Source organism: Homarus americanus, unplaced genomic scaffold, assembly GCF_018991925.1.
Source record: "Homarus americanus isolate GMGI-L3 unplaced genomic scaffold, GMGI_Hamer_2.0 scaffold57424, whole genome shotgun sequence".
NCBI classification, from domain to species: Eukaryota; Metazoa; Arthropoda; class Malacostraca; order Decapoda; family Nephropidae; genus Homarus; species Homarus americanus.
In genome coordinates, this window is record NW_024734788.1 from 260,294 (window position 1) to 332,382 (window position 72,089).

A 72,089-nucleotide genomic window follows, 5' to 3' on the forward strand; every position below is an offset into this window, starting at 1 on the left:
CATCCTTCCAGTGAGTACTAGCGACACTTGGCAACATTTACCATGCATACCAGAGTGTTAGGCCAGCACCTGGGCAGAGTCACCCAGGGACCAGTGTTGCTCAACTGATGTTAATAATGTGATTCTTGATCTCTGATGTGTAGGTATGACTAACGAAAGAATTTTAAGAAGCACAGCTATATTAATATTATACCGAAAGTGAATAATTTTCATAGTAATTTAATAATAATAATAATAATAATAATAATAATAATAATAATAATAATAATAATAATAATAATAATAATAATAATAATAATAATAATAATAATAATAAAATAATTTATTAATTTTCCGTAATAAATAAAGAAAATATATAATTTTTCAACCCGGGAATTCTCCCCAACTCTGAAAATTGCAGATTGAAGCAACAGTTTTCAGTAAAATTTTAGAAACAACAGTGAAAAAAGTTCAGTAAGACCACAGAGACGACAGTTATCAGTAAGGCTCCAGAAAGAGACAACAGTTATCAGTAAGACTATAGAGACAACAGTTATCAGTAAGACTACAGAAAGAGACAACAGTTATCAGTAAGACTATAGAGACAACAGTTATCAGTAAGACTACAGAAAGAGACAACAGTTATCAGTAAGACTATAGAGACAACAGTTATCAGTAAGACTACAGAAAGAGACAACAGTTATTAATACGATTACAGAAAGAATCAAGAGCTCTCAATAAAATATCAGTTAAAAGAGTTTTCAGTAAAATTACAGTAACAAAAATAATAATTAGTCAACTCATGTCACGGTGAGAAAAATGACTTCGGTGACTCGTCTTTTCAGTTCACAGTGAATGAAGATCATCAAACAACCATAAACTTATGAAGCAAATTTTCCCGAAAATCTATTTAGTGATATATTATTTGTATATGTGTGTACGTATCATTATAAACTTGCCTGGCTGGCAGATCTGACTGACTGATATTCCTGACTGTTGGCTGATTGGCGACTGACAGGTGAGTGAAGACTGTAACATGTAATTCTTGACTTCTGGTGCTGAATGTTGACTGGAGTGAGCATAACTCAGCATCAGTCAAGTCGGACTCTAAGGGCTGAAAAAGCCCCATTGAGCGCCGGCCACAGACCACTACTGGCCGATCACGTTGCATTGGTAGCTACCGTATTAACGATCTAACTCAACGGCCAACAGTGGTCCCCTTTATATGTGTCTCTAGACTTACCGGAGAGGTTCTCCCTCGGGGGCAGTGCACGTGATTAACCTTAACAAGATACTCACCCTCCGATTTAAAAGACGTAATTGATGCCACTTGTATAATGTTAGGGAGTCGGTTTGTGTCAATATATAATCGGATTCTCTAACCGGACACGAGGCTTTCATTCAAGTGCGTTTGGTCAGGTATCTTGTATATTGCTACGGAAAAAAGTGCACCACTAAACACACCCGCCTTATGAACAAGTTTTGTTAAGATGCACAACTTACAAGTGGGCCACAGTCATGGTTAGGTGAAGAAGACAAATCTAGATGGTAAACAGTCCATAAGCGATCACTAAATATTAGGAAAAATATTAGGTAAATACCACTAAAGGTTGGCAAGATAACCCATGGTGTATTTAACCACACACGATAAACAAACATGCGCATTAAACCTATTAAACCCAGACATTCACTCCTCGGCGGTTATTTTCAGTGATGTAAACACGACTGAACGAACTTGACTTACCACCACCTCCACACATCTCACCTAACCCCAAGCTACACCCCACGCCCCTTACCTCCCTCTATAAGTGAACTGGTGAAAGATCAAAGTTTAATGTGTTCGTACCCAACTCAAAAATAAAAGTGTTTGTTACTATCTACCTTGTTCACTGGTAAACATACGCTCACCGTCTGTGTAAACTAAGACCCTAAAAATTCTTAACTAGGATTTGTCCTTGTATTACAGCTTTTTATATGTTGTTAGGCTGAAGAAATTTATTATGGAAATGAAAGTTCACATACTATAAACCAATCACACAAATGGAAAAAAAAAATGCTAGTTACAGGTAAGTTTCAGGGAGATGTTATTCACAACCTTACATTATTATTATTATTACCAAATTGGAGATAGTACAAGAGAATGAGAAAAAACGCTTATTCGAATAAAAAAATCGAAGTGACTATTACTCCTTTAAAAGAATGTATCCGTGACAAAAATAAACAAAACTAAAAAGAAAAATTCAATAAACAATTAAATGAAGTAAACACGAGTACTAAAGAACCGTATCTCAGTCCCTTCTCCCCATCCCACTCTCACCCTTATGTTAAATAATTTAAGTAGATATCGACCTCAATGTTAACATTTGCACGGACTCTACTACCATAACCACACGCATTTTCTTATCCTGGCAGAAGGAAAATGAATTTAACATTTCATAGTTTGTGGAGTCCGCATCAGCCAATTAAATTGTATGACTGGTATTACATTTAAGGGGTGGGGGGTGGGGGGTGGGGGGGTTCTACAGTACATTCAAGGATGGTATTTATCTAAGGGGAACGTCAGCCAAGCGGATACAACACTCGCCTTGTGTTTTAAAGATCGCTGGTTCGCGTTCAAGATACCCCCTCCCCAGTTTACTCAGCCGGCCACCTTATGTACCGCAGGTGTAGTCGACAGTGTGCTATGCCCGCACCTCCCTCAAAGGGTCGTCAGGCCTATGACACCCAGTCTTCGTATCAAACGTTGGACTTACGTCGTTGAAAAAAAGATGTGATTTATTTTTTTAAAGAAATGACTGCTAATAATAATGATGAAAAAAAGTTGAGTTTTGTGCACAAGTGTTCGTAGCCTTGTTGGTGAACACGGCAGGGGTAGTTTCAGCTTCTGAAGACACAGTGAATAACTGACAGCACACGCAAGAGTCTACCGACATGGGGGATCAAATGCCTCCTGACACCTCTCTGACACGATTCATGAGTGACTGGCTGAGAAAATTCCAATATGACATTAAACTTCAATATCCACTACATAAAAACAGACAGAGCTCCCCTAGGAAAGCAATTCCAGCCAAGATAAATGTAATCAGGAAATGGTTTGTTTACCCGCAGTATTGGGTCAAGGCTGATGAGAGGTGTGCCCCAGGCCTCAAAGTGACGCCTGAACATTCCAGCCCTTTATTGGCAAACATGCCTTAGCAGGGCAGTTCTCCTCTTGGGTTTCTGTGTTTGTTCACTGTTTTTCTATTCTTCTAATTCACGCCTTCTGTCAAGATTGGCGGAGAAGGTAAATAATTAGTGACCCCACAATCATAATCCTTACTTGTATGTTAACAATTTTGTACCTCACACACCTGCTGTTTCCATCTTTCAATATTGTCGTTGCTATTGCCACATTCCTTAATGACACAGATCTCTATTGTTCTAATTTGATTTAAGTAATTTGCCGAGAAAGACAGACACGTATGTATTACTTGCCACGTCATCCTTGTTTATACCTCTGACGTCGAAGCGGAACTTAATAATGAATAAACACTCGGCACCCTGAGCTTGCTTACATGTCAAACAATAACCCCACAAAGGCATGTGTTCTACCGACCTCAGTAAAGTGTTCTAGGTGCAAGAACGAATGTAAATATCGTCAAGACTAACATATGTGGCATTGTGGTAACTCGTCCCTTATCCCAAAGACAAAGAAGAGACGGCCAATAAGGTAAGAAATAAGTGATTCTATCATATGGTGAGAGTCAGTTAGGTTAGGTTAGGTTTGGTTAGGTTTGGTTTATGTTTTTCTAGTGTTTGTTTTTGTAATTAGTATTCACTTAGCCATTTTTTTTCTGAAAACGCCCCACGGAAAAAAAATCGATAAAAAACCAGGCCAATTTCCGACGGAAATGAAGGTCATAAACACACATAAATACACTAGAAAAATATATTCTTGACCGTCTAACAGAGTTTGGTGCGCTTATGCAAATTTACCATCGCCTCTTTTAAATTACTTAATTTAATGATAAGAACATCTCAAAAAAAAAAAAGATATTGAACAATGCCTTCTAGTGTTACCCATTTCCTCCAGGATTGCCAAAAGTATAAATTAGTTTTAAACTGGAGACTTGCCTGTCAACCGGTGATTTTCAAGCGTGTTTCCTTGCCCAGCAGGGATCCTCGGCTTTAAATTTCTTGGCACATTCAACCTAGTTTATTAATGTCAGCCACACTTAACTTAGGTACGAAAACACATTCAAATATGTTTCCTTTTCTAAGTGTTACGATATGTTTTGCATGTAGTACATTAATTTTATTCCGCAAAATGTTTGTTCCCTGTTAGGTTGCATAATATGAGTTTTAACACTCAGGTTCTTTAAACACCTTTTAAACTATAAACTGTATGAAACACCCGCCACGTAACACCTGCACTCAGACTTAGTAAACACTGTCCCAAGGTAGGGAACTGTTTACTGTTCTGATAGATTTCTCAAATTCAGTATTAACCGTTTCAATTAAATTACAGACGGTGTTAAATAATATTCAATATTATTTTAATTTTTAGAAGATTGATCCACTTTCTCAATATGAATAGTTTATTATTATTTTAGCTAATGTTGCCCTGCGAATGATTTTAATGGTTGGTAGCCCTACTGCATGTCCGAATCTCATACCTGTGACTAGAAATGTTGCTTATTTAGGAAAATATAAAGTGCTCGTATATAGTACTTCATTTTAAATTAAAGTTTTTTCTTCAAATTAAGCTAATACTTTTTATAAAATTAAATTAACCACAGGATAATAAGCATTAAAATGAAAAATAAAGTTCAAGTCGCTACAATACTGATGCCTTGAAACGGCCATGGTCTGTTTTTTCAGGAAATTTTCCTCTTAAAGGAATCATGTAGCGTCTTTTTCTACCTTGAGAAGGCATATGATATATGGCTTAGAGGCATGAGATCCTTAAGGATATGCAAGAGTTTGGGTTACGAGGGAGGCTGTGGGTCTTAGGGAGAGTGGTAGAATTGCTTGAAACCATAGTTATGAGTATTCATCTGCTTGACAAGGGATTTTTTGATGGTGCATTGTTGAAGAGCGGCATCCGCTGCATCAAGTGAGGTCACTGACTTTGACCGATACCTTGACCAATATGGCGGCGCTTCTCGCTCAGTGACTTCAACCTCCTTGGTTGATCCCACTATAATGTGTGTAACAAGTAAAACAGCAGTAAATCCTCCAGAATTATCTGTAACCACCGTTTGTTCGGGAGTAGCTGTGACTAAGATGGCGTGATACTCCTCTGCTGTACAGTATATACGGCGTATGCCGCCTCCATCCATTCAACCTAACCTAACCTTGTGCCAGCATTTCCAGTCATTTATCCTTGATGACGTCGGCCAGTTTTAGCATATAGCCGACATGATAGTCACCAGAGTTCCTTGTTTTATGCAGCTGGTAGTCAATAAACAGAATCCCTTTGATATCCCGGAATATCGAGACCACGATCTTGGAGGCCGGAGAATTTTGGTGTTTCCATTGTATGGATTTCATTTTTGACTCGGGGGTCCCACTGATGACTCCAGACCTCATCTTCCGGCACCAGTCGAGAAAAGAAAGTTGGCTGAATCGAGTTCGTACAGTTTAAAGAGCTCGAGTCGATTCTGCGCGCTGAGGTTGTATAGAATCCCATTTGCAAAAACCTCAAACATCCCCAAATGTTCATAGATGGTGGTCACAACACTTCCCCGTGAAATACCAACCTCAGTAGCTACATTTCATTGACCTGTCCATCGTTATCAAGCTCTCGAATATACTATCGCTACAATTGACTCGTGTTACTTTACCCTCGTAGGTGTAATACAATGTTGTTTGTTGAACCTGTAAATGTTGTGTGTTACCGGGACAGGTGGCTCACTGCTCTTTAAGAATTTCCCTCTCCCCCCCCCCCCGGTTCCACTTTTATTTACACAGTCTCGTTGCCAGTGACATAACTTGCTCTCACCTGGTATAAGGGCGGGGAACACGCTGCCACCATTATAAGGGCGGGATTTTCTGCTCCCTTATATTCTTATTTCATACTTCTCTCTTTGTCTTAGTTCCTTCATGTGATAGTTACTTCAATTGTTCTGTTTAATTTGTTTCATTTCAAAGTTACTTCATAACCTCAGTCCTTTGGTAGCATGGCGAGGGTTAGGGCACATGGGTACTGTAATTCTGCTATGATGCCATTGGACAAATCAACTGCTACACATTCAAAGGTGACCCTCAGTTGACACGGGTCTGGCGAATTTCTTAAGTTGATTTACGTAAACTAATTAGAGATTGAGCTTGCCAGGAAAAAGTGGAATAAACGCATTTTTTTTTTATTGGGCACTCCCCTACATCCTTGTGTAAGGTGAAGCACAGAAGCGTTTACAGCGCCCAACATGGAAGCATGCTAAGTTCATGCTTGCCTTTATGTCTCATGAGTTAAGGGTGTAGAAGCTTGAAGAGTCAGTGGTTTATGTCATCAAGTTATTGGAAGCTCCAACAACCCCCTGAATACAAATTCGCAACTTTCGACAGGTACCTACTTTACTGCTTGGTGAACAGGGACTAATGGGGGCTAGGAAGTAAGTCCAAACAACTTTCACCGGCCCGGGAATCGAACCCGTGACATCTCGCTTGCGAGGCAAGAACGGTACCTCTTCTACCACCGGTCCCCCCAATGAACACATTGACAACTGTAGTACCCCAAATGGGTGAGACTTACGGAGAGGGAAAACGCGTTTCTTCTTAGGGATATCTCACCAGTTATCCACATGTTTTCCGGGCGTGCAGTATAATAAGAATCATTAGGTTTCAGACAGACCAGCCGTCATTGTGACCATGACACAGTTACCAGACTAATGAAAACATAGACTCGTTTAGTTCCCTGCTGTTGAAAGCCTTACCCATTGTTTTAATAGTGTGTCATGACCATGGTTGAGTGTTTAAAACTCACATCACCCAGCACGCGGATTTTAAGTCACAGTATTGTTGTCTTACAGTCAATGAAAATAAGTATCGACCACCCTGCCGTGCGTAACGTGGTGCGAGAACTGTAAACGTACACGTATATTATCTGTGATTACAGGCGTCAGTTAGTTCTTATCGCTCATTTTCTATTCCAAGTAGCCACACTTCCCATACCACCCCCATACCATCCCCGTCTGCCTCTTCCCTTCCCACATATAATAATATCCATTCCCTAGTCCACCGTCTCTTCCCTTTTCACATCCCTCTCATATGTATCAGTTCCTCAGCTGAAAACATCCTTCCCACACACGTACCATTTCCTACCTCTTCACATCCTTCTTACGTTTATTCTCTTTCTCTCTCTCAATGTCCCGCCATTTGTCCCTGTTCCGCTTCTTTCACATCCTCTCCTTCTCGTGCGCTTCCTTCGTCCTTTTTAATAAGATACATTGGTTTTACGAGTCATTTGGTGCAAAGTGAGGCCAGAAGAAGGGGGGGGGGGAGAGTATCCTTTCACTACAAGACTATACGGAGAACCTTATCAATAACACTGTACAAGTCAACCCAGAACGGCCAAATAACCTTGTATGTATATTTACTAATACAAATCTAGGGAAAGCGAAGGTAAAATAAAGACGGGAGATAGAACAGGGAAAGATGATAGAAGAATAAAAGAGGAAGAACCAGATATATAGGGAGAGATACAGAGAGAATTACAGAGGGAGATAGAGACAGAGAAAGATATAGAATATTAATAAGTGAATACAAGCATAGAAATACAAGCAAAAATAATGGGTTGCCAACGTATTAAAAAAGGTGCCTGGAAGTAGAGTGATCGAGAGAGTGCGAAAGAAACGGTGAAGGAAAAAGATGAATGAAAATGGGTAATAGGATTCATCTGGAAATACATACATACATACATACATACATACATACATACATACATACATACATACATTCATACATACATACATACATACATACATACATACATACATAAAATAATGGTTGCCCCCTTTTTTAACGTAATGCATTAGTTTATACATTCTTGTCTATACTGCACTGTCAATCTGTCATATAAATTTATCCTCATTCATTTTCTATTTTTCAATCCCCTCTTCTTCCTTTCCCAGACTTTCTTTTCTTCCTCTCCTCTTCCCCATTCTTGCCCTTAGTTATTTGTCTGTTTTCACCTTTCTTTTGACGTCCTTTTATTGCTATATATTTGTCGCTTTTACCACTCAGTTCCTTCCTCTTATACAATGTTTCCGCCCTCTGTCCCATTGGCTCTCTCTCTGCCTCCTTTCACCACTTCCTCTTCACAGTGCTTTATTTTTTTTATTACTCCGCGTGTTTTTTTTTCTTTCCTTTGGTATACACTTGATCTTTCAATCCTTCTGCCCCTCTACTTCAAAGTTCACTCTTGCTCTATCCATCTCTCTCCGTCTACCTATCCATCTCTCTATCCCACATTACCCGCTCTCTATTAGCCCGGGTAGTAAACGATAAAGGAACAAGGTGGCTCCAGGACTGCAAGATTTCCCCCGGGGTACACAAAGCTGTTGCCTAGCCCGCTGCTGAGGATGGTTCGCCTCCCTGTGTAAAGTTACCTCTGGTCATACCGGCTCGTCTGTGTTTTTGCAAGAGCCTTTTTTAGTCATCCAGGACCTTCAGTTTTGACGATCTTTCCAGGAAGAACTTTTAATCCATTGTGGAAGTTTTCTTATTATTTTGTTTGTTGTTAATCTTCTTTTTGTGTATTTTTTGTTTTAAGTGATGTTTTTATTTATATGTTTCAAGGTCTGATTACTGATTACTCTCTGTTGGTTGCAACACTGTAGTTGCTGCAAATAACCAGCAGCAACAGTAACCAATGCTTTCTTATAATGTCATACAAGAAACATAATATATAATTTTGGTAGTTTACTTCCCTGTCTGTTTTAAGAATCTTTTGCCAACACACTTTTTTCTTCGTTAGAGATTTTGTTGTGTTTAAAACTTTGAATTTTTGTTGGACGTTCATTGCTCTTTGTTGAGTTTGCGTGTTGAATAATGTCCGTCATAAAAATCAGTTTCTCGAAAAATATGGCCGCCTGGGAGTACAGTATATTCAGGAGGTAGCTAACATGTTTTCATATAGTCTATCACGTTCTACTTTTGACCTCACCTGAGCATATATGTTCTTTATAATATAACTCTGCTGCTTCTTAGAATTCTACAGTTAGTTTGTCATGTGTACGGATGTTTGAATCATTTACGTATCAACAACACCATAGCCGCTATTGTCTTTGAATAGCATAATTGTGGATCTAGAAGCAGGCAGAGAGATATAACATTAAAGATTGGTTTATTATGCCAAGATTGTTACCGTAAAGAGAATAAGATGAACAGTAGCAGAGGTGGGAAACGATAGCCAACTTCAGGGTCGATGATGACACAGGAAAAATAATGAGAAGACTGAGTGAGTTGTAGTCAAGTTATGAAGGTCTATTGTCATATGGTCTTGTATTGAGACCTACTTCAGCTGAGACTGGAGAGGAACTGTCGCCACCAATGATTATTTTTATATTAGGACACGACAAATATTCTCCTTGGCCAGTGATTCTTACCAAAGTGTTCATATGCGTTTCTACGTCTGAGGCCAAGTGTTCATATTCATTCTTCCCTTATGTCAGTGCATTTATTGTTCATACATTTCTCCCTTTTATCAGTGATCGCGGTGTTCAAATAAGTTTTCCCCGGTATCAATGATTTCAGTGATTGTACTCATTTTGTCTCTTGTATTAGTGATTTATTACATTGATTTTTTTCCTGTAACTTTTGATGTGTTTATTTGTTTGTAAATATTAATATTAAGTCTAGTTATAAGAAAATTACCCTCTGGTTAACTACCCCTCATAAGTGATTTATTCTGAGCCTAGTAACTTTATTACAGTCATTATTTTACAGTTTTATCTGGATCACGACTTTATTCGTTCACTGCAGTGATTTAAGAGTTCAGTATTTCCTTTCACGTATTTAATTAGTGTGTGTTTGTGTGTGTGTGTGTGTGTGTGTGTGTGTGTGTGGTATTTTTCGTTTTACTTCAGTTCATTCTTCTCGTTTTTATTTTTTTCTCATTTCTCTCCCTACCATCTATCAATCCTTTCTGTTGGTGGCATTTTGTCCACTTTAATGTATATATCAGTGGATTGTTGTCCATTTTTATAATTGGTTGAAAGGATTTTGTCTATGTACACAATATTTTTGTTTGTGGAATTTTGTCAAATTATTATTTTTGTTAGTTGGGCTTTGGTAAAACTGAGGTGATTGTTGATATTTTTGTGCTTGGGGATTGTGTTCACATTATCACTGTTGGTCACGGGATTTTTGTTCACTTTTTTGGTGACGAGATTTTGTTCTAGTGGGGAAATTAGTGAACTAAATGTTCTCATGTGTTTCGCTGTTCTCTCTCTCTTTCTCTCTATGTTTCTTTCCCTCTCGCCTGGATGGTAAATGATACGAGCCACATAAGCACAAGAGGCGTAAACCTTCGTCCTCATTCCACCATGACCCACATCACCCCTGGCTCTTGCATATGTTGACAAGAGCACAGTGTAACTTTAAAATTACGAGGACGGGAATTTAAGTATTTAACTCTTTGAGGACTTAAGCTTTCCATTTTTTTATAACGATGGTTTAAGTTTTTAATCCTTTGGGGACGATGGTTTAAGTTTTTAATTCATTGAGTATGATAGTTTAACCTTTAACTTTTTTAAGAACGATGGTTTAAGCCTTGGTAAGAGTGATCGTGACATAAATCCAGAGTGATTACATATTTTTCGACGAAGTTGTAATATAATCTTTTACCATTAGTGTGATAAAATTCTTCACCGCTGTATATATATTTAGATAAGTGTAAACAGTAAATGATAAGAGCTAATGCGAAAAGTGTGGAAATGTGTTTAATAGTTTGCGTCCATAAGTGGAGGCATCTGGCATAAACAATAGATGGAGTAGAATTGGTAAACACTGAGTTGAATATAGTATGAAATGAAAGTTACTGTGCAAAGAAATGTGGTGAAAAACATTGTGTATAACGTGACTGTGAGTTAATAATCAGATCACTAACACACTCATATTTTAAGGTTCAATTACAATACAGTACTCATCTAGTAACGCTGCTCAGTATTGTCTCCTGAACTATCCACGTGTAATGGTGAAGACAGTATATATTATTAGCACACACACACACACACACACACACACACGCACACACACACACACACACACACAGCGATGACAGCAACATAACTAGGAAAGAGATGATACCGAGAAGTATACATATAGACGAGGTTTAGGTTGAAATCGATGGAAAATTTGATCTCTAATAAGTTTTCTCGGAAAGGAATCAGAAAGTTGGCTTGTCCTTCCCCGAAGTTATAAACAGTATGACGTGTGAGGGGTGACGTGGTGGGGGAAGGTGATACAGGGGAACGAGTATGGAAGAGAGAGCAAACTTTTTTCTCCCATTTGTTTATATGTTAAGAGATCGTTTGATTCCAGAAATACTGTGAATTATGTCTGGAATTTAATTGTCAACAGGCTTAACTTTCCTTTTTTCTCATATGATTTCTAAAAACATTAAATAGTATGAGGTTGATTTTCCAGCTGCTTTTAAAACCCAATGGTGAGTCTTAGTGCTTGTAGGACATTATTTCCTCGGAGTGTTATTGTTAGTGACAGCGTTTGGAGGTAACGCTTGTGTTGTGAGATCTTAAGAGGATTTTGGGGAGTGTTAAAGAATAGAACGAGGTGAAGCTTTTTGTGAGATTACAGGTTTCCTTCTGTAGGAGCGCTAATTAAGTGTTTGGAGAATTAATGGCGGACGCTACACTACCAAATGTTCCCTCCGGTGTTTCCAGAAGGTTCGTGTCTGGTAATGGTTCTCCTGCAGGGGTAGTGCTAGCCTCCAGTGGCGGTACATGTGGTAGGGGGGGTTATCAATGGACGCCTACGTGCTTGGTTTCTCAGTCCCTTTACCCTCACGCCCAATTACGCCAACTCTCTACGTATAATGACTCCTCAATGACCCATTAACTGACTAAACCGAGCAGGTCAGCACCGTATGTATTATGTTCACCCAGGATATGATGTTATTGACAGTTTTCATTCAGTATTACCCTTTTAGTCGTAAATTTACGGTATCATTCAGGTATGGTTCTATATTTCGTTAGTAGTGTCTAATATGTAGTTTCATCTGTGCCTGTGACCTTAGTTTGAGGTGGTGTTAGACATTATCGTCACCCACTATGTCAAGTGTGATCTGTTTTTATTTTCAATCTCTGTTAGGAATCTCTTCAGGGTTGTCTTTGTATGTCACCTGGTTTCTAGGTTTATTTGCCTACTGTGAAGGTCGTTATAAGTATAGACCACAGCACCTCGCCCTGCATCGTCTGTCACTACTGATATCTTCCACTAAGTTTATATTTCGTAATTTTGAACTTCACTGCCGTAATACACGTTACATCTGATAAAGCCTCTGAACATAGAATTCGGAATATCAGAGAAGCGCTGTAGACAGTGCTGGGGAATTTTTATGTTTTTTCTTTCCTTAGTTGTTAGTGAGCTCAGAAAATGATTAATTTTGTCCCTTGTACTTTTGAGATGTCATTTAAACTCGATGTTTCACTTATTATTTTCTTTCAACTGCTATATGATTCAGAGAGTGTTTTTAGATTACCAGTTTTTTATATTTGTGTTATTTTAGAAAAGTAAACATTGAAAGGCAATAAATATTCTATTAATATAAGTACTTTCTATTTTATACTTTTAATTATGTTTCAAACAACAATCATCTTTATTTTACTCGAATATTTGTGAGCTAGTAATTTTACTTTTACTACATTAATATTTTTAAAAGTAATTCTAGTCTTTACTCGATTACAAATTGTTAGTAATTTACCAACCAGTGCTCCCAGATACCTGCACCAACATCCGTATTTTGAAGAAATTATATTATTAACAATTGAAGCATTAGCATAATTTTATGGATAGAAAAATTGGGACGTTTGGTTTTCTTCTATTCTAAAAATCAACTTTATGATTTACTCGTGTGTGTTTGAGTGTATCTCTCCGTCATTTTGAGGTTGCCAGTTACATATATTAAATGTTTAACATGTTTAAAACCAACATTAAATATTTGGTGGATGAAATGTTTCTTGTCAGTGAACCCGAATTCATTGACCTGTCACAATTATTCCATTTATCTCTGTTTTTTATCGGAATTCAATTAGAGCAACCAATTTACAGTCAAGTTCCACAAGTGGATACCATGTTGATTAGGATTTTGTTTTTAGCGTATAGTGAGTCATCAGAGCAGAACACATCGGGTGGGCAGCTAAAAGGCGAGTGAGGGAGTTACTCTAATTGTTATTGTGCCGAAACATTATTTGGTATTATAATTTTTGTGAACTAAGTGTTTTGATTATTTTCTATTCCAAGCAGCAGTTATTTTGGCAGGCTTAGGGAGATCTGCTTGTATATATTGATCTATTACTTATGTAAGAATTTTCTAGGATGTACATCAAATTTTTTATGATTTACTTACGTATTGTAAGCCGAGGACATTCTAGAACTCTCCAGGTATCTCGGTCCGCCCTCCAGCGTCTGGATGTCGCTTGAATGCTCCAGGCATCTGATGAGACATAATTACCCTCGAGCGGCCTAAAAGTCAGTTGATCGTTTCTGCTCAGAGTGTGACGTACAACCCTGGTAGTGACAACTGAAGATAATTGTGAGCAATATATAGTGAAATGACTAAGGAATTGTACGCTGGTAGTGTGCCGACTGTTTATATTCGAAGTATGAAACTCAGTTGTGAAGACGGACCCTGTGAACAGTGTTGTGACGAATTAGAGATAATTAAAGAAGACTACAGTTCACAAGTGTTTCTGTGACCTGGTGGAAATTTATCTGTCTGTTGTTTCGTCTGTACACTGATACCGATCGTCGGGAAATTACCGGGGACTGGTGGGGCAGTCAGTGGTAATTCGATGACACTTGTGAGATATCTATTGCTCCTGTATATATGACCTGGCCGCAGGTAACCAACGGTGGAACTTGGGAAGCAGCGAAAGGAGGGCCGTAACATTATGTTGCTTTAAGTGTTTTAGTGGGTTGTCGTTATAATACTACATTGCCCTTTGACAACTAAGGTCTTAAAGCGCGTATTCTAGATTAGAAAATACACCCGTCATCAACAATTAAGAATAAAGAGAGTTACAGCCTTATATCTCTCTGGTTGACAAGAGTGAATCCACCTGTTGAGTAAGGTCCGCTCTCTTTCTCTGCTGATTCTCAGTAATGTACTGTAACAGATTCCTTTTGATCATTGTAGCCGCCTCATAAGTGCTGACAAAAGAAAGCTGTAGCACTCTGGGAACTGTCAAACGCACACAGGACGATTATTGGGTATACCAACAGCATCCTTCTGACTCATGTGAATTAACGTGGTCGTGTAAAAACCTCGCCTACCTCCAAAGCAGCGTACTAAGTTAGCAGTGGTAGGCCAAACTGTTATGCCATCATAGAGCAGATATGGGTCACTGGTTAGGTGATTATAACACTAATGGGTGGAGATAAGACAATTGGAATGGTGGGACTTAGCTATGCCACCTTATAACCGGTTGTCCACAGGGAAAAAGAGGGATTTTGACACGTCTTCGAGAAGGAGACGATAGAAAAAATCTTTTAGTGCTTGATCAAGACAAGGGCCCAGTACCTCTTCAGCAATAATATGTAAATGGTCCTCACTAAATTCCTTTTCCTCCATAAAGCAGTTTCCATTCGTGTGTGTGTGTGTGTGTGTGTGTGTGTGTGTGTGTGTGTGATAGAAGAATTTATACTGTAGATTTCAGATACTTAGAGTACTGAAGCCAAGCTTAGCTCACTGGCAGGGTATACTGTGTGTGTTTACACCCACATAACATGTCCACACACCAACAAATACGAGTATATACCAACACACTAATATCTCACAAGACTTACCTTCCCACACACTTCTGTTCCTTGCATTACTTTGTTATAATCAACCATTCTGTCCAACAAATAACTTAAATGTCCTCAAACAACACGCTCTCACACCTACACTACGCGCGTACTTCTCAGATGTCGTGTCCTGTAAAGCTCTATACTCGGCCGGGTCAGATGTGAGAAGGTTATATCAATCATGCAAAGTTTTCTCCGGGTTCTCCAGTTTCCTTCTGTATTAACATTGGACAATGAAGGTCGTAACAAAGAACAGACCAACGACCCAAACGGTTAGTAAGCTGATAGTGGTAAAGGGATGAATAAAAAACGACATACATAAATACATCAACATAACACGCCCACTCACTGTATCACTCAGACACTTTAATGTATCACTCCCACCCACTATCCCATTACACTTACATACTCTAGCCAATTGGGGTGTTTTATTTAATTACATTGATTACAAATGAATATAAAAAACGAATACAATTATCAAATACACACCCAAAAAATTGACTTTTTAATCATATTTTGGTGCTGTTCATTCTGCGCAGGATGTACCACACGACACACTGTACAGAATGTAAGGTAACAGTAAATGCATTTTAAGGACAGAATACCCTTGTAAACACTCACAATAACCAGACTGTTGGCACTAAATGGAGGAGGTTAACTGGACGACCTCTGGCCTAGTTAAGTGGACTGTAGTTGAGCCTCAGCTAGTGGGTGCAAACCCCTTTAGTGGTAAAGGCATCGACCATGCCATAATATGTAAAGCTTCTCGGTACAGTTTGAGCCGTTTAAGCTTAGGCTTGAGGTTAGAGGCAACCCAGCTCTTGAAAGCCGCCAGTCTAGGACGTGAGTTTCCTCGTTTGAGGGCGAGAGCGAGGCAGCACTCCAGGCGCCTGTGATACAACGATGAACATATTCCTGACCCGATGACCTACAATGTCACCACAATATATCCCGCGGTCAAATGTTTACTTGTCCTTATGAACTGGTTAATCACCACACGAGTTTTACTTTAATGTTTTATCGTCGAGAAGAATTGTCTAAACAAAAACATATGATAGTTTGATGCAAATTTATTTAAATCATAAATATAAATGAAGGGAAGTTTTGATGTTCCTGGGAGTTGACGTTAGTGTGTTATTACTGTGCTTCAACGGTAAGGTCTTTAAGCGCCAACCGAGGTTAATAAATACACTAAGCCGTCAATAAGATACACAATGGTCAGGCGACAGACAGGTTTGAGTTCCCTGGAGCAGCGAGTGACGAGGAGGATTAGGAGAAGGAAGAGAATTGGGAATAGGATGAGGAGCAGGAGGAGCAGCAGGAGGAGAAGGAACAATAGTAAGAATAGGAGGATGAATAGAAGCAGAAGTAAGATGAATTAAAGGAAAGGACGGGGAGGTGCATAGAATACTAATATTTCACCCTGTATATGTTGTCTGTGTGTGTGTATGTGTTTGTCACAATCATAAGCACAGATCAAAACAAAAACAAACTATACAACCTCTTAAGGTCGCTGCATGAGATGTCAGGACCCTTCTAGATACTGGCACAAATGAGCGTCCTGAAAGAAGAACTGCCCTTGTGGCCGTAAGAGCTGGGGATGTATAATATCGACATAGTAGCTATTAGTGAGTCCCGGCTCCCAGACGAGGGTCAACTCACAGAACGGGGTCTGGCTATACCTTCTTTTGGAAGGGTCAGCCTGCTGAGGAGAGAAACCGTATTTATGGAGTTGGCTTTGTCATCCACCAATGCATCCTACATAGGCTGGTTTAAAAATAAAGCACGTAAAACACAAAATGTGCAGATCAACACAAGATGCGCGAATTTTTCAATTCCACTAAAACATTTTATGGACCAATCACTCATGGCGCAGCCCCCTCCACTCATCCGACGGTAACTCCCTAATTAAAGATGAAGAAGGCATCCTTCAGTGCTGGAAAGAGCACTACCATTCACTGCTCAACCGATACACAGATGTGGATGTCCTGAATACCCAGCAGGTCCCTCAGCATCCAGAACTGACCCACCCCAGCTATCCTCCATCCCTGGATGAGGTAGCTACTACCATCAAACAGATGGAAAATAGCAAAGCCTCAGGGCCTAATGGAATCCCAGCCGAGTTGTATTAAGCAGGAGGACCTCTACTTACCAGCCGCCTACACTCTCTCCTGGAGAATATATGGGAAAAGGCGGAAATCCCCCAAGCTCTTAAAGACACCTCCAATATTTATAAGAACAAGGGAGACCAGTCAGACTGTGGCAACTACCGCGGGATCTCGCTGCTGTCTGTAGCTGGCAAGATTATCGCCCGTGTCCTCTTAAACAGACTGCTTCCCGAGGCGGAAAACTTCCTCCCAGAATCTCAATGTGGCTATAGACCATCACATGGCACCACTAATAACTCATATCATTGTATCATAGCTGGGTGATTGTTATACTCGATTCCGAGTGATAGCAAAGTAGTAGTAGTAGTGTGTGTGTGTGTGTGTGTGTGTGTGTGTGTGTGTATGCACGCGTGCGCGCATAAACTCACGTATACATTGTAAGAAATTGTTGCGAGAATATTCACTTTGACTGGTATCATCATTAAGATGTATCTTAGGTTATACTGTCAGATTGTCTGCTGTGAGTGGAGAGGGTACGGTTTTCCTCCAAGGATTATGTACTGTTTATAATCCTTGGGTCCCCTCTACCCCCTGGTAAATACCATCATGAAGGATTTAGACGATGAATAGAAAACCAGGCTACTGGCGGTGAACGAAAGGTTGGGAGCAGTATAGCCAAGTTAACGACGGGAAATAGTAAGGTTCCCTTCGATAAATTGCAGTGATCTATTCACCCTAGGCAAGAGCTCCCTAAACGAGAGGAAAATCTCGTAAAGGAAGGAGTAAGAGTAATGGACCCATCATAAGAATCTTCTTACATATCATTATGGATTTTGTTGCAGGTTTCTTCCCGTATAAAGAACTCCGATGACAACATTCACTAGACTATATAGATCTCTTTCGGTTGTTTTTGTTGTTTAGAACATTTTGCTGCTTCAACAGTTAATGTTTTTAAGTGCCGTCCACAAGTCTGAGTTTCTGTCCTAGACTAAAATCAAATTAACTTAGCAGCTATGCCCCGCCCCCTGAGCGTGATTGAGAACGAACGTGATTGGTTGAACGGTGGGGTGAAGAGTTACTATAGGAAATTAAGAGTTATAATTATTAGTAAACAGTCCGGGTCCCAGATGAAACCGAACGTCTCCCAACACTCTAAAACACTTTATTTTCGGTATAATATTTTCGTTATTAAGATGATCAAAGCGCTAATTTTCTTCTTCTCGGTTTCGGACATTATTTCAGTTGATTTGCGAGAATAAGTAGAACGAAAAGAAAAATTGATTAAATAATGAAGGGCGAAAATCACTTTCACCAATCGGGGAGAATTGTGAGGAGCGGGAGGAGGCGGGGAAGAAGGAAGCGGGGAGGGAGCATAGCTGCAAGTTAACTAGATTATCCTGTAGTATAGACGTCAGCTTTTCCAGTTTGTGAAAGATATTTTCTTGGAGTGTTTCCTCAGCCAATAGTATTTCTCATATCTGTTGTGGGTGATGAGCTGCTCCAGAGGACTCAAGAGGTAAACATCCTTGTGGTGACTAAAACAAGCTTTTTATTTAAATCTTTTATGTAAAGTACACATACACCTGAAGAATGCAATTACTCTAAACTGTAAAACGAAAGGGGTGTGCAGAGTCATGTTACTGAAGCGAGTTTTAATCATCGAATGTCAACAAATAAAAACTACAAAAGGAAAACAATATTTGTTTTTCACGCACCGTAAGAAGACTCCCAAATACTGAGACACCTATAGGTCATTTGGACGCCTTTAAATACTGCAGTAAGAAGTCTCCAGGTAGTAAAACTCCTCTATAGTTAGCTTCTATGATTCTGTAATGAGGGATCACGGTTTTTAAGTTATCTGGAAGTATGGGATAGGCGAGACTTAATAGTTTGGTTTAATGTATTGTTAATTAAAAGTATGTTTAGGCAAACTCAACCTAACTTTATAAGGTAGGAACAAATTTAACTAGATTTATGAAGGTATTTTTTGCTTAATACTTTAGTGTAAGTTTTGCATTTTATTTATTTATTTTTTTTTTTTATTTCATTGTTAATAAGGTGTCAGCAAAGTTGGTAAACAAGGAGCACCTCTAAGATGTACTCTCTGACCCTGCTGGAGACACTAATTTAGATATTAAAACAAACCTACGAGATCTATGGCTGGTTTTTGTCATCCTACTCGTGGGCAACAGCTTCCACCCCGCGAGAAAACTTACCCTTTTAAACTAAGGTCATATTTTCATTAGTCTCGACTCTGATGTCAAGGACCAAGGAAAAATAAAATTTAAGGTCCGTTTTATTTTTAAGACATTGTAAATTTGTCTGAGTCATAAGTTGCGGTTTATTGAATTTATTATTGTGATCCTGGATAAAAGTTATAAGTTTTGAGGCCTCTGAATCTTCTACCTCTTGCAATTATCATTGTCTCGTGTTTTATTTCCTTCTCTGCCCCTTTCTATTTGATCTTGTTTTATTTCTTCCATCTTTCCAGTCATTTACATCCAGCTTCATCCCATTCCTCCCCTTAAGATGTTTCCCTTAACTAATTCGTCTATGCTTCGAGGTCAGTAACTTGAAACTCACTGAGTCCCCTGGTCCTAAGCCGGGAAAAATATGACCACCTGTAAACTGGGGCCCATAAAACCCTATGTTTGATGTCCAATCGCGTGCAAAATCCTGTACACTGCTGCTCTGTTGGGTCCGAGGGCGAGGCAGTTGCCAAGCCGGAAAGAAGCAGTGCGGAGGTTGTCGCTCCAAGATGGTAGACATGTGGTTGTGCTCTCTGTTGTGTTGGCTGCCTGAGGTGTGCTGGGGGTCAAACGACCCAGGCATTATAATAAATATAAAAAATCTTAACGATTGTGTTGTTGCACTGTGTGGCAAGATTGACACATTTCAGGAATATGTGTTTTTTTTTGCCATTGTCATTGTATTGAAACCTCATATTCCTGCCATTAGATTTAAGGATAAGAAAAACGTATTGTAGCTGTAACTTTATTATTATTATTTTTTTTTTGGGGGGGGGAGGGGATTTCTTAATCCTTGGGGTTCAATTTCCCCCGCATTTCATAGGGGAGAAGCAGGATCATAGGATTATATATCTAGGGTTAATCCCTTGACATATATGAGGTTTGTAGGTGTCAAGATCAGGACGTGAAGAATCAGATGTTGTAAGAAGAGACCCATGGACATGCATTCTGTGCTTAACTCCAAAATCTTCAATAAGAAAAAAATTATTAAAAAAAAAATAATTGAGACTGAGGACAGAATACTGTAATCTATAGAAAGAAATTCAATTCCTCAGTACATCTTTATGATAATACATTCCTCCGTAAAAACTAACGCCCTATACAGGACAACAATAGAGAATGTAAATTAACACTCCGTTAAAGAAATAAATATAGGTGTTATCATCTGACGGAGGAAAGTTAAGAAACATTATTTACAGAGATTGAAGAGTAAAGCTCACTTCTGTACACAAGAGTCAAGTCTGGCCCTCAACACTCCAGAAGTGGTGAGGCAACACAACAACATCCTCTGTTGACACACTTTACAGGTGACATAGGTATATAAAAATAGAGACACAGGCGTTGGGATAGTAGACATCAAGGGAGAGAGAAGCAGGTGTGAAGCGAGAGACAAATACAGGTAGAGACAGAAAACGAATGAAGAGAAAGATACAGAAACAGAGGGAGATATAAATTGAAGAGGAGAGAGAGAAAAAGAAGTGAAGAGAGAGACAAAGAAGTAGAAAAAAGAAGGAGAAAGAGAGTGTAAAGGAGAAGGAAGAAGAGGAGGATAAAGAAGGGGAGTATAGAAAGAGAAGGAGACAAGGGTCCAACTGGAATTTTATCACAGTCCCTCACTCGAGATTCCTGCTCGACTTTCCTAGTGAAGACTACAAGGGTCGCGTCGGCCACTGGTGTAGCATGGAGCAGCAAGCTGTACGGCTACTGAGGAACATAATTCAACAGTGTAGCTTTATTCAGTGTAATGGCCAGGAAACAGCAGCGAGTGTTGCAGCTTTGATCGTACTGGCCAACTGAGACCGTGCTTAAGTGGGCAACACACTGCAACATTATGGATAGGAGGAGAAGGTGAGGCTGTCTGCTGGTAGAGGTGAAGCTTTCTGCTGGGAGAGGTGAGGCTCAGCCGGGAGAGGTGAAACTGTCTGCTGGGGGAGGTGAGGTTGTCTGTTGGGAGAACTGAGTCTGTGCTGGGAAAGGTGAGGTTGTCTGCTGGGAGAACTGAGGCTGTTTCCAGAGAGCATTATCTGATGTTGTCATGAAACTAATGTACATGGTGATGGAAGGTGCATGACGCTGAACTCCTGGTCTCCATGTTAAGGTTCACTACTCTGGTCTCCATGTTAAGGTTCATTACTCTGGTCTCCATGTTAAGGTTCACTACTCTGGTCTCCATGTTAAGCTTCACTACTCTGGTCTCCATGTTAAGCTTCACTACTCTGGTCTCCATGTTAAGCTTCACATGTTCTTACCAATAGATCTGTACAGCCTCGTACGAAGCTTCCATCATCTTCTCCTCTTTTATCTCACATCTTCATAACCTCACATCTTCATAACCTCACATCTTCATAACCTCACATCTTCATAACCTCACATCTTCATAACCTCACATCTTCATAACCTCACATCTTCATAACCTCACATCTTCATAACCTCACATCTTCATAGCCTCACAGCTTCATTAATCTCATAGTTTTTACGTTTTCCTAAATTTTCTCTCATAAATTTTTCATCCTTTTCCGATCACCGCTCAATGGGTTGTAAAAATGTATGACGGAATATGCCAAGGTTTACATATTCATAGCTGGTCATGGTAACGACGAAGCCTATATTATTTTTACTGCGACACGATTTCGTTGCAAAAAAGGGAATTGTTTAATTTTATAGCCGAATCTCTAATTAGGCAGCTCCGGTATAAACTTAACACGTAACACTTAATTTTAGTATTTTAAACCTAGGTATCAAACTCTGTTGTATTCTGTAAAAATAGTTACTTCAGATGCAATTATATCTGAATATCCCGATAATATTTGGTCTTTAGGAGCGTGAGTTATGAGCAACTCTCCATGAAAGTTAATGGCGTAACCTACAGTCAGCGCACACAATTTGGTACACATATTGTAAAAGTTTTGACCTACTAACGATGCATTTTTAGAGTTCATTCTTCATCCTTTGTGAGGCCTTTGGCCTGTATCCCCTGGTTTTTGACGGAAATTAAATTCCTAACACTTGTATTTCCTAAGTATTTTTGGGGTTTTATAATTTAACCCAATCTTCTAAACTTACCAAAGTAAACTTTTTAAGAAGAAGCAGAGGACCTTCACCCTCGTCCACAATTTGCCACTAGAGGGTGACTGAATTCCACCAACAGACACCCAGGTTGCCTCTTCCTCAGTACCAAAATATTCAATAATCATATTGCTGAAAAATTGATTGTTTGTCTCTTAATACAGAGTTAAATGGCCTGGGAGAAATCACCAGCAGTCCTTGTGTTAGTGATCCACTGAGTGTTAGTTGAATGTGAATGTTAATTTCTAAACCTTGGTTTATTAAAAAAATCTGAAGCGGCGGTTATAATACGCTTATTTGATACAAGAATTAGAAATTACGTTATCTGAAACAAATTCTTATGACGAGAAATGACAAGAGAGGAAAAGCGAAATAGTGGAACGGTGACTAAACTCTAACACTGGGCGAACCGTCCATGGAAAAGGGTATTAAAATAATGAAACAGCATCTTTTTCGTCTACAAACTTGGGCATTTTATCCGCTTTTGTTCTTATTTTCCTTTTGTATCGGGACCAAAATACAAATTTATATTACCTAACAGTCATATGTTGTAGCTTTGAATACATCATATCAGTCAGTGACTTTTAAAACATGTTTCGTTCCGTACAATAATATATAAAAATGCGCATATTCAGTAATGTCCGCTAAATATATATACAGTACTCAAGATGACAAATGGTGACATCATAAACATATTAGAACTACAAACTACTTGGCGGAGCTTCAGGTTCTGTATTACTGTACAACACTCGCCTTCCCTCTGCCCCCACAGACTTCACCCAACCATCTTCATCTTCCAGTTTCAATCAGTGGCATTAATAGCCTAATATCAATACATGTCTCCCCTGTCACATATCAATACAAACTTCATATATTTTAACCAACTGAAATTTGTTTTTACATGAGGATGCGACAATTATTGGTGATTTTTTTTTTTTAATAATAGTGAAAAAAAATCCTCCTTGGTCAGGTTCACTCAACAGTCCTCTTCTAAAGGCCCCATAACTCAGGTGGTGTTAAGAGCACCCTGGGTAAGTTCACTATAATTAAACGACCTGCTCTTTCAAGTCCACGACGAACGGTTTTGATTATTTTTTTTTATTTCCTCTCCTCTCAACAATGTTCAGAGTACAGTAACTTGCTAGAGGTTTTGAAGGGGTGAAATTAATTACCGGGTAGTGGACTTGTTACAAAATTAAAATATGGTTGAATTTATTACAGTATTATAAAGTGATTGATTTTCTTACTCTTACACGGGGATATATTCTGTAGCACTTCCTATAGGGCCAACACACACACACACACACACACACACACACACCTATTAAAATCGCACATAATATAAAGGTTCACCAATAGAGTTGTTGTGTTAGTGTGTCTCCATATGTCGACACACAAACACAGCCGTCATGATGGTGAACCATTTTACTGCGAATGGAACAAAAAACTATTTTTTTTATTGGTATTACAAACAAGTGAACTAAAAAAATATTGAAATACAAGTTATTTATCGAACGTGATTGAATTTGAAGGTGTTAAAGTTTTATGGTTGGAACAGTTTAAAAACAGATTTCAATTTACCAAGCCTCAGTGGATTTGTTTTTTCGTTAGTTTCCACGTTATTTTATGAGAACGTAAAACACGCCGCTATTTCCCTACCGCATATAAAGTGAACAATTTATTAAGGGTGATACATGGATTACTTTACTAGAACCAAAGTAAGCGAGAGCACTGCTGTAGTATTTATGGTAACTAGTTATGGGCTGGGCAGTACAGGAAAAAATAAATTAAATCTGTTTTACAAAACTTTCTAAATTAAATGTGACAAGAACCATACCCGATGTTATTAAAATTTAAAGGTAATTCATTAAATTATTATATTATTAATTATTTGGCAATTATACATTTTAGATGACATCTATAGTTGACAGTGTATTTGTTGGTGAGGTAACAATGAACGTGTCAGGCCTCTTCTCCAAGTGACGGAGGGCTTTCTGGGTGAGATAAACAGCCAACCCTTCCTTGGTGCTGGTACTAGACACATCTTCCACATGGTATGTTGTGGTAGGTTTGGCACTTGGCGTCTGCTCTGTGTGCAGTAGTGACATTGTAGCCGTCAAATATTAGATATACCTTTGGTCTTGCAGTCCAGTGTGGTTTCCCCATTGCCTATACTACAGCTATTCCATCTACGACCGCCACCTTCTTGGAAGACGGTTGAATATCATCAGTTGCGATGTTGTCAGGACGTTGACCATCTTCAGCCGTAGTGTGCATGATTTGAAGTTCTCAGTCATGACAAACAGAGCAGTGGCAATGCGATGAACTCATAATCGGCCAATGGCTTCCTTTACATTGATATCCGGTCGAAATCGTGCGACAGTCAGTATTCGTGTAAACAATGTCCGGTCATCATTTACTTCCACTACCTGGTCAGCCAACCTACACTATGCCTCACTAACTTTCTTGTACTCTTCCACATCTTCAGTTGGACTTTCATCATTCTGACCTAGATAATAATAGCCGTGTCCGTGTCCTTTGTGACGCGCTCCTCAACATATGAGACGTATTTCTGCTGTCCTATCTCATCTTGGCTGCAGACACGCATATAGTTATCTGTACTTGTGGTGGATTGGCAACTATGGTGGTGATATTCGTCAGATCTCCTCCCCGTACGTTATAGGGTTTGTGGTTGATTACATTTCTAAGCCGAAGAATGTTTTCCTCTTGCCTAGACCATACAGCTGATGACAATTTCTGATATTATCTCTGACTAACTGTTGGAGACCCAGCCATCTGGTGTGCTTCTTCTGCAAGTCTCTCTTGCTCGGGTTTTTGTTGATCGTGAAGTTTCCTGCCCTAAACTCTTGATGTACTGCATGTGTGGATCGGTGGTCTGGCGGGCATATTGAATAATTAGGATTAAAGTTTTAAGCCAAATTCTCAAGGAAGGGGACTCTAAAACCATGAACTTTGACTTCAAGTCAAGGTCACAGATGGTCAGTAGAAAATTGGTGCAACAATTTTCTTTTTCTGATTGGTTGCCAAAAATTAACAGGCAATATTCGCGGGAACCCATGACCGATACATTGCCCCCCCACCTCATTACTGCCATTAGATACTGAGTGATTAATGCATATTCCGAATAAGTATTTCAAATACTATATATATATCAATATTTATTTATTTCATTTATGAATTCTACATATAACATGATAAACGGATTAAATTAGCATTAATAAACATGAATTTTTACTCAGTCCGGTCATTGGCCTGTATGTCTCACCGACTTCTCCAACTCGCCAATAACCATAGGTGGTGAGTACAGAAATAATTATGTTATTTCCTATCGACTAACATATATGTGTTACATTTCATAAGACTAGAACATTCATTTTATAATTTTCATTTTTTAGCCTACTATTCAGTTTCTGAGGGGAGACTTCCCAAGATTGGTCAGACCTTTAAGGGCGAGATGTCAAATTGAAAAACCCAAAGACTTTGTTTATGTTGATTTTGTTGATATTCTGTAAAATGTATCAAGACATCAACTTAGTGTTATGTTTGAGCAGATTAAACCTAATTTATTCTGGATAACAATATCTGTGCTGCAGTTCCTACCGTCATTTATTACGTGCTACTGTTACCTTCGGTGCTGTGTTGACTTCTGATCAAGTCACTACTCCCTTTATTTTTTTATCGGTCTCCGTACACATAGTTACGAACTTTAATGCCTGTGCTCAGTTTCTTCCTTTCTTCCTTCCAACTTGGTATCGTCCTCCGGCCTCAAGGCCCCGACCATGGGATAAATGTGACCCATGACCTCAGCCTCCACCTTGATCCAAAAATTATATGTACCAGACACTGACGTGGGTGTAAGAGATGATGTTTGTCATGATACTGCTGCTATTATTGATGCTGCTGTTGATGTTGATGATGATGTTGATGATGCAGTTGGTGGTAGTAGTGGTGCTGCTGTGTGATGTAATTGCTGCTGCTGCCGCCAGTACTACTCCAAGTGGTGTTGGTGCTGTTGCTAGTGCAGGTGGTGCTGGTGCTGCCGCAAAGTAAACACTGCGACTACTCCCAGTCAATTAGGAGAGGGACATCAAAGGGTTCAATACTGCTTGCAAGTCCCACCAAACACCTGGGGGGTCTATGAAAGAGGTAAGAGGGGGATCTCGAATTCCCCACAAGATTACTGTGTTTGATCCTTGAGATTAAAGCATCCTTTGCGTCTATGAGAATAGCTTTATAAATATAAAGTATTTTAACGTAAAAGATTGCCAGGTACATTGAAATATCACTAGGTACAGGGAGCATTCAATCACACCACCTACACAGTACATTCACTCTCCCACACTCCGTCACTACCTCATTCAGTCACCTCACACTATGCTTACTTCAGTGACTGACTCATCCTACGTTCACTAACTTATTCATCTTATACATATGCCTTATTTACAGCTTCACACTACACTCATTCCCTCACATTACCTTACTTACTTTCCTCATAAAACACTTCACACTGAAACGACACATTCACCCTTACGTCACACCCTCACTCTTACGTCACCCCCCTCGCTTTTACGTCACACCCTCACTCTTATGTCACACCCTCACTCTTATGTCACACCCTCACTCTTATGTCACACCCTCACTCTTATGTCACACCCTCACTCTAAGTGTAAACGAATTCGTGTAGGTTAGATTATATTTATGATGGATAGGACGTCATTTAATGCGCACAAAAATACTAATACCACCTTTATTATATATCCAATTTAGACATTAGCTTCCACCTGGCCGATGTTGGTAATGAAAATCTTCCACATAGGTAGATTGGGCATGGTGGAGACAGGGTGTAGGCGGCAGTGAAATCTTCGGAAATTGCGCTTTCAGGTTTCAATAACCTTAAGACATTGGTTTCCTGTCTGGGGTTCGTGGCAATATTTCAGGGGATCCACAGCGGACTATGGAAATTTGGAAAAAAAAATCAAGAAAATTTGGGAAATCTGAAATAAATAAGGTTTTATTATTCATTTTGACTTGGTAGGGTAGAATTTGCATTCTTTCTTTTCAATTTGAGTTTATATTTGACTGGATAATTTAAAATGTTATCATCACTGTGGTAATGGTTATGTTATACAGCGATAGTATTACAGTTATTGATTGCTATGCTTTTGGCATTCACGGGGGAAGAAGTGATAAATATATGTTCTCTTCATCTCCTGACCAAAACCATTTATTTTTCAACATTATTTTCAGGAAAAAATAAAGGGGGTCCGCTGGAAGTTTGGAGGGGGATGAGGGGGGGGGGGGGTAGAAGGGAATGAGAAAGATTCTGAACCACTGCGGCCTAAAATGTGTATTATACAGTATGTGTGTCTGACGTGTGGGGTTTTGATGCGATATTTAAATCATAGTAAGGCCAGCGAAACTATTAGATTTTAAAGAAGGACAGATTTGAATTATGTAGAGTAGCTCGTGTTGAAGACCATAATTGGATATGTAGCCATGTGTGTGTATGTGTGTGTGTGTGTGTAGGACATAGCTTACGCTGTTGTTCATTCTTCCTTGAAATTGATCGGGACCCTCGGAACAACTCTTATGTTTACATTTCTCGGAATGAAACATTATTATTATTATTATTATTATTATTATTATTATTATTATTATTATTATTATTATTATTATTATTATTATTATTATTATTATTATTATTATTATTATTATTCACGTTACACACACACACAGCAGGGTGTCAGGGGTCAGGTGGGAGACACGTGGACCAAAAACCGCCCCAACTAACGCAGATAATGAATAGGGGGGGGGGGCGACAAAGATTAAAACGGACATTTACTGAGGGCTCTGATGCCATATCTATCTATCTATCTGTCTGTCTGTCTGTCTGTCTGTCTGTCCGTCCGTTCAAAAATCCTGGATGAATAGCAGAGATAAGAGAAAGCTGCAAAAGTATTGACATGATTACGACTCAAAGGTCTGGATTGTGGAAGATTTACAGGTATCGGCGACTTAGGAATCTTTGAACCCACACACACAGCACGTTCTCGATACTCCTCGTTTAGTCTTCCTCTTCCTAACCTCCCCTAATGTCTTAACAGTTTACCGTGATATCTTGAGCGTAATATAGACTCAGGGAGGGAAGAATCTCTCTCTCCATTGAATAACAAAAACGCCGCTGGAAACTCTTGACTTTCGCTACGAGTTGAGGGTGGTGATGGTGCCTCCCTAACTCCTCTCGTCAGGTACCTGGCGGCGGACACTCCTCTCCCTAGAAAATATTAAATTCCAAGGAAAGTTGAGAAATTTACGTGTTTCGCAATGTGGGGATCATCTTCCGAATTAGCTATAAGATGCAAATGCTATTTTCCTCCTGATGCTCTCTTGGTCCTGACTGTATCTCACGCCGACTCATTTTTATTGTTACTAAAGTATTACTAAGATGTTACAAAGGTGTTAGGAAAGTGTTATTAAGTAGCTACTAATGATTTACTAGGATTATACCGAAGTCTAAGTAAGGTGTTTCTTCATTATACATTACGTAGGAATAAGAATATGAAGAAGAAAAAATCACACTATAATACCAAGAACATTTGGAGAATATACTGTACAGCGCAGAAGATGTAAAACACAGCAACTTATATATCCTCCTATCACTATACAATGACTATACGATCACTATACGAGTATAACCCTCAACTTGGTGCCAGATATTGTTGTGTCTCCTGGGAATTTTGTCCGCATGTTTAATTAAATTTAATTCTTGTTCCATCTGATATCATTATTAAAATCATCTTCTTTCTAACTGTTGTTCGTTAATTATCTCTTCGTTCCACCTACTGTTCCGTTAATATTGTATCCCAATGCATCTGTTTAAGTGATGTGTGTTGCCACGGTTACGGGGTTATGAGAGACCGAAAAAATGAACTGGATGAAAAAAGAATGATAGAAAGAGCGAAAAGGGGAGGACGTGAAAGAATGAGCGAAAGAGAGAGAAGGAAACAGACAAGAGGTGCCATCTAGTGTCCAGTATAAATCTTACGGTTCTTTCCGCTGTAGAGTCATGCAGTGGACAGACAAACATATTTCTTTGCACGACTCAGACAACGTGATTAATATAGAGTAAAAAGAAGGACCTAGGGGAGAAAGTGGTGAATGGAAGAATTAAAAAGAAGAGGAAGAAAGATTAAAAAAAAAGAGATGAAATGTGGTATTAAGAAATGCATTAAGGAAGAGCGTAAAAATGTTATGAGAGAAAATCAAGAAAGCAGAAGATTTTATATTAATCCTACAGAAAGTAAAAAAAAAGCGGAAGATAAATACTGAAGTGGAAGTAATTTGTGTAAAGGAAGAGTAGAGATGAAAACGCAATCCGACTTAAGATTAAAAAATTAACAAAAGCGGGGTATAATCTTACTAAACGTGGACTAGTGAGAAAGAGAGAGAATAAACTTCGATGAAATTTCTAATAACTTCTTAATCTCGTGATGGACGGAGGTTGAGTAAATTGAAGATTAAATGAGAAGGTAAAAAAAAAAGAATGATAAGGAGAGGAAAGGCGAAGCAAACCAAGATGTGTAGTAGTGATAAGTGAAATAAAAAAAATGATTCAAAGAAAGTAATATTGAAACAGAGAGACGTACGCAGGTATTAAGGCGAGGAAACGAGCAATATAAACAACTTGATGCTGTGGAGAAGGACCTTAATGTTGTCATGCTCACGGTCATGGACACACTGCGGTTTTATCTTGGCTCCCTGCCCGAGACTCCTCTGGTAATATATGGCAACCATTTGACCTTCAACCACGCCCGAGCAACCCTTCTTCCGTCTCCTAATGATGTTGCATTCCCGGTACCACACCCCCCTCCCCCTCCCCTCTCCTCCCCTCTCTTCTCCTTACTTCCTATTTGTCTACCCCTCCTCTTTGTTTTCCTCTTTCTTAACACCACAACACATGCCCTATCCCTACCACAGTATCTCCCCACTCCACTGTCCTCCACACGACCCTGCCACGTCATAACAATCCTTCCTCCAACTCTTCCCCACAATTTCATCTACTCACCCCCAACACCTTCTCCAACCTCCGCCCCCTACCACTCTTCCACTCTTCACAACATTTATTCCCATTTTCACTTACTCCTCTCCTCTCCTCCTCTCGTCGCTTTACTACGTTAACCCCCCTTCCCCCCTACTCATCGCTACGATCTCATTTCCTCGGGCCGGAATCACAGCACCACCACCACCACCTCTTCATACCACAGCCATACTTCGCTCCCAAGACCTCCTCACAACACACAAATACTTCACTGCCCACACACACACTCATACTCTCTCAGATTCATGGAGGAAATGCACCATTGCCTGAATGCACCACTTCCTGAATGCACCAACCCCTAGTCTGAATGCACCATATGTCTAGTCCCAATGCACCATCATCCTGAACTGAATTTACCACTCCTGATGGTCTCAATGCACCACCTAATACAGAAAAAAAACATATCAAACGTCTCACAGACAAAACTACCAATAATCGTGAACTTAATTAATTTGTTCCCCTATATGAACCAAGTCTGTAATAACCTCAGTCAAAAAACTTACTTGTTATCGATAGTTTAGGAAGGAAAACTGTATGCAATCGAGTCAAGGAGTATGGATTACGCTCTGCATACATGCATCAGATAACACGGTACATAACTCCATACGACAGCTGGTGGCACTGCCCAACCTTCTAGATTCCCATATCAGCACCGCATTCAGCACTTACCGTACTAATTATATGAGCAAAATGTCTTACTTGTAATATCGTGGTGCATTCAGGCAATGGTGCATTTAGACCAAGTACCCTCTCACAACGTCTGTACCCTTTTCCAATTGCACCCCCACGCACCCATAGCCCACCCCACTGCCCCAGCAACACACCCATACCCCTCCCTCCATAACTCCCCTGAGAATGTCACCCAAAACACTGAGCACTGATGGTAACCAATGAAAAGCCAGGAACCGACAAGGGAACAGCGTCTCTATTGGCTGTTCTCAGTGTGTTGATGATGACGTCATAACCACCATCCTATAATTTAGGTTTCTTCTTGATTAATTATATTATTATGTTCACTATTAATATATGAGTCGCTTTACCGTAATGATCCTCATCATAGCTTCTGTTTTATCCTTTATCACTATCACTATAACTGGTTCATTACACTATACTTATCATTACCATTATCGCATTGTTTTCACTCATCGTCTTCATCATCACTATCGTCATCTTCATCATCATCATTGACATCATCATTATCATCATTATCATCATCATCATCATAATCATCATCATCATCATCATCATCATCATCATCATCATCATCATCATCATCTTTACCTCATTAACGTAATCTAATTATTATCGTAAAAATGCCCAATTTGTCCGTAAAAATATTTTTGGAGATCATTAATTAAGAGTCAGAGTTAAAGGTGAGTATATTGTATGACTGTGTGTATGTCTGTGTGTATACCTGTATGTACGTCTGTGTACTATGTGTGTTTGTATGTCTTGAGTGTAAATATGACTATGTGTATATGTCTGTGTATGTATTTCTGTGTGTTTGTATGCCTTTATGTATGTGTGTGTTTGTTTGTATGTCTATGTCTATGTATGTGTGTGTGTGTGTGTTTGTGTGTCTGTGTCTATGTATGTGTGTGTGTGTGTGTTTGTGTTTGTATGTCTGTGTCTATGTATGTGTGTGTGTTTGTATATCTGTATGACAAACTCCCCTCCCCACTAGAGCCAGAGTATACAGTGATGGATCTTAAAGGCAAATACAAAAAATGGTTTCCATTATGGTTCAAGTGAGACTCCAATCTCAAACTTTAATCCTGATAAGATATGAGGGACCATTGCAGTTAAGACACCTCGGTTAATGTTGCCACGGTGAAAGTATTCTAATTAGACTTTAATGACGTCGACTTCTTGAAGAGAGGAGTTGAGAGAGAGAGAGAGATTAAGAGCGGTATTAAAAAAGTAAAAGTTACCGAGGTTTTAACCCGGATTTTGAGAAAATTATAAACTTTTGCGTATTTTTGTATTTTACTTTTATTGTCTTTTAACTAAATATGAGCGAATGAAAATTGATTTTAAATTAATGAAAAATCAGCTTAGGAATAGGTAATAAAATTTAGCTCAGGTATGGATAATAAAATCATGTTTAATATTGACTTAATAAAAGTAAGTTAAAGACGAATATTTCTGTATCGACGCGTTGTTTTTATTCTTGGAGACAAAGTAAAGAATCACATCACCACACTGATAGACAGATTCATTACGTCTCTTACCCTAGAGGATATAACGAGCCTTGTCCGAAGAGAGAGAGAGAGAGAGAGAGAGAGAGAGAGAGAGAGAGAAAGAGAGAGAGAGAGAGATTGTGTCCGGTGTATGCATATTTACTGTTATCTGCGATGTTGAGAACGCATGTTTTCTACAAATAATCAGAAATATGTACGAGTTAAAATTATTGCATGTGAACACTTTGTATAGATACATAGGCGTGTATAGGTGTGCCAGTGAGGCGAACATTTCAGTCATTGCTCACACCTTCCACGCGTTCATCCACCCGGTGAGGAAGAAACTGCCTGACGACAAAGAGGGGAGGTCCCCGCCTCCAGGTTAATCTTCACTACGCTTACAATGCCGCCTCCTGCTGTGTGTTGTAATAAATAACGGAGTCACTGAGGCATGAAACACGTCAAAGTTTTGTCGGGAGAAGACTCATCATGATCTCGATCCCTGCACACATTCGTCACCTTCGTGTCTGCGGTGAATTAAGTGTGGGAATCGCATTCATCCAGAGGTCGTACGGTTAATCTCGTCCAGCAAAAGAGACTTGTTTTATATAATGTGTTCTGGTGCTTCCAATGTTTGTGATTCCATTTTCCGTCGACTTGGTTGACTGTCCTTATACCTCATGTTAATTCATGGAGATTTTCATTAAATTTACGTCATATTTCAAGATGTTGATTTCTGATATTTACAGAACTTTAATTACAAATGATAAGGTAAAAACAGTTTAACATCAGATGTAGTCCTCCACACGCGCAACATCTGCGGACGGCACTGCCGGTCCCATAACGGGGTCTTTAGTACCACACCCCAACACACCACACCACACCACACCACACCACACCATGCCACACCATCAATAAACAAGGAATGAAATTTAAACATTAACAAAACTTCATATACTTCAAGATAAAATTAAATACTGTTCTTGACCTTAAATATAACAGGTTTTGAACAGTAAATATCCAACATCATCATTCGATATTATCACAAAAGACCCAGCGAGAAAAAAAAATTGTAGTTAGGATTTTATAATTTTCTTGTCAGTATCCAAACTTTATAGATACACCAACCAATGCAATAATTTATACCCTCCACGTGATTAAATTTGCATACTAATGCTGTGTTGAAAGTGGCTTAACGTCTCTCGGATCACTTTGATATCGTGTCCCAACTGAGCTCGCTATTTACATCATATTATTCCGTCTATAACAAATTTATCAAACTAATACGATTAAATTAAATTGAGTGGCATGCGTGAAATAATGTCACATCCTTTAGATAATTAATTAGTGATATTTTTCCATGACCCTCAAGTGACTCTTGTGTTTGTGTTAGTTTTATATATGCAGTTGATAACTAGAATATAAGGAGATGGGTTACAAAGGCACTGCATGTGAGCTTAAGATAAAAGAGAATGTGCTATAATTCGTATTTATTGTGTGTTTGTCGCAACCAACTCGGTCGGTAATATTTTACTTGTAATTTTGCATTGTTCTTAAATAGGTTTAATACTGAGTAATGTAATTTTCATCCGTAATACAGTTTCATTTACAGTATAGTTTTTTCTATCGAGATACATACAGCAATGCCTATCTGTCTGTTGGCTTTACAAGGCTACAGTTTGGTGACAGAGATCTTAAATTTGGCATGGAGATAATGCATACGCCTCAGAAGTATCCCAAAGGAAGAATTGTTGGGAAGTAGTCTAGGTAGAAGAGGGCTGGGACTCCATACAGTATGAGAACATTTCCTTTACCGTCAATACTTCCTGCCAACCTGCCAGACAGAGGAACACCCCCACCCACGACAATACTTACGTAACACGAAAAGTCACCCTCCTAACCCAATTATTTATAAACCTCACCATACGTTAAAACATTCATAATATAACCCAAACATTATTAAATAGCAGTTAAATAACCGCTAAAATGGAAATATTACCTACAGTATTTCACAGCCAGACACGTTCACTTAATACGAAACAAATTAATGTGGATATTATTTTTGTAATCAAAATCTGTAAATGACTGCAAAATGTGCCTCTATGCCATGTTTATACACTGTACAAGAACATCAGCTTCTGGGATCTCAATTTTCACGAAGTGGGTCTCATAGGAGCAGTGAGGATAATATAGTTCAGTGGACATCAAGACCGGTATACAAGAAGGCCGTGTTACTGGCACTGTACTCAACCGGCTCCACTTTACCAACTATAAAGTTAGGTTTCCATTCGCTGTTGGCCGTGGAAGTGAGAACAGTGCTCGACTTCAAATTGACCCTGGACAAAATTACTGAGAGGGATCCTATACAGGCATCTGGATAGATAAGAATATATGAAGTAAATAAGTGGATGATTATAAAGATAAAGAAATAGAAAGACAGTCAGAATTACGGACAAACAAACCAACAGATATAAACAGATAAACATTTGAAATACATGTACGTGTTTTGCTATAATCCAATAATCATTTCCATTAACCCAAGCAATTCATTCCCCACGTTCAGCGATTACCTCACCGAGAGCTGCAATAATGGCGCCCCAACACCGCACAACTCTTCCTTACGCCTTTATATTGCGTCATTAAATTCACCATTATGCACTAACAGCAGGAAGATGGCGCCGCCATTATTGTACTCCTTAAATGTTATAACCAGATTCTTTCATTTCCACTAGACTGTCATTTGAAGCTTACAAAAAAAATATAATTTCTTTAAGAGTAAATTAGACTTTTCTTAAACAGTATAGTACAGTATAGTGAAGACAGGATAAAGACACACTCCCTTATTTTACATCTAATCAGGTAATTTCGTCACCTGTTATTAGTAAAACAGCAAAAACACACCAACAAAGCCACTGAAGGAGCGACTGTGAAAGTAAACACTGATGAAAACTTTTAGCTTACCTGTTGGACAATATACAACAACAACAGTAAATTCTTGGGACTTACTGGAACCAGCCACCATCCCTCTTGTGCCTCAGTGTTTAACAGTAATGGATATGATGAATGAATTAATATACATAGTTGATAAAAGAGAGACGGAAATTTAACTGATCAGGACATTTTATATGATACTCACCACTGTTAACATCATACTCATCATTACCGTTATCATCATGACCATTAATTGTTACTGGTGTCATCCTTTTAAATATCGCCATTAGCGTTACCATGATGATTGCCATTATCATCATTATCATTATAAACATAACCAGTATCGTACATAACAAGAAAAACAGTAAAAAGACGATCTTGGACATTTATGCTCATGTTTACAGTAGAACAACCAATGACTCATTCCCACCTTGATGGCTCAGGTAGCACAGCAGTACATCCTCCAACGTGGAAAATGTTAACTCATGAATATTGTGGCACATGAGGTGGAACCCACGGAAAGCAGACTCTAATATCAAGCCATGGTGGGAACAGCCTAGATGAGGAGGCAGGTCTTAGTTTTAACTCTTCACAATACATTCTATAGAGCGTCCGAGTAGGAGAACACTGGCAGAAAAGGAGATCTGAAAGGAGAGTTACGGGAGCATGCAGACAAGTCATTCATAATGATACTAGAAGAAGCGACCTCAGCCAAAGATCTGTCAGTGGTAGCCATTAGTTCTGCATTACCTTCTCAAAGGCAGCTACAACCTTCTCCCATCATCATACAACTTGAGAAAATGGAAGAAGATTGATGAAGACAAATGTTTGGAATGCCTGGAGACTGGTTGATTAAGTGATAAGTGACCGTCAGGAAACACTGAATGTGGGACTGTATACATAGTGACAAAATCAAGTGATGCTCGACATAAAGAAAATTCAAGAAAAAATTTGACTGCATTCGCCATGAGTGGGAGGAACGCATCCGTATGTGCATTCAGTATAATGGTGTTCACATAGAGCATATTTTGTGACTTACAAGTGATTATATAATAAAGTGATCATTTTGTCAATGTATGGAGACTTTTGACTCACCCTGTATAGCAGATCTCCAGGAGTGTCCAAGAAAGAGGACCTCAACACCACAGAGGTTGTGTCATGGACTCAAGTGACTTAGGTTCTAGCTGCTGGAGGTATGATCTGAGATGTTTTGATTTACTTTCCAGACAGAAATTTCCGGGACGTGAATTAGTAAATCTGGGGAAGTTTAAAGGTAAACTTAAGATGAAGTTTGTGTAAGGTCAGGAAAAAGAGAGGATGAGCTTTAATGACTTTAGGGAAGTTTATTACCTCACTCCCTTCAGCAGTACACAAGATACTGGGAAAAATGCGTCTAAAGTTTACTAAATAATGTGATTATAATAATAAGATATTGGAGGAACGGAAAAGTTTTAATGAGGAGCTTGAGTGTCAGGTTAATGTTCCCCACCTGCTGATGGCTGTCAGTATTGTGTTACCTTTTAGTAGTCTCTTATCTAAACTTACAAGTTGTTATATGTTAGGACGTGAGTCTGTGTCAGGACATAGTGGTAGAGGACATGAAATACAGAACCTTACAAGCTGTTTGTGTATAATATAGTTCAGAACACTTGAATAAAATCATTGTTTAACGTGATCGAGAATTCAAGATGGAGGAGATGTATAAGTTAGCTGTCTGGAATAAAATACTTCACAGTAAAGAAATGGGAGAGAGAAATGTTTAATAACAAAAACCATAAAACAACTATGAATAATTCTAGTCTCGTTTATAAGACCATAAGACAACAGAAAGGAGCAAATAAGAAATATTCTGGCCTCAGGTAAAACTCAATTGAAAACGTTAAATTTTACAGATTGAAACAATAGGTAAATGAATAATAAAAAAATATATATAAAGAAGACTCATTGTCCAATGCTAATAGTGGATTGCCTAGCACACGGTTTATTAGCCTAGCGATATTGTAGGAAACTCCGTCCTCACCAAGGACAGTGGCTCTAAATCCCTGGCGAGGGCAGCGTTAAGCTCACACTCATTCATCGTGCTGTTTGCCCAGCATAAAGTTAATGAGATTACTTCTCTCTACAGATTTCACATCAGAGAGTTCTCGAGTCCTAGTTGGTAACGTGTTATAGCTAGAGACACGAGCCGACTTTGTGAAGATTGGGTCAGTTGGAGTTTACTTACATTTTGTTTCGTGATTTAGCATTGCACTTAATTCTCTGACATTTCTTTTGTTGAACTTATTACAACATGATCTTGTTTATACTCATATTTATGAGTGTTGTGTCAGTCATCAATGATCACACGGCTATAATACAGAGGCGTCTACTAAACATTATTATTATACTTTTGAATACGTGTTCGTATACAAGGATTTCATACTTGTTCAATACGGTAAGTGAAGCTCCACTGAGACTGATGTGGTAAGTTGACGTATAAACCAGCCCCTTTGGTGCCTCTGGTGACAGGTTGTTGCCGTGGTGTCACTCCTAGAGGGTTAAAGTTACCTCACGTATAAAGGTCCCTAGAGGGAGTCCCTGCACGACCCAGGTGACGACTACTGCGGTGACGAGGTGTGTGTGTGTGTGTGTGCAGTACATACATATACACAAAATCTCTCACAATACAACCCTGCCTATTTATACTTTTACCGTATATTGCACAATACGAAAATATAAAGCCAATGGCTGTATGGGTCTTTGTGGCCACTGCTCCATATACATACACAAATTTAATCAAACCATTAATCCGGTCAACCCCCCCCCCCCCACCCTCGGGTACAGGGGAAGGTTTGTTCGGTGTGAGTCTTTATTCCCTACCACAACCCTCACCTCCCCTCCTCCTACAACCACTAGTACGACCACCCCTCCTCCTACAACAACTACCACCACTAGTACAGTACTATTACCCTTCCCCCTACAACTACTACCATCTTTAGTACTACCACCCTCCTCCTACAACTATACTACCACCATTAATAATACCACCTCTCCTCCTACAACTACTTCGACTAATTTTACCACCATACCTACTCCTCCTCCTCCTACTACTACTACTACTACTACTACTAGGGAGACAAAGAAAGATGAGTTGTAATGGAGATGGGAAAATAGGATTAGTGAACACAGTTTATGAGACTCATGAAACAATAACAGACTAATATACAACACGGTCGACACTTACTCCAACCCATCACAGAATTTGAATCCCTTTTAAAGTCAGTGCCATAAAATAGGTAAGTTTAGTTCTCAGTGAATCAAGTAGAGTTTCTCAATTTATATATATATATATATATATATATATATATATATATATATATATATATATATATATATATATATATATATATAATCCTGGGTTCAAGCATGGGCCAGCAATGATGTATGTAGAATACGTGCTTTATTGGGCTAATGATATATATATATATATATATATATATATATATATATATATATATATATATATATATATATATAAAGTATATTATACACAATATATATACACAATAAACCAACAACTCATTAGATGTTGCTGTCACAGAAACAAGAGGTTTAGGGATACCCTTTTCTGCGTCTGTCAAGAAAATCTCCAAAGTTCCCCAAAGTCTCTGTCCCCAGTGAACAAGATGCTTTTAAGGGGTAGAATCTGAGCTCTTGTTCCCAGTGATCTATGTTGGCTCTAGCACGAAAACATTATTTTCCTTTCAGTTCTCCCACAAGGGTTTATGTGTTTAACCGGAAAAGTGTAGCACTGACAAGTCAAGCGAGAGCCACTGACCACACACACACTCACAGATAGGAAGCACACTATACTGTATGTGAGATACACCCGTAACGCCGTGGTGTACTATTGTGAAGAGTACGATGGTTGGTCGACGGTATAAATGACTTTTGAGAGGTCCAGGAGTAGTCCGATCATCAAAGGAGTTCAAGTAGTCAGAGTCTGCAAAGATGTTAATGTCGCTGCAAAAGAAGGAGTCTAGCCTACGACATGCCAGCTTTTACAGTATCTTACTTAAGGCTGGAAGAACTGATATAGGGCGGTGGTTCCTGAAAAGACCTTTATCACCAGATTTACATGTTGGGTGAACTTAGAAATTTTCACTTTATCTGGAAAAACACAGTTAGTGAAGGAGGAGTTACAGATGTGTAAGAGAACAGGTAGTAATGGTGAGACTACTTCCTTAACGATGCTCACTGGTATGTTGCCATCGCCTGCTCCTGCATCTTGGATCTTTTTGTGATATCCATTTGGTAATTTACCGTAATGGTGATAGTGTGTTAGTGTAGTAGTGGTAATGGAGTGGTGATGGTGGTAGTGGCGGTGATGGTGGTAGTGGTGGTGATGGTAGTGGCGGTAATGGACGGAGTGTGATGATGGAAGGAGTGTGGTGATGATGGCAGTGATGATGATGTGGACGATGTTGGTGGTGGTGGTATCAGTATCGACGGTTATAGTGACGGTTATAGTAGTAGTAGTTGTAGTAGTAGTAGTAGTAGTAGTAGTAGTAGTAGTAACGGATGATAATTGGTTGATGTATACAGTGGTAGTAGTGGATTTCTTTGTCGATAGTGTTTATATACATGTACTGTGGTATTATTATGGAGGCGGAAATTACATACATACATACATACATACATACATACATACATAGACAGAGAGACAGACAGACAGATAGATAGATAGATAAGAGATAGATATTCAGTAACATGGCCATAAAATTTCATATCGAGTCATAGCGTACATGAATAGCGCACAGTAAATGAGTCCGACCAAGAATAGCCCAAGAAAGTCATAATGAGCTTATTTACGTCATAGTAATTATAGATTTACGTTGTTTATCCAAGAGTTTGACTATAACGCAGTGAATGCAACGAAAATTGGCTTCATCATTGTCGTTGTTGTCATCATCATCATCATCATCATCAACACACACACACACACACACACACACACACACACACACACACACACACACACACACACACATCTACAGTACAGTGCGGCCGGCCATTACCAGTATCCCTTAACACCAAGACCCTTCCTAAAACCACCATTACCGCTCAGATATCTTCTACTATTATAGCCCGTTACGACCACCATCACCTTTATAATAACACTCATCATTATCGCTATCACTCTAAACTTTCCGGAAATAATGGCCATATTTAAAATGACTTAGCATCACGGTTTATGCCATCACACGGTCCAGACACACCCTGGCACACCCTGACCCACCCTGACACACCCTGGCACACCCTGACACACCCTGACACACCTTGGCACACCCTGGCACACCCTGACACACCCTGACACACCTTGGCACACCCTGACACACCCTGACCCACCCTGGCACACCTATTTCGTTCGTTATTTTTGTTCCATTCGTTATTCTTGTTTCGTTTCTTCTCCCTGCTTCTTTCGTGCATCTTGTGTCGATCATACCTTCCTGTTTGTACGTATGATTACACCGTTTCATTTCGGTCTCCTCTATCGTACCCACACCCAGGGAGCGTCAGGCTTCAGGTTCACCAACAAAGGACATCCATAGTTCTCACGCCATGCCTAACAAGAGTCCAAAATATACGAGCATTAATGTCATATGTCAACAAGGAAAAATATCGTATCTCTAAGAAAACTGTCCATGTATGATAACTGTTCACTGAAGTTATAACAGATTAATTTCTTGCTTATACCAAACAGTTAACAGAGTTCATCCATACACAAAAACCTTTAATTCTGAGTTCAAAAAATCTATGCATTTATTCAATAAGATGATCACTTGGTCCTCCCGCACTGTCTTCCGCGTCACCTTGTAGAGCTGGGGTGTCCTCACAGCCCCTTCTGTGTTATGTAAACCTCAGCTGGGTAATAGTACACACACACACACACACACACACACACACTCTTTCTCTCTCTCTCTTCGTATCTGCTTGCATGTTTCATCTGGCATGTAATTTCTTTTTGGATAATCTAATATTTGTTTTAGTTTTGTATAACTCCTCCGACTTCAGTAACATTTATACTATGAGAATCTTGAGGGTTTTACAGTATGATTAAATCTTCATTGAGGATTATACAATTCTGTCGCCGACGTAAGAAATGGATTGAAGTTTTCCAGGACAGTTTTATAGCACTTCAACTTCCAGCCTCCTTCATCTTCAATACATTTTACTGTTTATTGTTCAAAATAATGTATACAAACAGAACCATTGGATCACATGCAACTTTATGTGACGTTCTGAAGACTGACTGTCTCAAGAAGATCACCCTGCTGGCTCTGTAAACATATCAGATTTATCTATGTAATCCTGTGTAAAAATTCCTAGAAATCGAATAACCTGAAAGGACGGTTACATAGTCATCTCTGGTTAGTATTCATGTACCAATACTAAGCTGGTTTGGGAGGGGATTTACTTTTACTTTAGTACAGTACTTTATATTTCAGATATTTCTACTTTTAGCTAAGTTCATTGTCGGACAAATCATCACACGATTACTTCGTTATTGCAACTGAACCTGGTCGCCATGGTGATGTATTCATGCTATGTGTAGTCGACCGATCAGACGAGGCGTGTTCCTGCCAGGCAACCAATCATATAATGACGTTTTATTTCCTGCCACAAACATTATTGCCCATGTGACGCCGCAGCCTCAGTCAGGGTTGTGAACTGTATGATCATTATTTTGGTTCCACGTATGATATAGTGTCGACTAACATACACACATGAACGATAATCCGGAGCGGTGTCTGGAATCTGGTTATTAATTTCTAAGCATCCAATCGACCAGGGAGATATATCACGTGTCAGAGCGGTGCAACCACTCATTTAATCTCACATCAAAGTACATCATCCTCGCCATTAATGCCGTCTGTCCCAGGTCACCGAATGTTCTTACCCGACTTAATTATGACCTTAGCTAATCCATGTTATCGCTGTTGTTTCCTTGGAGAGCATTTTTGTAAATTTAGGCTAATATAAGAGTGTTTTCGTTTTGCACTATATAGGCATCAGCGTACGCCAGCCCTCCTCTGCCTGTTGCTGTGTACACCTGGTCAGCTACTGGAAAAACTCTCAGCCTCAGTTGTGCCACGAGAGAAAAATAGTTTGTTGAAACTCAGCTCAGAATTTACGAATAGAATATTGACATATATAGTTTGTTGATCTCTTACATCTTGTCTCTCCTTACATTAGAAGTGTATAATTTTTTTACTTACTTGCAACAGTAGATCTCACTGTTGGAAATAGAATGATAGTTTAAGCACGCTACTTTGGGCACTTGCGTGTGTTTCAGATCAAATACTTTATAATGTCACGTAAGTAGTTTTAAAGAAGGCTGTTCAGTACGTTTAAATCAGTACATTGTTTTCCAATTATCGGTAATTTAACTTAACTAATATTTTCAAATACTTTTTCCACCAGCACCACAGATATACTGTAGAGTGTCTTCCCACCCTCCTGGCCAGCGTCTCAGAGAGAGACGAGAGGCTGTCTGGCTCGAGAGGGTAATTTTCCTGTATAAGAAATCGTTTTTTCTTCTTCTGCAAGAACCATTGCAGGACATACAACCATGGTCTGCCGGCCTAACGAATATAGATCGCGTCACATTCAGGTACCGACCGTCATGTTCTTATACCATTTGCAGGTGAGTTTTGGAAAACACATTTAATTGACGTGTTAAATCTGAAGGTTTCTGATTGATTAAGATGTCGTTTAGGACATTCTCACGTTAAAAAACAAATGAAGTGGGAAAATATACCACACTTAATGTTTGTTAGAAATGTTTCATTATATTGAGCACAAAATTACTGGCTTTTTAGATGATTGAAATATCTTTGTAGGAGAAGTGGATTGCTAAACAGCGCATTAAACTAAAGAGTTGTTTGGTCATAATTTTGACTATGATGACCTTGTACAGACGTTCATACTACAGTTGTCCCTGTTATTTGGGTACATTTTAAGTAAGGGCTGTGTTAGCGTATTTACCGTTCTACCGTACTTATGGACTGGGGCACCGGTGTATTAAAAGCTAAACTGGTGGAACTACCGGATGTCTGAACTTATAATGACGTGAGGGCTAAAAGTGGTTACTTTCATGTGCCACTATGACCTGGAGAGAGCCAGTCTTATCCTGTGTCTCATCACAGCTGGAAGAGTTGTTTCCCGCGACCTTCACCCACTGCCACTGATCAAGAGCCTGTCGGAATCATTAATAATAAGTTTGTTTATATACAGTACATTCTTATTTAGTTTGTTCTGTATTCTGTGTTCACAAATTTGCCGAAATCCTTTGCTTTCCATGACTTACAATGATACCAGTTGAATTTAACATTTAACTGATATCGATGTATCAATGAAACTACGTAATATGGTTGTCAGTATTTATAATTGAAACTGGATTTAGTTTTATGAAGTTATCAGTAACCCTGTGTCAGTTTTCTCTCGTTATGTGTGTACTTGTTCGTTTTCTCACGTCACCGTTCATCTCCTCCCCCCCTCTCCTCCAAGACCCCGCGCTCCATGGATAACTAAAATATCTCGCAAATCATCGGAATTAAGAAAAAAACAATTTAACACGAAAAAAAAATAGATTAAGCTTCTTTTTCTTTATTATTCGCGGATGTATTATTTTTTGACTCACCAGAAAAGAATTGTTGAAGTTTTGATACTAGTAGCCTACCAAGTGTACAGGCTCCCCCCCCCCCAACACCAAAGGATTAAGAAACAAGACATTAGATTAACCACTGAAACGCTACCTGTGGGGTAGGGTTAGGTAAGCGTTAGGGTGATTAATTTTCAGGTGATTCTTACCTTTAATGACATGAGTGCTGTACATACTGTATATACCAACAGAGTGTACTGCAATCTTCTCGGCTAATTACTGTCGGCTATCACGTCTCTTGTTAATTTATTTGAAGGAGAAACAAAAGAGACTCCTCACCTCGAGGCTCTGGACTCTCCCTCGTCCACCACAACATAAAAATGGTGTTATTATTAGTGTTTGTCCACAAGAAATCGTTATGCTAGTCAAAGTCACCTCAAACTACAGTCAAACAAACAAACACGTGACTCAATCTATGAGGTGACGTGCATCACTCTGTATCTTACATGGTGTCCCAGTCTCTTATTCCGAGATTTTGTTTATTATATTTTACATGGTCGAGTGAACTAATAAATAGACCACTTAATAATATAGTTATAGGTCAGTAGTACGTAGTAAATATTATGAATGAATGTAAAAAGTTATTGGTGATTGGTTACTTAGTTCCCTGTTGCTTAATTAATGGAATTAAAGATAGTTCAGCTTCCTTACTCAACCTTCCTTGTCTCCTCCAGGTAGTGTACTTTGTCTCACGCCGCCATATTAAATCAGTTTAACTCAATTGAATTTGATGAATATCGGTGTTCATGTTTTAACATAGTGAAATTATCATGTGCAAAGTATAATTAATGTAACGTAAGTATCGTAGCCAGATGTATTATTATGTGTAATTGAGTTTAGACCTTTTGACCCGCTCGTGACGCTTCCTCATCGCATCTCCAGGTACTGTCTGTGTGTTGTCGCCACTAACGAGGTTCAGTAGCTGCTTATGGTCAAGATGGTCATTGAAGGATGTCTTTAATATGGCGAGATTAGAGAATCAGAACACAAGAGCACGCAGGGAACACCCACACTGACCCGAGTCTCCCCCGGCACTACTAGCGAGTGAGCTTCGGCTGTCTGTGTAGTAAACAACACTATAGCCAAAGGTGTCACTATAAGTCTTGCCGGGTGTACTAATCTTGGTTATATGTGCCGAGTAGTATTGTTGAACATGATTGAGGGTTAATTAGCGGAAAGATAATTGTCCCAGGTGAAGTATTGAAATCATATATATGGCTATTGCCAGTGTTAATGCCTGTTATATATGTTGTTCCTAAGACGAGACCTGGTAGGGGTCCATGTTATTCAGTCCGAAATAACATGATGTTATAACTAATGTAGTAATTTATATAACATTGACAAGTGTGTAAAATTAACCATCTTACAATCAAGGAAGAATATAAGGTGTTGAGTGTTATAACAAATAATTGAAGATCTATTTTGCTACTTGTAAAGTAAGACCTTAGGGTCCAGTTTTGTCTGAGTGTGTTAAATTAACATCTTGCTCATTCTCGGTCCAACGAATTACCCAAAAGTATTAAAATGTACCCAAAAGTACCCAAAAGTACCCAAAAGTATATTAAATCAGGGTAAAATCTTAACGAATATATGTTTTACATCAATGAAACCTGATTAATAATGTTTTCATTGAAATGTAGTCAAAATAATGAAATAATAAACAGCGAAAAACGCTAAATTCCAAAGAGTCACCTATCCAAACTGGAGATATAATTACCGATGTTTCTGTTACTTTGGGGTATTTAACATAGCCATAGGATTTACTTTTCGTTAGATTAGGTTAGGTTAGCGAGTGCATCACGACGGATCTGAGTTATTTCCTTTGTTCACGAACTCTTTGGAATTTAGCGTTCGCCAATACTGAATGTGTTTCGCTGTTTATTATTTCATCTTACAAATTATTTTTACAAAATTACACTAAAAATATTATTAATCATGTTTTGTGTATGTATAACAGATATTCGTTAAGATTTTACCCTTATTTGCTATACTTTTGGGTACTTTTGGATACATTTGGGTAATTTCGGGTAATTCGTGGCTCCCCTCATTCATAATGTTAATAAACATTGCTTCTCTGAAAATAACCAATGAACTCACGGGCCTAGGCTCAAAGTCTACCATGCTACCTAACAGTTGGTGATATCAGTTATATTCTAATAAAAGCCTGGGTGGTGGCAAGCTTCCCGTGTGAGTATACTAATTTTTTTCATAGGTGTTGTGAAGAATGATATGGTTTTCCCAAGTTAATCCATTGTATAGAATATAACGAAACACTGATACATATTGAGGAAAGTAAGAAGAAAATATAAGAAACACATAATGACACTGAAAGAAACTATAAGTAAGAAAAGTAAAATGTAGAAATGAAGTTATAAGCATTCAGAAATAAAGACTTAGAGACATATAGAGAAATTAAAATAATATATAAAAAAGAAAAGAGAAGAATAAAAAATATACAGAAATAATTATAGAAAAGGAAATAATACTGTATAACTAAGAAAATTAAAGGAGGTTATATATATAAGACAGAAATAAAATATAAGTAAAAACACTTGCACATTTTGGCTATTACAAAATGGTTAGCAGCGTGTGGGATTATTTTATGTGAGAAGCCAATTTGAAGGAATGAGGTGTGATGGTGATTTTTTCAGTACAGTACAGTACTGTACAGTAATGTATAATTATTTTGCCGTCAGTATTTAAGAGTACAATAATTTTGTGACTACTTCAAAGTACAGGTACAAATGATATTGTGATTTAAGTACCATACTGTATTTGAAAATGCAAAGATTTTTTTTTTTTTGAGAGTTAGGTAGGAACTAACAATTGTTTCAGCTTTCACAGTGATTTTAATTGAAGAAAGTGAGATTTTCTTTTGTGACAAGTTAGGAAATTATTTAATTTTGTTGATTGTCTGACAAGTGTTAATTGCATACCTGTGTAAATTTATTTTGTGCCTTCCTACACCGATACCATAGCAAGTGTTGTGACCACTGGAATTACTTTGATATTTACAGACATTGAGTGGGTAGTGGACATCTGCCGTATTAGGAGTGTTGTGGGCAGGGGTGCACTTCTGATTGTTACAGTGCATATGGTACAAAGGTTATGTAACTTGACGCTTTATGTGTACTGTACTTGTACCATTTATTTGATTAATTTTTTGTGTGAATTCAATAGAAAGTGTTCAAATTCTCACTTGCCCTATTTTTTTTCTGACTGTTGAATTTATTGATATAACCCGAGTTGGGAGCCACGAATTACCCAAAAGTACCCAAATGTACCCAGAAGTATAACAAATAAGGGTAAAATCTTAATGAATATCTGTTATACATACATACAACATGTTTAATAATATTTTTAGTGTAATTTTGTAAAAATAATTTGTAAGATGAAATAATAAACAGCGAAAAACTTTCAGTATTGGCGAACGCTAAATTCCAAAGAGTTCGTGAACAACGGAGATAACTCAGATCCGTCGTGATGCACTTCGCTAACCTAACCTAACCTAACGAAAAGTAAATCCAGCGGCTATGTTAAATACCCCAAAGTAACAGAAACATCGGTAATTATATCTCCATTTTGGATAGGTGACTCTTTGGAATTTAGCGTTTTTCGCTGTTTATTATTTCATTATTTTGACTACATTTCAATGAAAACATTATTAATCAGGTTTCATTGATGTAAAACATATATTCATTAAGATTTTACCCTGATTTAATATACTTTTGGGTACTTTTGGGTAATTCGTTAGACCGCCCGAAGTTTAGCGTTGTACAGTATTTTCCATTGTTGTATTTGTGTGTTGTTTCTTTTAGCTAATAATTTTATTGCATAGAACATTAGTATTTCTCACAGTGTAGACTTACATGCATTATTAGTAAATGTGCTACAGTATATGTTATTTGAGAACTAATGCATGTATATTTTCAGCAATTGTATTGTTTGGATTGAAGACTCTGTGGTGAAATGGACACCTATAAGAATGCAATCTCTGAAAATGGATTGTTGAAAGTACATGTATGGATCACCAATTGTGAGTACAGTACTGAGTAATTTGTGAATCGTAAACACAGTGTTAAGACAGTGAATACTTATTGAGTACAGAATTTTTTTTTTTTTTTGCATTACTTACTCGTGAAACTAAAGAGTTATATTTTCTTGAGACATTCTTGTAACGTATTATCAATTATTTTTGTGATTAATGATTTGAATCTTACTCTGAGTACCTTTTGTGTATTGTAACTGTACTTGCGTTAGTCCTGCAGACATTTCAAGTGCTGCTAGAACAAGTTATGTTGGGCTGATTAGTACCCACATTCAGTGAGGTGAGTTCCCATCTCCCAGGTGTTGTTCTGCCCTTATCATCCCCGAGGTAACAGTGTTACAGAAAGAATGCACCGAACCTTTAAAACCCTCCTTGCAATCATGTGTGAAGATAACTCAAGACGTTGGCTAAAGTTCTTAGGTCCTACTCAGTGCTCTTTAAATGCTGCCGTGCAAACTACTACGGGATTGCATCCGCATTTTGCTTTCTTTTCAAGACACGTACAACGACAAGTGGGAATTGATTTACCTGTAGTAGAGAATGAGAGTAATGAAGGATTGAGAGAAGCTCACCGATTGATAAAGGAAACTTTTGTGAGAATGTCAAAGGAAATTAGACAAAGAGCCAATAAAGATAGACTTGACCAATCAGTACAATTGGTTGAGAAATGAATTACCTCTCCCAGGAACTAGTAAAAAATTTAATGCTAAATGGAAGGTTCCTTATATTGTAACTGATATCATACATGATGGGGCTGCATATGAACTCACTAACCTTTTAGACGAGACAGAAGTAATCGAAAGAGCAGCTGAGAAAGTAAAAAAATTTGTGAGTAGAGATAAGTTTGTGCAGGTGAATGACATTCCAGTTCCATCTTGTGATTCTTCATCAGAATCAGAACTTGATGAGAGAGAGTGTGGTGGGGAGTAACGGGAGTCCAATCAAGGCTCCTGTGGCTAGGTTTCCTGCGAGAAAGAGGATCTTTAAGGAAAGACACTGTTGGGAGGTCACGTCTCTTGATTGTCGTCATTGTGTACTTGTAGGGTGATGTTTTGTGGGCACTTGTATCTTGTACTTTAGATTTATTGATTGTGGGCATTGACTTTGTGTATTGCCTTTCTAGCTTGTAGTTAGGGTGTTTACAGGTGCTCCTCTACTTACGAATGAGTTACGTTCCTGAGGCTTGTTTGTAAGTCCAACTTTACTCTTGTAGATACCAAACATATTGTAAAAAATGAAAAGATTATGGATATTTAGTAAAGCTATACCCTTTAATACAGCCTTAAAACCTGGCTCACTCTTTTCCTCTTAGGTAATGTTTGTTCTACCTGGAATTTTCTTCAAAATAATCCAGTCTCATCCACATTAAACACCTGTTCTAGCAGGTAACCCCCCTCAGTTTGTAAGTTGAACATTCTTAAGTAGAGGAGCACCTGTATTGCAATAAAATTATTAGCTAAAAGAAACAACACACAAATACAACAATGGAAAATACTGTACAACGCTAAACTTCGGGCGGTCCAACGAATTACCCAAAAGTACCCAAAAGTACCCAAATGTACCCAAAAGTACCCAAAAGTATATTAAATCAGGGTAAAATCTTGTAGTTAGGGTGTGTATTGCCTTTCTAGCTTGTAGTTAGGGTGTGTATTGCCTTTCTAGCTTGGAGTTAGGGTATGTATTGCCTTTCTAGCTTGTAGTTAGGGTGTGTAGTGCCTTTCTAGCTTGTAGTTAGGGTGTGTATTGCCTTTCTAGCTTGTAGTAGTTTTGTGATACCTTTTGTGAAGGGATTGTCAGTATGTAGTATGGGCAGGGAGGTTAGTAGATGTGTCTTACTGCAGTAGAACCATCTGTTGTGTTGAGTGCTCAGGTTCTGTTGGAGGTCCTATGCTAGTTAGGCCTGGTTTTGTATAGGAGGTAGTTGTTCTGGACTTTAGCAACGGCTAGGCGTGTATAATTACATGGACCTAGTGCGGTTTAAACGCTTTTGTGGCAAAGGGAGGTGATTGGACTGGTATCTCGTGAGGACCGTTGCGTCGGCATTATTGTCTATTTGAGTTTATGTTAACCCTGGCTAGTAGATCTTGTCTTGTCTCGTGAGTGGAGATTGACATTTCGTAATAAAGTCGCCCGATCCTTTCATCGGCTGGATGGGGTCTAGTGAAACCTCCGTTACCAAAATTTGCTGTCTGTATTAGATGTACCAAATTGTAATTGAGGCAATCTTACTTTTCTTATTATGTTCTGTACTGTTGATGTGTGAGTCTATGTTCTTCTATGTGTTCATGACAGTATTGCTTTGATAATTTAATTTACCCATGTCTAGGAATTTTGTAATTTTTATGGATGTGAAATGATCTGACATATTTAATGATGTGTGTATTGTTGACAAATAACCAAGTATTATGGTGTAGGTTTTTTAAAGAGTATATAATTACTGTAAATGTTTTAGTGACTCTACCGCATAATACGAATCTTGGGGAGGGGAAAGCTTTGTACTGATCTCATTAGTACATGTTAGTTAACATAAGCCTTATGATTTGTATTTCGCTCCATGGTCACTAAAACATTATTGAGTCCCCCGTCTGAGGCATCCATTTTCTTATCGCTTCAGGATGCCTGAGCCCTCCATTTTCTTTCAATTTCATGTATCTCCAAGACTATATTAATTCTTAAGACCTCGTGTCATGTTCAGAAATTTGAAATTGAAAGAGAACCCAGTGATATTATATTGTAATAGATATTGTCTAATTACATATGAAACATTCAAGATCCCTTGTGAGTGATGTTGAAAGCTTCGACTGTATTTCTTGTTAGTAAAACTTGCTATGCTGGATCAATTATTTCTTCTTAAAGAGATATGGAGTGATCCCTCTGCTCCAGTTAGCCTATAGCAAGCATCATTCAAGAAACTGCTTTATGTTAAATTCATAACAATTTGGTAATAAATACTTGCACAGGAAAGTCGTTCCTTCTGGTCTTGCTGGATCTCTCTGCAACTTTTGACATGGCCGTTTGGGTGTTATTGAGAATGTACTCTCACTGCTTGAGTATTATTTATCAGAGCATTCTCAATGTGTGATGGTTGGTGAAACTCTTTCAGACCTGGTTCCTCTGGAGTTTGGAGTCCCACAGGAATCAGTTTTGTATCTCTTGTATCTGCTAGTTGCTTATGGTGTTGCCTATCATTTCTGTGCCGATGCTGCACAGTTTTGTGTGAAAATAATAGAATTGATATACTTGAGGAGAAAATAAATCCTCAATGTCTGATGTTAAGATTTTGATGGTGAGGAGAAAACTTATACAGTACTGTATATTGAGTAGTTAAGAGTTGCAACTTTAATATTTGAAATCTACTGTACTGTATATGCTGTTAAAGTGTTTGGATAGACAGTGTCTTTTGAGACTATTACATTCACTTATTTTGTCTCGGGTTGACTATTGTAATTATGGTGTTGAACAGGGTAGCCAGGCTTATTTTTGTTCTCCCACCGAGGGCTCCCACTACCCCCATTCTTGATTGAATTACATTGGCTTCCTATTAAAGCTAGGATTGAGTTCAAACTCTGTCTAATGACTTTTAATACACTAATGTTTGATAAGCCTAAGTATTTGGCCAACCTATTAATTCTACTGACTACACATTCTGAAGTGCTTTTACATAGCAGTGATGATCCTTCATGCCTTGAAGAACCTCGAGCAATACGGGAATGTTCTTTTGCTGCCCAATCCTTTTCCTATACAACACCCAGATTGTACAATCTGTTGCTTGCATCCATGAAGCAGCTGACTTCTGTGGAGGCCTTTAAGTAACCACTTAAGATTTTATAAATTTTTTAAAGCTTTTGATCCTGAAAAGGATACAGTGCAGTGGCATACCGTGGTTGCACTGATGAGGCATGCAGAACACCCACATATATCAGTTATCAAATCAAATATCAAGTAGGATATGGCCTTTCTCTAAATAAGGGTTGTCAAACTTTTATAAACACCTAATTTCTTAAATTATATCAGTGGCATCTGACAAAGTATCTACAGGTATTATAAATCATTAATTATGGGTGCAAAAATATTTAGGGGAAAAGAATATTAATCTTTCAGTGTGATCTACAGTAATTTAAAAATAATGTAGTTAAAAAAATGACTAGGCATCATGCAAAATGCTGGCCCTCTGTAAAGTTGCCAATGATCTTATGTTGAATATTTCAATACTGTAATTAGTAAATATATCTATTTATATGATCTGATTATTGTTTCAAGTAAAACAGAAAACTGAATAACTTTCCCAAGTGAAAAAACTATAACTGGAAGTGGGCTGTAGGGTTATTTAGAAATATTAAAAATAATAATGTGGACCAGTTTTGTGAACGCAGTTTTCGAAGAGCATGCATTTGTACCCATTACATTTACAGACACCTTATTAAATAGCCACTCTTATAGAACAACAACTCTTAGGTAATATAATATCACCGTATAACATAAGACTTCATGCTTATTAAGGGAAAAGTATTAAATTTTACTAAAATGGCTCAAATTCCTTATGCTCCAACACATTAAAGTTCATTTTAGCATGTTATTGATAGGATGGTTATGTCTATATTTCCATTGAGAGCATGCAGCTTATCTCTCTGTGTGCATTGAGGGACTCTGAGTCTCCTCCTCTTTGCTGAGTGAAAACTGTGAAGACTCTAAAATTAAATCTGTATTATTGAAGATACTATTTAAAATTATATTTTGCTTTCTACGAGGCATGTAATGCATGCCTTGCATTCATTAAGAATATGCCACTGGTACAGTGATGGAGAATTACAGAGTTTAGGAAGTACTGTCACTTTTCGTAATCTTTTATTGTAGTGCAGTATTTTTTTATTTTTTATTCTCAAGTCTTTGACTTTGTAGTGTTTTGAGCACTCGTGAATTCTTTAGGAAAACTGGTGGTTTTGAGAAACAAAAGACCAATTATTATTATTATTACTGAACATGTTTGACTCTTTAGTAAATGGTTGTTTCTGTCTATTAAGCATTTTCTCATTATCCAGGAAGAGTAGATGACATTATATCTGTAACTGTCAAGTCTGTATTGTTATATGTCCATGATATACTAAATGTAGATGGGCACAAAATTCAATGAATATATTATAGTTGTACTGAAAATATTTTATGCTAAAGTGTAATTTTTTTAATGTACATATTCTTCTTTGTTCACAGATGGCAGAAATACAGCAGCACACAAGAATGATCTTGGAATATTAGGTGATAGCCTTATTTATTTCATCTCTAAATAAGTGAAATGTATGTTTCATGACAGCATTGAGAAACTGTCAGTTTAGGTTCCTGACTGCAGAAAAGAATGAACTGATGTTTGTAATCAGAACATCATGATGCCTAAAAAAGAGTCTTTTACATGTTCCCTCTGTGGTAAGGCATTTACAGAGGCATCTGAATTAGGTTTTCATATGAGAACTCATGAGGGAGAGCAGCCATTTGAGAATGAAGAGTATGACGAAAAACCTAATATTAGCAGTACACTTAAGGACGACATGACCAGTGATGGTGAAGAGAGATCTTATAAGTGTCCAATATGTGGGATTACCTCTACCACACTTGATACCCACAACAACCATATGGAAACTCATACTGGAGAGAAGGAATTTAAGTGTTTTGTTTGTTCTAAGAAATTTAGATTCAAAAGTTCTTACAGAAAACACACTAAAATTCATAAGAATTATCCCCTGCGCTGTTCTGTGTGTAGAGTTGTCTTTGCTGAAAAAAATAGTTTTGATATACATGTGAAGATTCATACAGAAACCTCTTATGAATGTGATATTTGTGGAAAAAAAGCAAGTGATAAAAGTGCCTTAAAACAACATCTACGGACTCATACAGGAGAGAAACCCTATAAGTGTTCAGTTTGTGGGAAGGGTTTTGTTGTAGCTGGCAACAGGAACAGACACATGAAAACTCATTCTGGAGAGAAGCCATTTGAATGTACTGTATGTTTCAAGAGGTTTACAGAGAAAGGTTCTCTAAAAAAACATATTGCAATACATACAGGAGAAGAACCTTATAAGTGTTCTTTTTGTGATAAAAAGTTCACCCAAAAAGGTCATTTTGAGAGACATGAGCGGATTCATACTGGAGAAAAACCATTTAAATGTTCAGTTTGTTCCAAAAGGTTTAGGGATAAGACCTCACTTGAGAGTCATGAGTTTGGACATACTGGGGAAAAACCACATGTTTGTTCAGTTTGTGGGTCAACCTTTGCACAGAAGGGTAATCTTAGCAAGCACATGTTTGTTCATAATGGAAAACCACATGAGTGTTTATTATGCTTTAAGACTTTTAGAGATAAATCTTGTTTGGATACCCACATGTACAGTCATTCAGAACAGAAGCCATTTACTTGCCCTGTGTGTAATAAGGGATTCACCTCAAATAAGTATATAAAACAGCACATGCTGGTGCATTCTGAAGATAAACCATATTCTTGTTCAATTTGTAACAAGAAATTTACTCTGAAAGCCTCACACAGAGACCACATGCGCATTCATACCGGAGAGAAACCCTTTTCTTGTTCTATATGCATGAAAACCTTCACAAGCAAAGGTACATTGGCAAGGCATTTGCATACCCACATAATTGGGATGCTTAATTGCACAGTATGTTCTAAGGAATTTTTAGATCAAACAAAACTTGAAAAACACATGTATAGCCATACAGGAGAGAAGCCCTATAAGTGTGCTGAATGTAAGAAACAATTTATCACAAAGATGGGCCTTGAAAAACACTTGCATAATCACACAGTTGAAAAAGCATTTGAATGTTCTGATTGTGGCAAGCGTTTTGTAACAAAACAAGGACTAGGGAATCACAAGCGTAATAGTCTTAGAAATAGGGGACTAGAGTGTACACATTGTGAAAAGCTATTTACCTCAGTATCTCTTTTCAAGGCACATATGCTCACACATGATGTGAAACTTGAAGAAAATCATTGGACATCCCTTAGTGAGAAAAATAAAGCAAACCCAGAATTGATAGTTCCCGATAAGGATATAAAGAAAGATGTTGATGATGAGTGTGTCAGCTTTAATGCCTCTCCCCAAAATGAATTGCAGATGGATATTGATTATATGAAAGAGGAAACTGATGAAAATTTTTCCACAGTTGAATTACACAATTCACAAGTGAGTTTAGGAAAGCTGATGAATAATTCTTGCTATAAACCTCCTAGATCATCCACTGAGGAAGAGAAACTTAAATGCTCTATTTGTATGAAACGATTTACATTTCAAAGTCAATTATCCCGACATCTTAGGACTCATACAGGTGATAAACCATTTCAGTGCACCATATGTGGAAAGAGTTTTTCTGATAATTATGTTCTAAAGAAGCACATTCAGGTTCATACGGGAGAAAAGCCAGCATCATGTGTAATATGTTCCAAGAAATACCCTGACAAAACTAGTCTCCACACACACCTGTTAAGTCACACCGGAGAAAGACCATATCCATGTACTTTATGTGATAAAACCTTTATAACCAAGGCAAATTTAAAGCGGCATATGCTAACTCATTCAGATGTGAAGGTATTTCAGTGTAGTATTTGTGAAAAACGTTTCACAAGACAAGATCCGCTTAGGAGACATATGTTGATTCATACCAGAGAGAAACCATTTCAGTGTTCTGTGTGTTTCAGGAAGTTCCAGGAAAAAGGGACCCTGATACGACATTCAAGAACACATACCGGTGAAAAACCTTATGAGTGTTCACTGTGTAATAAGAAGTTTAGAGCAAGGGGTACACTGAGTAAACATTTTCAAACTCATTCAGGAGCTAAACCTTTTGAATGTGTTCACTGCAATTGTAAGTTTAAAACCAATTTTCATTTAAAACAGCACATGATAACTCATGAACCAGAACACAAAGATGAAGCAACTGGAAAGTTATATGCTGATGATAAAGAACTTATTGATTGTGCTGATAATATCATAGATGTCGGAAATTTATGTTTGGATGAAGCTTTGATTGAAAATGGTTTCATTAAAACTGAGGTTGATGATGACACTACGTTTAAGAATCTTTCAATTTAAAGAAATTATATACAAGTTGATAGAGTGCTCTGTTATGGAAAAAAAAATTAATACGTTAACAATGCTGGAATTTGATATTCGTTAATTGTTCAATTTTTTCTGTTGAGTTGTTTATCAATCTCGATGATAGGGTGGCCAGTTTAGGGTACCATGTCCAATGCTATTGTTGCTTTTTACGCAAGAAAGTCCCCTCTTTTTTTTTTTTATAGAATAGTCCAGTAATTTATTTGGAATAACTTTGTGTGTTACTGTGCAACTGAGCATTTGGTGAGCTTTAATCGTTTTATCTACAAATTTATTTGTGAAAGGTTATGTCAAAATGATCAGCTTTTCACCGGAAGATGCATTTTAAATTATTTTTGGTCGAGTTCTCCATTTATTTATTCATAGCCAGGTTCCTTTATCTTGCCATACATCATGGTTATTGTTGTAAACATAAAACCCAATGATTGTGGTCTCTACTCAATACTACTTTCTTATTACAAGTATAGTACAGTACATTACCTCACAAATCCCTCACCCTTTTATCCCCTGCTTGACCTGTGTCCTAAGTTTTAGGTTTTAAACCTTTGTTTTTACGTCTTCACTTTGCCTTTACATTTCCTTGATTTTTATTTTTCTTCACTTATCAGCTTACTAGCCATTCAGGTGGATGTTCTGTATAATGATAAAAAAATTCCTTTTCACCAATTGGTGTTTTCCCAGAGCTGAACATGTTTCCTTACCAAACTTCCCTTGTCATGGCTATAGTAATAGTCTCCAGGAAAGCAAAGCTGTAAACTGTATGACTTTGTCTTGTGCATTACTCGTGTCTTTTAAAATACAGTAGTGCCTCGATACACTGGACTAATTTGGGCAGACCCCAGTCTGGAAAATGTGAAAGTCCCCCCAAAATGATGCTATGGTGAGGGGGAGGGGGTGTCTGGATACTGCTTATCTGGACTGTTTGAAGAAAATAAGTTATTTTTATAATGTTTTTACTACACTTCAATAACTAAGGTCTTTTAGGTGGATAACAAGTTAGTAAAACACTATTGCATCAACAGTAATAGATAATATGAGAGGTAGAACTCTGTTGAAAATTAGACTAAGTCTGGTTGTCGACAACTGTATTCACTAATATGATTATTATTAACTGTAAAGTGTTATATGTAAATAACCACAGAATTTACCTTGTGAATGATGTGAAAACTATATACTTTACAGTACTATAAAGATAAAAATAAGAGTGCAGGGTATATTGTGTATGGGAGATATGAGTGAACATTACTGTACGTATATGGGAGTACCAGGTGGAGGGTAGTGCAGGTGTGTGGCTTCCACCCCTCCCTAACCCTAGGGTCACTGTAACACCTCTTTATGCAATTTTACCATAATTCTCGTATTATTTAGGTTCATTTGGTGCTGGGTTAATAACATATTTTTGTAAAATAATCAACTTTAGTGAAAAAAGAATCCCACACACTCAACCCAGATAAATCATTGCATTGTACTGTATTCGATTCCTGGTACATTACTGTAATTTGCTTACAAGGTGCAAACAGCTAATCATCCTAGCTCCCTCACCAGTACTCCATCTTTCATGCTTACCACAACACCTGTGCTCAGCACTTAGCAAATATTACTATATAGTACTGTAGTAAATATCATTGCAGTGTATTATTCATCTGGATATTTCCTGATTTATTCATTTAATCCATTGTCTTAAGTACACAAGTAGCCAAATCAACCCACAAGTACAGTACAGATATTGCTCAAAGGTAATAAATAACATTGTTAAGAAGGTATTATATCCATATCAAATACTACTATACAGTAAAAACCCCATAATTCGGAATAGTTGGTGCTCTAGCCGTTATGAATTATAATATTTTATGAAATATGAGGGACACCTTCTCCCGGGGGAAAAACAAAACAGCGGTGTAAGCATTTTCACTACAGGTAGTTCTGCTATAACGCGATAATTGTGTTCTTGTAAAATATCGTGTTATAGAAAATCGCGTAATAGGAATAACAGGGCTTATGGAGAAAATAGGGTTAGGTGCAGATTACTCGAAATCGAAAAAATTTAGTAGTTAGCCTAACACAAAGGATAGCACGGTCTAAATAAATGTTACATTCATATCTAATAATGAAATCATACAGTAAATGTAACACTTTACTTGATGGGGGAGAAGGGTGATTTTGAGGTTGATAAAATCGAGCTTCTCTTCTAGTGTTATATCCTTTCTTTTACGATCATCACCAGGAATTTTATCACCGGAACGCTTCTTGTTGATATTCTTCTTTACTATATTCACAAAATTGGAGAAATAGTAAGCAAAAATCGCGTTATAGCAAACAAGCGTTCGCGTTATACAAATATCGTTCCTAATTCATAAATCGCGTTAGAGCAAATTCGCGTTATCAAAACACGCGTTATAGCAGAAATCACTGTACTCACGATTTTGCAGCTACCGGGTAAGTGGTCAACTTTTTGTGACCATCCATGTAAAAGTCCCCACATTTAAGCTGATTCCACCCGAAAACTCTGGATAAAATCTATGGAATTTTAGCTGAAGTGTTTGAAATTTCATCTTCTTGCCAGCGCCATCCATGCAGGCACCTGTCCCCATCGCCAGTCCCGCTTTGTTTCGTCCGGACCAGTGCATTGTTGTGTTTACTCCTGCCTTTGTTGTGTCTTTTCGTGCATTTTGTGGTGAATTATTTTATCATTCATTTAGCCATGAGTTCCCAACCCAAACAGGATGGTGCAGCGCTCAAAAGGAAGCGTACTAGTTACAGTATAGATGTAAAATTAGAAGTGATTAGGCGAAAGAGGAGTGCAGCACGAGTGATCAACATCACTCGTGCCTTGCACATACCTGAAACAACTACAGTACACTTTTGAAGGTAAGCAAATAAAAATATTTTATGTAAAAATTATTTATTTTTAAAACATTGTAATAAGTATTTTGTCTCGATGAACCACTGGAGTGAGTGTATACAAATGTTTCCAAGGTAAATAATTGTTAAAAGATATATAATTATTTTTTTATGTCATGTACAGTAGCTAAAACAACTATCTGTGCAGGTGGGGGTCGATATGCTCCAAAATTTTACATGTGACTTGTGACAGCCCTCATATTCCAATATTTGTTGTACATAGTCTCATATTGTTTCCCACAAAGTATGCACAGATTGTTGTTTTAGCTACTATACAATGTCATGATCCCAATTTGACCTATTTCCACTAATTCTTATGGATTAATTTAATGCTATAACTGGATTCATTATCAGGGGCATTTTTCCAATCCCAATTGACTGTGGATAACAAGGAGACCCCTTTACTTGTTTACACTGAGGCAGGCAGTGGGCGGTTATTTCCCATGGCAACATGTGCGTCAGATTTACAGGTATTCGTAAATAATCGGAAGTACGTATTACAAAATGTTATGAAAATTGTAACATATATATTGTACTGTATATTGTAATATTTCAGAATGTCTCTCATATTTCAAAATTTTATCAAATACTGTACAGTGCCTGTATTTTGAAATTGTATTATGTATGTCATAATAGCAAAGCATTAAAGATTTTGAATTATTTCGAATTAGAGGGGTATGAATTATGGGGGTTTAACTGTACAGAATGTTATAGTGAACCTGTATAAGGCTGATTTGCTGAAAGCTCTCCCTCCCAAAATGCATCCTGAATGAATACTTTCCAATGCAGATTATTCTTTTATTTTTAAATCACATTAAAAATTACATATTGTAAACCCTTGCCCAACGCGGGGGTTAAGTTCATCGAAAACAGTGTGTTGGGCAAACTTAACTTCTTGTGGGAAAAATGGGGTGGTGGGATCGTGGTCGCGTATGGACTCTTATTGTGTGAAATGCATACCTTTTAAACATTTACATAATGCACAAATATAATACAGTAATACTAATTCTAACATACCATAAAAATTTATAATATTAATGATATGCATTATATAATCATATTACTGTACTCACTGATCCATGGTTGTGCGTATGACGGATTTATTTACAGAGTTCTTATGGGCAGGCGTTCCTACACGTGCTCCATCACGTAGCTTATATAAAATCTTTATTTTCTTGGCTAATGTCATCACCTTTTTTGAGTGTACTACCACCACTAGCATCACCTTTGCATTTAGGGGCCATACTACAAGGGCATAAACTCAAAAAGTTCCAAAACCACTTTAGTATAATGTTGACGGTACTGACGCATAAGCTACACTGGCGGATATCTCCAACTGTAGCGTGGCCACATATATATTTGAATGCGTATAGTCAAAATTGCTTTGGACAAACCACCGTTGGGCAAGGATTCACTGTACTGCATTTTTTCTATTACAGTATTGAAAATGCTATATTAATCATGATGAATCAAGCACCATAAGAGGTGATCATACCACCCCTAGCCTCTTTACATATTCAGTGTCTTGCCATCACTCTTCTCGTACAAAAAATTTGATTGGACAACTGTACAGTATTCAGTGAGCAAGTGTTTTTCTTTTCATAAGAATTTTGTTTTTAATTTTATCCATTTCTTAAAAACATACAGGTGCTCCTCTACTTAAAAATGTTCAACTTGCAAACTTTCAGAGATACAAACATCATCACTGAGGGGGGGGGGGTTACCTGCCAGAACAGGTGTTTAATGTGGATGAGACTGGATGATTTTGAAGAAAATTCCAGATAGAACAAACATTACCTAAGAGAAGAGTGAGCCAGGTTTTAAAGGCTGTATTAAAGTGTATAGCTTTACTAAATAGCCATAATCTTTTCATTTTTTACAATATTTTTGGTATCTACAGGAGTAAAGTTGGACTTACAAACAAGCCTCAGGAACGTAACTCATTTGTAAGTAGAGGAGCATCTGTACTCAATATTATATTACCCATTTCTTAAAACCCTCACATATTCCCATTAAAGACAACACATATGATATACAGTATAAAAATTCCCATAAATGAGGGCACAGTTGGTAGCGAGGTGCAGTTCACTGATATTATACATATGAAGGGACGACTCAGACTGAGGTACATGCCACACAACTCCCATGCACCAGACGTTCAGCTGCATGTAAGCACACAAACCGTCTGGTCTGATGCTGGATTTTCCGGGCTTTTTATAATACCGGTACATCTGGTGAATAGAGGGGCGGTCCGAAGCACCTTAGATAGTCCGAAAAAAGCGAAGTCAGGTGTACAGAGTTTCTACTATTCTGTTGTATTATGCTAAAGGGACTACTCAGTTATATTGTTCTTTAGTGTTGTATTGGCATTTGTTAGCTGGGTTGTTTGTGCACAGATAAGTTTTCCTCGTTATAATATTCATTGCATATCTGTGCATACTAGTGCCAGGAAGCTTAGACATACAAACTGTTCGCTTAGTTTTAATATGAATTATGACTCCAGGTTTTTTTGTATAATAATAATAATTCGTGTACCTGTATTATGTTGTTGCCTCAATCCTGGTAGTGTATGTCATCCACTTTATTTCTTAGTGTACAGATATTTATTAATGCAGTATTCTTAATTTCATGTACTACAGCATAAATTCTCATTCTAGATTTCATAGCCTTACTCAAAGTTAACAATATCCAGTATTTAGGTTAATGGATACTGTAAATATCTGCCCCCAGAAAAAATGAAATGCTGTACTGCCCTTTTGGAATCTATGCAGTGGAATTTTACCTCCCCAAATTTGAGGGCACCGAGGATATTGGAAGTAATTTTTCACTTTGATGCATATATCCTCAAGATTACTGTACCAGTAAACTACAGTTTTCAGTTTTACTCTAATGCTCTTTTACTTTCATAATTAGTTTTAATGTTATGTGCTAATAAGAAACTCTTGTTCAGCCTTGATTCAATGTATGGGTAGCTGTGTTGTTCACCATTTTATACCTGTACAAAGTCACTTCTATATGAAGACCCTTATAATAGAGCTCTTGCCATTCAGGGTGGCATAGTCTTAATAAAGGGGAAGAATCACATTGAATGTTAGCATAGAATAACTGAAGTAGCATGAGTTATGTGAGATTAATTGTGATAATGTTTTCTGAAAACATTAAGTTTCATTTTGTTATCAGTGACTGGACATGTTTCATATTTGAAGCTTGGTATGATTTTATTTTCATCTTTTTAATTTTTATTATATATCACATTGAGTAAAACAGTTTCATTTAAAAAGTTAAAAGGTTCACCAATCTGTGCTGAAGGACAGCAGCTCTCAGTCCTGGAAATGCAGACTGTTGCTTACCTTATTGTGTTCATGTTTCCCCATAACCCTACATTGAAAGTAAATGTTTAAAATATATCCATTTGTTTACTTTTATCCTTTTCAATGCAGTATAAGGGAGGGATTTCTTATATGTATTTTCTTATTAATTTATCCCACTGCTGTTAACTTTTAAACTCTTCAACCTTTTTTTTTCTCTCTCTCTTACTTCATTAAGTACTAGATATTAGTTATAGCTTAGTTATGTTACTTCATATGAGGCGTTGCATGGAGAAACTAGCACAAGCGCCATGCAGGCCACTATCATGTTTATGACTGCAAATGGTTCTTAAAACACCCTCATGGATTTTGTTCAAAATTTCAGTATAGGTACTCCTTAATGTGCTGCTTAAGGATCTGTTAACCAAAATTTGATATCTTGATTATAACTTGTTCAAATGGCATTTAGAAAATGTTCAAATGATTTTTAGAATATTTTAATTACTTTTGCAATGCTAATTCTAAGTCAACATGTAGCCGAACCCACCCAGGGTAATAATATACTCGATTTAGTTCTGCCAAGCAGAGAAGACCTCATGAGTAACGTCGATGTAAGGAACGAACTCGCTAACAGCGATCACAAGGAAGTGAGATTCAAAATAGAACTTAATGGCAGTTGCAAGGAAAATTCCATTACAGTCCCAGATTTCAGAAGGGCAAACTTTGATAGGTTGAGAAGGTAGCTGAAAGAAGGGGTATTAAGTTTGGGGGTGAATAACATGAACTCACGTGAAGTGACCTCACACAATTTACCCACAGATGGTGACATCAATTTACCTGGTGACCTCACAAAATATGACTGCTGAGAGTGAACTGACCACGAGATCTGAGTTTGATGAGTCCCATAACAATTTAAATAATGAGGTACTTAATGCACAAAGGCAGAACATACCATACAGAAAACTCAGATCAGATAACAATAACCCCAAATGGACAAATAATTATTCAAGCAATATTATTGGACAAAGGAAGGAGAATAAAACATGGTGAAGTTTACCTCCGAGATTATTATAAGGTATTGGCCAGTAGGGTTAAGACCGAGATAAGAAAAACAAATAGGAATAATGAACTGAAGGTAGTAAGGGGGGCGAAGTCAAACCCCAAGGGATTCTTCCAAATGTATCAAACTAAAACATAAGACAAGATTGGACCAATACAGTCATATGACTGTATTGACGAGATAACGGATAACGACGGAGAAATGAGCAATACTCTGAACAGATATTTTTCATCAGTTTTCACAACCAAAAATTTAAACATGATACCCGAGGCACAGACTATATACGAGGACAGTGAAGAAAATAGATTAAGCAAGACAGTAGGACCCAATGAAATATTTGCCAGAGTATTAAAGAAATGTAAGGAAGAGCTTAGTATACCAGTAAAAATTTGTTGAACATGTCATAAAAAACGGGTGTAGTACCAGAATCCTGGAGGATAGCGAATGCGATACCGATTTTCAAGAAGGGAGATATATCACTATCCTCTAATTACAGTCCAATCAGGTTAACATCAATTGTATGCAATTTGCTGGAAGCAATAATTTCAAACTCTATTCAAAATCACCTGGAGAAGCACAAGTTGATCAATGATTCTCAGAATGGCTTCACAAGTGGGCGTTCATGTCTGCCAAACCTATTAAAAAAATTTCCAACTGTTTTTGAGTCAGTGGATGACGGACACGATTATGATGTGGTATACCTCGACTTTGACAAAGCCTTCGAAAGAGTCCACCACGAAAGATTAATACGAAAAGTGGAGGCTCATTGGTATTGGAGGAGATACTCTAAAATGGATTAGGACATTGTTACAGGACAGGAAACGGCGAGTAAACATTAACGGCACTAAATTCGATTGGGGTAACGTCACTAGTGGAGTACCCCAAGGCTCAGTACTTGGACCATTACTATTTATTATATAATAAACAACATAGATATAGACATAGACAGCAACATGGGTAAATTTGCTGACGACACTAAAATAGGGCGTGTAATTAAATTAAATGCGACGAGGACTCCACAAAACTAGAGGAAAATCTAAAAACAAAAAATCGCATGGTCTGAAACATGGCAGATGAAATTAAATGTGAACAAATGTAAAGTACTTAGTCTAAGAGATGTAAACAGAGAAACTAGATATCAAATTAACAACGTTGTTATTGAGAAATCCGACTGCGAGAAAGATCTAAGAGTAATGAAAAGTAGGAATCTTAAACCAAGACAATAATGTCTATTTGCTCGAAACAAGGCTTATAAAGTACTTGGGTTTATACAAAGGAGTGCTAGTTACAATACTATCGAGGTTATCCAAAAACTATATCTTGCGCTTGTTAGACCTCACTTGGATTACGCGGTTTATTTTCAGGTCACCGTAATACAGAATGTATATAGAATCCCGAGAAAGAATTCAGAGGAGAATGACAAGACTAATCCCCGGCATTAGGATCCTTGATTATAGAAACAGGTTTAATGCATCTGAGGTGTATAAATGGAAGTCAGGGCTAAACAAAGGTGATACAACAAAGGTACTCAGACTATTCAACCAGGAGCGAACTCGCAGCAATGGTTTTAAAATAGACAAAATTAGATTTAGGCGCGACATAGGTAAACATTGGTTTTGAAATAAAGTAGTGGACGAGTGGAAAAAGTTACCAAATATCATCATTAACTCAAACACGCTGGATAGCTTCAATCATAGGTTGGATGGATATATGAGCAATAGGGGTTGAGTGTAAATGGGACTGCCCAGTATGGGCCAATAGCCCCGCTGCAGTTTCATCCATTCTTATGTTTTAATGTTCTTATGTTAACATGTGTATGTGGTTTCGGATCTCAAGAGCGCTACATTGTAAACATTGTCACCAATCTAAACATTAATCTTGTATTTCTTTTATAAATAGAACAAGAGTCTGTAGGTATGCAGTACAGTCAAACAAGTACAGTTGTCACATATATTAACTATTTCGTTTCAACCACACTTTTCATATACTAAATTCATATGTGGCAAAATGTATCTCCTGAGTTGGATGTTTCTAAATGTGTGCAAAACAATATAAATTGTGAAATCTTGGTTTCAAGAAGATATAATGTAACATATTTATCTAATTCCAAAGGTAACATACTGTAAAGAGGAGCTACAAATATTATTGCGATACTATTAAGAAATGCACATCGTAATCAGGCATAGACTGTATACCCTCTCCATACAACAAAAGCAAAAATGCCCATTCTGAAATCCATCATATCCTACTGCAAAGATACTTTTTTGCTGTGAGCACATCCATAAAATACACTTCAGCTTGTTGTTGTTGTTGTTTTTGTGGAATCGCAGTGAAAAAAATAATGTGAGTCGAGGAAGCGCACCTGCCCAGCCTTATTACATACATTACTCACACTGGCGACGCTGGGAAATGCACTCACTACTTTTCTGGATTGTTTGATCTCATGTATCATGATCGAATGTACGCAACCTCCTGCGTTTCTCTGTTAGTACTGCCGAGTAAATCTTTGCACAGTTACAATAGAGGATGCTAGGTCACTCGTCAATGTGTCTACTGCTGTCCGAGAATTTTCCTTATTATATTCTGAAAAATTCCTTGTACTGTAAAAGTTATTTGATAGTCTCGTATTTTCAAAATATACATATTTTTTTTATCTTTACAATGACTTTCTGACTGATACAAACTGTAGGTCAAGTTTTTCAATTTGTAAAGTGATCCCAGCCTCTCAGATGAAGTATAACCTATATATTTATATGTATAAATATTGTCATCATCATCAGTCCATGGCAAGGTGAAAACCTCGTCTATTTTTTTTAGTCAAATAGCGAAATGAATGTTTCAATCGGGTTAGGTTAAGTTAGGTTAGGTTAGGTTAGGTTAGGACCTAATCTAACCCGATTTAAACATTCATTTCGCTATTTGACTAAAAAAAATCAGTAATTTCGTGAAATGCCGGATTACACGGACTGACTGTAACATATATGCCTCCACAATCTTCGCCTTGAGCCTTTCCTGCCCATTAAGAGTCTCCAAGATTCCAAATTTCTTTTCTCTATCTGATAGTTAGTCTATTCTTATCTCATGGGATTTGTGGAAGATCTCCTATTGATCCCCTCTCCCTACCTTATAACCTGCTTACTAACGATACTCTTTTGTTTTGCCTTTTAATAATATTTAGAATCATAGATTCAGTTCTCATATATCCGTTTCGCGTCCCTACTGGTTTTGCCTACCATGATTCTCTTCATCATTCATCGATTGACTTGGAATTACTGTACTTTCTTAAATCAACTTCCTTGTTCTAAAGTAATAGGATAGCACTGGTAGTAAGGTTTGGTGAAGTATTTTTCTCCTTAGACAAATGATTTTGTTTCTCTTAAATGCTTGAACTTAGTTTTTCAAGCGCAATCCTGTCTATCTATACTCTTGTTTTACTTTCACCGAACTGATTGTCTTTACATGTCATCAATTGGCCTCAGTATACACAATGACATACTTTAGTGTTCAATTGCTGGAAACTTGCTTAACATTATTTTTGATCACGTTGAGAGAAGAGGACCAGGCTGGTGATGCATACGTTAGTTTGGGGAAACTCCACCCAACAACGTCGGCTAGAGAAGGTACAGAAAAGGGCCTGCAGAATCATACTCGGCGCAGACTACTCCGGCTACAGCAATGCTCTCTCCACCCTGGAAATGCCATCCCTCAGTGACCTCCACCACCAAGCACTAGCAAGGTTTGGCAGTGGACTACTGCACCACCCTCGTCATCGCCACCTCCTGCCACCAGCAGTCTCCCACCCACCTCGCGCAGTCTGCCACTACAACAAAATTCAGCCCATAAGAGCCCGCACCGATAGATATAAGAATAGCACCATCCCATCTATTGTTAAAATAATAAACAACTCCTGATTTATGTACTGTACAGCCCTGTGATGTCCCCTCAAGTAATAAACATTAAAGGCTTAATGAAGTGTAATATCTATCCGAAGCTGACATTTTCCAGACACTCTCATCTCACCGAGTCAGGTATCACGTCAAGACCCGTTATCACCTATCAACAACCAAGGTATTGTGTCTTCAGACTACTCCTCCTCCTCCTCCTCCTCCTCCTTCTCCTCCTCCTGGCCCCCAGACGAACCATGCACAAATCTTTCGAAACTTCACTAAACTTCTCAGAGAATTTATGTAGTGAACCAAGCACAGATCTTCTAAACCTCTCCAAATTTCTCACGGGAATTTACGTAGTGAGAAAATTTGATCCAGGCCACGCCATGTACGGGCAGCTGTCGAGGTCGTTTTTCTTTGTCTTATTTTGTCAACAATGATGTTCATTACGTATCATTTGTATTATGGGCAAAAGAGAAGATGAGGTATTTAGGGGTACGTTACCAACACTTGAATATCTGCCAAGAAACATTTAAAACAGGAAATCATCACAAAAGCTGTCTAGTTGTCTAAAATTAACCCCCTTTCTTATCATTCTATAATTCAGGAGTGTTCTGTTACATCCTCTCGTCAGTGCATTTAAGATTCTTTCTTCTTTACCGCGTCCAGCTTATCTGTGATTGACACCATTGCACTGTATATATATTCACATACACAGTATTCTCATTTATGAAGTGAGTTGATTGCGTGGGCAGCAGCAGAACTAGTTAATCACTGAAGCACCACAAGTACAGATAATTACACCATCAAACCGCAGACAACTTCGAGCGCTTAGTTTCCTCCCAGTTAAGACAACAGCTTCTCTCTCTCTCTCTCTCTCTCTCTCTCTCTCCCTCTCACCAGACACACACACACACATCACCTCATACCTGTTCCATTAAACCCCAGTAGGACAATAACAACAACATTTCCCAGTAATCCTTCCTCACAAACCCACAAAGCATAACGAACATAAAGGAGGAATTTGAGGAACGTGTGAGAGGATCATTGACAGGCATTGTTGCAGTGATAATAGACCTTTACAAGTGTAATTACAACTACATTTTATCTTATTTTGTTTTCACATTAGATCTGACGTCCAGTAGTCAGTGTAGCTAAATTTTCAGTCGTAAACTTTGAACAATATTATTATTATTATTATTATTATTATTATTAATATATTATTATTATTATTATTATTATTATTAGTAGTAGTAGTAGTAGTAGTAGTAGTAGTAGTAGTATTATCATTAGTATTATCATTATTACTATCATCATTACTATCATTATTACTATTATTATTATTATTACTATCATTATTATTATTATTATTATTATTATTATTATTATTATTATTATTATTATTATTATTATTATTAGTATTATTAGTAGTAGTAGTATTATCATTAGTATTATCATTATTACTATTATTATTATTATTACTATCATTATTATTATTATTATTATTATTATTATTATTATTATTATTATTATTATTATTATTATTATTATTATTATTATTATTATTATTATTATTATTATTATTATTGTTGTTGTAACATATGCAAACTTAAGCGCGCGCGCACACACACACACACACACACACACACCGCTTTTGTTTAATTTGGAGAGAGAGGCGACAGGTGTACTTTAAAATATTGGGCTGAGCACAGCTAAGTCCGTGCCACTGAGACGGAAGGGGAGACGAGACACCAAGAGATATTGGAAGGGTGGAAAGGGTGCGAGCGATAGAGGGATAGATAAAAGATTGGGAATATATTATTTACGAGAGAAATGCAGAATGTATTAAGGTTTTCTGTATATCATAAACACATTTGTATTTGCATGAGCGCTAAGTGATAAAATTAATTGTTAAACATTCAGAGAGCGGTCATACACTAATGAAAAATACAGGAAATTTTTGACAGAAAGCAGGCAAAAAATCAAAAGAAAAAAATATCATTTCTATATATGGAAATTATCGGTCCCAGAAATCCTAACTCATAAAATGGAACATCAAAATGACAAAGTGATGGGGAAAGGAAAGTTTAAATTGACTCTGGGAAACTTCTGGAACCGATCAAGGGGAAAATCCTTAGTCCCTGAAGACATGTCAATCAGCGGATCATAGCCAGACCTCAATATGTTGACTGGCTGGAGGTGGGCAGCCGTTGTCACCCGCACTGCCTCATGTAATGGAACTGTCAATATGTGTAGTATTGTTTGGCCGCCGGGGCTGCCACACTCACCACCTTGCTCTCTCCCACACACGGAGAAAGTGTGGGAAGGAGAGGTAAAGGGGTGTATGTATGTATGTATGTATGTATGTATGTATGTATGTATGTATGTATGTATGTATGTATGTATGAATGTATGTATGTATGTATGTATGTATGTCCTGTATGTATGCATGTATGTATGTATGTATGTATGTATGTATGAATGTATGTATGTATGTATGTATGTATGTCCTGTATGTATGCATGTATGTATGTATGTATGTATGTATGTATGTATGTATGTATGTATGTATGTATGTATGTCCTGTATGTATGCATGTATGTATGTATGTATGTATGTATGTATGTATGTATGTATGTATGTATGTATGTATGTATGTATGTATGTATGTATGTAGAGTATGCATATATGTATGTGCACAACTGTATGAGAAATTTAGAAATAAACATGATTAAAAACAAATGATTCTACATTATAATACACTAGAGCAAATCTTAACGTAAATTACATACGTAAAATGATTTTGAGTTCGCTTCTCCTTAATCGTTTATATTTGTCGATCAAAAGTGTAATGTTAGTAATGTGGAGCGATGATGCGGTGGACTGGTCAAGTATTCATTGACAGATCATCCTCACAGTTACAGCCTGACAGCCGTACATCTGTCTTTAATTATTGGAGCATAACCGACCACCCAGACCTCTCCGGGATAGTTTGCTTTGCCACTGAAACACAAACTCACGGATCCTGATGACAGTTTGAATAATAAACCGGGAAGGCTGATTGACGCTCATATTTCATAAAATGTCAACTCGCAGTAAAATAATAATTCCATCAATTTAATTTTTCTTCACAATCGAATTTTCAGACTTGTCTGGAGAATTGTTGTTCGTCGAAGAATTGCCATTTATCAAAATGTTTTATAGCCTATTTATCATCACACTCACGTTACATTTTCATTATTTTTTGATGTAACAGGTTTTTAGTTGAAGTACTTCCTCCACAACACTTTCAACTTTTTATAAATTCTTAAATTAATACCTTGAAGGATGTCCATGGACGCATTGTGTAATGGATAAGATCGACCATCTCTCAAGTCGGCGTAAATAGCCGTCATTTAGTCATTTATGTTTCAGTCAGTCTTTCGTATTAAATCTTGGTCTCCAAAGTAAATTCATTCTGAGATAATTAGCCTTTGTAGATTTTGTCAAATATTATCTTAGACGTGATTACTTAATACAGGAGAAATTCTCCCGGTGTGTTGATAACATTACTTTGTTTAATTTGCACTCCCATTGTCGAATTCTTCCTGTTTTTACTCTTAGTTTTTAGTGTAGATTCTTACAAGGCCACTCCTCGAGTACTATTTTTATCGAGATTTGTAGTAGATCAACAGCAAGGTCATGTTAAGAGGAAAATAAAACGTTTTAAAACTAACATATCTTTCCTTCTCTCTCTCTCTCTCTCTTTTCAATTATATCTACATAGTAAATGATATACTGTTATATACTGCAATACTGGGGAAGAACAGATAATATTCTAATTCACTGACGTAAACCTTAAATAACAGCACAATAATCGTGCGTCCCTAATTGATCAGCCTGTTGATAGTGTTACAGTTACAGTTACAGTTACAGTTACATCTCGCTAATATCTATCAGAGGACAACGATCTTCCGAAAACCCCTACATAAACAATGACTATACTATACACCGTGCAGGTCCTGTATGATGGTAACATTGAACTGAGGTTCCGTTGAACTCGAGTATTGATTATCTTCAATCTAGCTGAGTCGGATCTTGATAATCCAAATCCGATTATGCAGAATGTAGAGTATCGAGGACCTTCTAAGTCTTGCTTACTAATACTCCTCTTATCGTCGTATGATTGTGCAGGATTGAGTGGAGAACACACTTTGTCCCTAATATCAAATGCTTTACAAATGCAGTAATATTAATACACCTGTGAGGATTATGAATGTACGTGAGGCAACATGGGCTCTCAAGGTCTGTATCGCGGGCTAGAGCGAAATATAATATAACACGCACGAGATAAACTTAGAAGGGAACATGGCCAGTGAAACATTGTCCAATCTGGAGTCTAATTACCTGCTGCCCGTTCTCTCTACCCAAGTTCTCCTCTCGTAATCCA

At 37.8% G+C, this 72,089-nt stretch overlaps 1 protein-coding gene across 4 annotated transcripts; it reads left to right on the top strand.

Moving 5' to 3' along the window:
* Positions 1-45,416: 45,416 nt before the first annotated feature.
* On the top strand, positions 45,417-58,516 carry LOC121870510 (zinc finger protein Xfin-like). 4 transcript variants are annotated; one of them, XM_042372349.1, is made up of 3 exons: positions 45,417-45,534; positions 48,276-48,378; positions 53,599-58,516. In XM_042372349.1, exon 3 carries the CDS (start codon positions 53,769-53,771, stop codon positions 56,478-56,480), a length of 2,712 nt encoding a protein of 903 aa, XP_042228283.1. In that variant the 5' UTR covers positions 45,417-45,534; positions 48,276-48,378; positions 53,599-53,768; the 3' UTR covers positions 56,481-58,516. The 4 variants fall into 4 exon arrangements, 2 of the variants coding, with proteins under 2 accessions (XP_042228283.1, XP_042228284.1); XR_006089721.1 differs by lacking the exons at positions 48,276-48,378; positions 53,599-58,516 and adding an exon at positions 47,321-47,643; XR_006089720.1 differs by lacking the exons at positions 48,276-48,378; positions 53,599-58,516 and adding an exon at positions 47,360-47,643.
* The last annotated feature ends 13,573 nt before the right edge of the window (positions 58,517-72,089 follow it).

Excerpts from the sequence above, each read along its gene's own strand:
- LOC121870510 (XM_042372349.1), top strand. The coding sequence starts at position 53,769 with ATGATGCCTAAAAAAGAGTCTTTTACATGTTCCCTCTGTGGTAAGGCA.